The sequence below is a fragment of the Gorilla gorilla genome, chromosome 6 (assembly GCF_029281585.2).
Source record: "Gorilla gorilla gorilla isolate KB3781 chromosome 6, NHGRI_mGorGor1-v2.1_pri, whole genome shotgun sequence".
Taxonomy (NCBI): domain Eukaryota; kingdom Metazoa; phylum Chordata; class Mammalia; order Primates; family Hominidae; genus Gorilla; species Gorilla gorilla.
The window spans coordinates 144364305-144436393 of NC_073230.2; the positions used below are offsets into that span (position 1 = coordinate 144364305).

A 72089-nucleotide genomic window follows, 5' to 3' on the forward strand; every position below is an offset into this window, starting at 1 on the left:
AGCTCCCTGTGGAGGTTGGGCCTCTGTTATTACTGCCATTTGACAGATGAAGAAACAATGATTTAACTGAAGCCCCAAACCATTTAATAGAAGAATCTCAGATCACCTCACCTCTAACTCTTTTTATCCCCAATAAGTTAATGAATGGGGAACAATTTTGTTGTTTAAAGTCACAAAAAAGCCCTGCCTCTAAAGAATTAGGATGCAGGAATGTGAAGCCAGCCCTTGGAGTTCACTCTGTCAGCCACGTGCATCACCTCTAGGTGATGGCTGGGAGGGGGATCATGGGAGGTCGAGTGGAGGCGGGAAGAAGCAAGATTGGAGGTGAAGGAGGGAAGCTGCGAGGCCGTGGCTCTAGGCACTGCATTATCAGAACAGGGGATCCAGATTCTGATAGCGACCTTGGAATGTGCAGAAAAAGCTCCAACAGATAAATGCTTATTGAGTGCAGATGGTGTGGGCGGGTGGTGGCTGGGCTGAGCTGACATCTAGCTTGGGTAACTCAGTTCCACCTCATGCTAATTGAATCAAGCTAATTACCCCAAGCCCATCTCTTCAATTACTTCTTATCCACCAGCTACTTCTCCAACCTTGATTCTGAACAAAACAAGCCTTTGTGCTTTTATGGAAATGTCAGAAATCTGTCCCTTCTTGCATATGCTTCTCACAAAGCTGCCTTGTTCCTGAAGCTCTGAAACCACGTGTTCTGACAATAAAAAAAAAAGTACAGCTGAGGGAAGACCGGGAGGCTGTTCCAGGAGAGGGCCTGGCTCTCTTCTCCTGCTGTTCATCCTGCTTTGGCTGCCTGGGGACAGCACGATACGAAAATAAAGTACAGGAAAACCCACTTGGAAAACTGAGCCTGGCTGCCTGGCAGCTGTTTGGTGAGAACATAGGGAACGTTCTGAAGTCCTGGAGCTGTCAACCAAAGGAAAAGGAACAAAGGGCAGAATCAGACAGGATGTGAAGGGCTTCTGTGGGCAGAGAAGCAGTAGGGTAAGGAAAGAGGATGGGCCTGCTCTTGACTGGTATGAGAGGCATCCAGGACTCCTGGAGCAGCTAAGCGCAGGTCCTCAGCTCCAGCACATTTATTACAGCATGTTAGATGGGCGGGACCCTGTTACTTTAAGCCTACCATGGCACACACTTACAAAAGTCTTTTTTTAAGAAAAATCTTTTTTTAAGATAGCAGAAATAACAGCAGGTGTGTATGCTGACATGCATTACTGAAAGAAAGAGAAAACTTGATGCAAGATAGAAGAGTTGTCGCAGTGAAACCCTTGAGTAGAAATCAGGGAATGGGCTCTGTAGCACAAGGGGAGGAACCAGCTTCAGGGAGGAGCCAGGCAGCTCATTCACCCAACAGGAGGGAGAGTCAAGGGGCACCAAAGCTAGGAGTGGAGACATGCAGGTGTTTGCACAGTTTCTCATCTGATTACTCCTTTACAGATTTCTCTGAAATAAGAAGCTGAGGTTGGGTATGGTGGCTCATGTCTGTAATCCTAGCACTTTGGGAAGCCAAGGCTGGAGGATTGCTCGAGCCGAGCAGTTCAAGACTAGCCTGGGCAACATGACAAGACTCTGTCTCCACAAAGTATTTTTTAAAAAATTAGCCGAGTGTGGTGGCACATGCCTGTAGCCCCAGCTACACGGAAGGCTGAGGCAGGAGGATCCCTTGAGCCCAGAGGTCAAGACTGCAGTGACCTGTAATCACACTACTACACTCCAGCCTGAGTGACAGTGAGACTCAGTCTCAAAAAAAAAAAAAAAAAAAAAAAGAAGAAGAAGACAGAGGTGGAAAGAGTTTTAGAAGAGAGAGCAGTGTGCTTGGGAAAGGGTTCCTTCCTGCCAGGCAGCACTGAGGATCACGTGAAGTTCAGGGTCTGAATCTAAAACCACTCAGTTCAACTGTATGTTTTCTCCAGAGATGTTCAACTGCACGAGTGCAGGTGCAGAGTGAACAATTATTTCTCATCAGTGTTAAGGTTTTGCCAAGAGAGTGTAAAGAAGAGAGCAGACTAAGGGCATTGCAAATGCGAGAAGGTGGTTATTATGACTGACTGTGGCATTGAGGTTGCTCAAGGAGGGAAGAGGGGACCAGCAGAAGGTGGGAGGATGGTAGATTCAGATCCTGGCCAATTAAAGAGTTATTAGACTTGGGGGACTAGAAGTAGTGAGCTGGAAAAATAGGAGGTGGTGGTCAGACAACTGCTTGAAATTGAGGATTGCAGGCACAGCTACTGGGAATCCCCAAGGCTAGTCTGAGATGTGGCCACAGAATGAGTAACTGAGATGAGCAAAGTCACACAGGATTCTTTCGGTGCCACTTCACCAGCCAGAAACTTCTGTGACCAGTGGCGCCTCTGACCAAGTTTTGCTCACAACCGCTGGGCTGGCTCTGCCTACTCAGCCCAGCAGGCTGTCCTCAGCTTGCACTACTGGCCCAGATCCCATTCCCACCATGGGTGAGCCAGGCGCGGAGTAGTGGGAGGTGTGTGAGTGAGCACAGTGTCCAGCCACACCACAGAGCCAGGTGCACCAGCTGCTGCAGAAGGGCAGGCAGCTCCAGGTGTCAGAACCATGTGAGGCTGTGGCTGGACCAGGTATGCCTCAAGTGGCTTCCACCTTGGGCACTGGCATCCCAACAAGGGGAACGCCGTGGTGCCTGAAAACTCAAAGACACCAGCAACCGTGGAGCTGCAAGAGGGTGTTACAGCACGTCACAGCTCTGGCTTGGGGAGCCGCGAGGTATGGGCCCCCAGAAGGGTCACAGCTCTTCTCTTGTAGTCTGGCAAATAAGAGCGTGTCACTGCCCACAGCTTGGCAGGCTGACCAGGAATGTGTTTCAGCTTGTTCATGTTACCGCTCATTTGGTCCCAATGCCCCACTCTAGCCCATGGCTCCTGGGCTGCTGGTCTGGTCACACCAACACTTCCTGTCATGTGGGGCAGCCATCCAGTGCCAGTGGAGGTTGGGATGGATACAGTGCTACAGCTCCTTTCACACCGGTCCTTTGGTGGGCTCTGGGTTCTTGTTCTGCGTCCAAGAAAAATAAGGTTATGCGGACAACCAGAGAGTGAGCAAGGCAGAGAAGAGTTTTATTGAGTGACAGCACAGCTCTTGACAGGAGAGAGGACCAAAAGTGAGTAGACCCTACCCAAAGGCAGGTAGTCCCAGTGTGTGGCTGAGTCTGGGGTTTTTATGGGCTCAGAATGGGGGAATGTGTGCTGACTGGTGTATGGGCGGGCCTGGAAAAATCACCATTGGATTGGCTAAAAGGTAACGAGGGGCTAGGCATGGTGCCTCATGCCTGTAATCCCAGCACTTTGGGAGGCCGAGGCAGGCGGATCACCTGAGGTCAGGAGTTTGAGACCAGCCTGGTCAACATAGTGACATAGCTGTCTCTACCAAAAATACAAAAATTAGCCGGGTGTGGTGGCATACACCTATAGTCCCAGCTACTTGGGAGGCTGAGGGGAGAATTGCTTGAATCCAGGAGGCAGAGGTTGCAATGAGCCGAGATCACACCACTGCGCTCCAGACTGGACTACAGAGCAAGATTCTGTCTCAAAAAAAAAAAAAAAAGTAACAAGGAAGTTCTCACTCCAGGTTGTGGACTCTACCTGGAACTGGCAGCCCAGTTTTCAGGCTTAAACAAGGAAGTTCTCACTCTGGCTCATAGACTCTACCTGGAACTGGAGGCCTGGTTTTCAGGCTTTAAGCTGTCTTTGGTTTGAAGGTCGGGCTTCACCAGGGATCTGCCCCTGTCTGTCTAGGAATTTGTCTGCCTCCTGCTGCTATCAAAAGGGCCAGATCATGGAGCTCAAGGAACTAGAGGCCAAGGTGTGGGAAGGATGAGCTCTGTGGATATGAAGTCTCCAACTATGAAGACAGGAATTTTGGAGACAGGAACAGTGACCAACACACTAACATCCTCAGAGAAGGAGGGTTGGTCTGTAGATGCCAACAACAAAAAGGTGCATAGGTAGAAAATCCAATGGTGTGAGGTTCAAAGCAAAAGCACAGTAGAGATGTCCTGTAGGATCTGGAATTAAAGTTCTTCCCCATTCCTCACTATCCTGAAGTAAAGTACTAGTTTTGTTAGTCAGCTTCCAGTAGAGTTTTGCAAAGGTTACATTTCACATAAATATGTTATCTAACTATATAACAAAAAGAAAAATGTGTAGAGGAATGGCTTACCACAGATTACATAAAAATAATTGTCAATTTTTGCATGGGCTAAGACTGCAAAATGTCTCCTAAGAACAAATTGGATACATTATGTAATCAACATAAAATAGGAAAGAAAAACTTCTTCAAAAGAGCAGAATTTGTTTAGAAACTTCACTAGCAAGCAGTGAAAAAAAATACATGACTTTTCGTCAACTAAGGGTATACATAAGGAAGATATCTTCCATAAAAGCAAGAATACTGTGGACTCTGGGCAGTGTGTTTAAAAATGTGAAGTTAAAATTTAAAAAAAAAATTTTTTTTGAAGGCTGGGCATGGTGGCTCATGCCTGTAATCCCAACACTTTAGGAGGGGAAGGAGCGTAGCTTGATCCCAGGAGTTGGAGACCAGCCTAGGCAACATAGCAAGACCCCATCTCTCTATTTAAAAAAATAGTAAATGAATAAAAGTGTGAAAGTGACCATGTAACCAGGCTTTGATCTCTGTGCCCACCAATTTCCCAAAGTGTAGAAAATCTTCAGGCTTGTTTTCTTAAGGAAGAGCTGCCATACTATAAAGGAAATGCTATGATCTGAATATTTGTGTCCACCCAAAATTTGTATGTTAAAATCCTGACTGTGATGGTATTAGGAGGTGGGGGTCTTTGAGAGGTGATTAGGTCATGGGCAGAGCCCACGTGAATGGAATTAGTGCCCTTACAATCAAGGCCCCAGAGTGATCCTCCTCCCCCTCACCTTGTGAGGTTACAATGAGAAGGTGGCAATCTGTGAGGAAGTAGACTCTCACCAGATCTCTCAGTGCCTTCCTTGATCTTGGACTTCACAGCCTCCAGAACCATAAGAAATAAATTTCTGTTAAGCCACTCAGTTTTTAGTGTATTTTATTATAGCAGCCCAAACAGACTAAGACAGTAACCAATACAGTAGTTCCCCCTTATCCTTGGGGACCACATTCCAAGACCCCCAGCAGATGCCTGAAATCAAGGATAGTACCAAACCCCTATATAGACTATGTTTTTTCCTATACATACATACCTATGACAAAGTTTATGAATTAGGCATCCCTAATAACAAAATACCCAGCAATAAAATGCAACAATTATAACAATATCATAATATTTTCAAGGGTTACCTGAGGACAAGCACTGCAGTGCCTCGACGGTCAATCTGATCACCAAGACAGCTACTAAGGGGGCGGGCATCCTACACAGCATGGAGATGCTAGACCAAGAAATGATTTGAGTCTTGGGTGGGAAAGAACAGGATGGTGAGAGATTTCATCAGGCTAATCAATTTAAAACTTACGTATTATTTATTTCTGGCATTTTGTATTTAATATTTTTGTATCTCAGTTGACTGCAGGTAACTTAAACCAGGGAATGAGAAACTAAGAATAAGGGGAGGCTACTGTATAGGATTTTTTATTTTTATTTTTATTTTTATTTTTGAGGTAAGGTCTTGCTCTGTCACCCAGGCTGGAGTGCAGTGGTATGACCATGGCTCACTGCAACCTTGACCTCCTGGGCTCAAGCGATCCTCCCGCCTCAGTGTCCTGAGTAGCTGGGATTACAAGTACACACCACTATGCCCGGCTAATTTTTGTATTCTTTGTAGAGATGAGGTCTTGCTAGGTTGGCAGGACTTCTCTCCAACTCCTGAGCTCAAGCAATCTTCCTGCCATGGCTTCCCAAAGTGCTGGGATTACAGGCATGAGCCACAGTGCCTTGCCCTGTATAAGATTTTTAATTAAGGACTGTAGTAGGCTGAATAATGGCCCCCAGAGATATTTATGTCCTAAACACCAAAACCTGTGAATGTCACCTTCTATGGCAAAGTCCCTTCTATGGCAAAGGGACTTTTGCAGATATATTAATAACTACATTAAGGATCTTGAGATGGGGCGATTATCCTAAGTTAACTGTGTGGGTTCCAAATGTAATCAAAGTGTCCTTATAAAAGAGAGGCATACAGGTCAAAGGAAACAGAAGATGGGACAAGGGAAGCAGAGGTGGGAGTATTGTGCTTTTAAGATGGGGAAGGGGCCACAAGCCAAGGAATGTGGGCCCCTTCTAGACTCTAGACACTGGAAAAGTCTGGGAAATGGATTGTCCCCTACAACCTCCAGGAGGAAGCAGCCCTGCCCACACCTTGGTGCCCCTGTAAGACTCACTTTAGACCTCTGAGCTGCATTTCTTCCAGGAATGTATACATTTGTACTCTTTCAAGACACGCAGTTTGTGGTCATTTGTTACAGCAGCCATAGGAAATGATGACAGGGACAAGAAAGATAAAGTCTTCAAGCCCGGCACTTACAAAACTTCCTTGCATAGAATACTCTGACCTACCATTGTCCTCCCTGGGATGTTTCTGGTAGAGCCAATGGAAGGCTGTGTTTTTCTTTTGCCTTTGCAATGACAGTGGAAGGCTAGGAGGGCATCATCCTCAGCTGCAGCAGGAGAGGATGAGGTCAGCAAGCAAGGAGAAGCAGCAAAGGGAGGCAGAGAGAGACAGGCAGGAGAGAAGCCTAGGTTCTCATCCTTCAGGCCCTAGTTCTTCTACCTCTCCCAGTTTCCTTCCTTCCCAGCTGCAAGAACCAATAAATCCCACCCACTTCCCATTTTTTTAGTTAAACTTTTCTCATTTGCAGCCAAAAGGACTCTGACTAATTACGCAGAGATCTCTTGTGTGGCTCAGCAGAGAATTTAGAGGCTGTGACCATCTTCTGATGGCTGTGCTGGGGCAGAGCTGGGGGTGCCGCAGGTACAGCACTCTACAAGAGCCTGCCAGGTCACAGGGATGCCAGGCTTCAAGGACCTGCAAGATCCTCCCTTCCCTTTAGGATCCATCTGTGAGTCAAAGTTTTTAAAGGTATTTTCAGCCTGGATCATCTTTGGGAATATTATCTGTCATGCTCCTGTTTCCTTTTATTTACTTCTCACTCAACTCCCAAGCACGCAGGCATGACTACTCCTATAATATTCCAGGATCTACGACTCGCTGGGCAAATTCACTCACTGGGCATCATTCAGGATTGTTCTTAGAAGTATTATTATCACTCTGCTCCATCATATTCTAGAATTCAGCTGTATCACACTCCTTCCCCTGCTTCACTTCTCGCCCCCTTAAAGACTGAAATTCCTCATGCTCGGTGACACTCCTCCTTCCTCCTGGGTCCACTGTCTCCAGAGGGACAGCAACTAGAATTGTTCCAGGAGACAAAAAACGTCTGCCCTTCTCACTGAGGTGCCTGACAGTCAGTGGTGGGGACATCAGGGCATTGGTCCAATGCACCCCAGGACTGGTCTTCAGGGTTGGCCACTCTGAACCCATCACCCAACACAGAGGGTCGGAATAAACATCCCTGCATGTGTGTGCTTGAAACTGCACATGCCGAAGTCATCTCCCTCTTCCCTGTCAATTCCTCCCCTTTGGCTCCTGTTACCACCATCCTGCAGAACTGAAGGGAATCTGGCGTCACGTGGATCTCACTGTGCGTTCCCAACTCTGGCTCACGGTCTCAGGACGTCTCCCTTAAGAAATCCCGCTGATTTACTTTCCCACCTGGAGAAATGCTCCCATAGCATATCCCAAAGCCAGGTCGTAAGCCCCTCCTCCCCACCTGGTGACCCCTCCCATTTCCAAGGTCACTCGGCATGAAAGGCTATTTGAAGGTTTTATTGAAGGAGCTCTGGAGGGAAAGGAAGAAGTCTGAGACCACAGTGAGAGCATCTGTGCCCTTCATAGCCCTGCCTCCCCATACACACCCATCTCCATGGGGTCCGCACTCCTGATGTGTTCCCTCCCCGAGAGCCGGGATGCGCAGCTTTTAGATCCGCTTAGTTACAGACATTGCACTTGGTGGGCCCCCACTTCTAACACACAAGAATACACGCACTTGCCCCTCTCCGAGCACACACACCCTTCCCGCCCATTCTGATGGGAGACGGAAAATCACCAAGCCTTGGAAAGTAGGTTACAGGGACTGACTTCCCCACCCAATGCCAAGCAGCAATGGGTGGATGGCCAATATGGAGGGCAGAGGAGCCCCTGCTAGAAGGGGCTCCTGGAACAATCGCAGATGTTCCCCCTTCCCCCATCCCCACAGCAACATGTCTCCCCCTCTTTTTCCCCGAGGAGAGGGTTTGGCCAAGCCAGGAGAGAGCTCTTGGTGGGAGAGGAGGTGTTGAAGGAGGGCATGGATATTTTTTCCTGCTAGTAGGACCCAGAGTCCATCAAAAATTAGTCAGTGAGCCTGGGAGGCTGAGGCTGCAGTGAGCTGTGGTCATATCACTGCACCCCAACCTGGGTGACAGAGTGAGACCCTGTCTCAAAAAAAAAAAAAAAAAGAAATCCAGATTGAGTCCCCTACAGAAACAATGGAAGATTCTGGAGAAGCCCAAAGCAATGGTGAGCTCAACTTCCCAGCAGCCTGCAGTCTACTCTGGTAGACAAGTAGTCTAGAGTCTGAGCAGGCTACATCCAGTCCTGCCACACCTGGACTTAGCCTCCTTGGCCCACTACCCCCTTGTCTACCTGGAAGGGCTCTTCAGTCCCCACCCCATGACTCCTGAAGGGGAGGCTGAAGAGCAGTGGGAAGGCAGGGCCAAGGGACATGTGTGGACAGAGCAGGGGACAGCAGTGTGTGGTGACACCACAGAGGACTGCTGGCTATGTGTTCAGCTTTCCTCCTGCTTGGGTAGACAACACTGGGCCACAGTTCCCTGAGCTGGATGAGGCTGGAGCGGCAGGGATGTAGAGGAGGGGCAGAAGGAGTGGGGGTGCCCCTTACTGCTCCCGAACACCAGCCTGGTGGAGTGGGCCCAGAGGGGGAGGGGATGGAGAGGCCAGCAGGACCCTCTGCCTCTTTAGAGAAGAGAGCCGGTCCTGTCACCTTAGAGCCAGCGGCCCCATGTTTACCCCTGCCCTACCTCAGGCCTGCCCTACCCTGCCCTACCTCAGGAGCGAGGTGAGTCCTACCAGGGATGGTGTTGTCTAGAAGAAAACCCAGAAATCCACCGACGAACATGCCCATGGTCAGCAGCATCTGAACAACCTGGTCCAGCTGGAGAACCCCTGGAGTGGAGACAAAAGCGACATATCCATGGGGACCAGGGGCCGCGCTGGCTCTGCCCCTGGAGCAGAGACAGTCAAGAGGGCAGGGAACAGTCACCTGTCTGGAGCATCTCGGGGTTTTTGCTCACCCGGTTGGGAATGGTGAGCCCACAGTAGATGGAGAAGCCAAAGGCGAAGAGGCTCCTGGACGAGTTCATGTCCACATACTGCGGGAGACAGGACCTAGAGGCAGGCGGGGCCATCAGCACTTTCACTGCTGGTTTGCAGAGGTCTGGATGCTTCTGGCTGTTTCTTTGCTCCATTTAGGGGCCAGTGTGTTTTCTGGGACCCAGGACTTACTTCTCCTCCTCCCCTGCCCCAGCCCCATCCATCTCAGTCCCATCCATCTCAGTCCCACCAGCTCCTCTCAGGAGAGGCACTGCTGCTGCCTTCCCAAGAGCACCTCGCTCACCTCACCTGCAGATTGGAGATCCCCACAGCAGTGATGACCCCAAACAGGGTCATGCCTCCGATCACGGGGGTGGGGACATGCCTCTGATCACGGGGTGGGGATGGTGGCAAACGCAGCCCTGATCTTCCCAAATGCACCCATCAGGAGAAGCACACAGCCCACGGTGACAATCACTGCCCTGCTCCCCACCTGCAGCAGCCAGGGACAGAGAGTGAGGAGCACCAGCCAGGCCAGGCGCCCCCGAAGGCCTCTGCCCACTGCGGGAGCAGCACCACCTCATCCCATACCACTCCCTCTGCTCCCAAATGGGGCTTGGGAAAGGATGAAGGTGTACGCTGGGCACACGGCCTGTGCCCTCACCTCATCACTTCTGTCTGCTCTCATGTCTTCAAGTCCTGGCTCTGATTCTTCCCCCCTAGGAAGCCTGGACAGCAAGCCCAGGGAAAGCTCACCAAGGAAGAGTGGCCCAGCGCTTCAGAATGGAGGTTTGAAAGCCAATCCCAGCTCCGCCTCTAACTAGCTCTGTGATTTCGGGTGCGTTACCTAATCTCTCCAAATGTCAGCCTCCATGTGAGCCACAGGGGATTAATAAGACCTACTTCACAAGGCTAAGTCATGTCATGTAGGTGAAGTGCTTACAATAGTAAGCACTGAGCATAGTCGGTGCTCAATAAAGGGCAGAGGTTTTTTGCAAGGGATAGAGGTGTAAAGTTCTCTTGTATGATGCTACATCTCTGCAGGTGGCTCATGCTGCTATCCACTCAGATCATGTGTTTCTATTTCCCCACCAGATCTATTCCCCAAAGACAGGAATCTCGCTCATTTTGCCTCCTATAGCTGCACCTTGACCACAACACTCCTGTGGCCATATGCACCTGATACGCACACGTTTAATATATCATAGAGGGCCAGGGCAGGACGGAAACCTGGAGGGTGCCTTGTTCAAACCTCTCATTTTACAGAAGAGAAAATCAAAGCCCAAAGAGAGGGAGCAAGGGGCCCAAGGCCACAGGGTAGTCACGCTTGCATAACACCAGGTCTCCTGTGTCCAGCCTGGCAATTAGTACCCTGAGGTTTGTTTTTTTTTTCTTTTCTTTTCTTTTCCAGAGATAGAGTCTTGATCTGTCACCCAGGCTGGAGTGCAGTGGTACCATCTTGGCTCACTGCAACCTCCACCACCCAGGTTCAAGGGATACTCATGCCTTAGCCTCCCGAGTACCTGGGATTACAGTCACGTGCCACCATGCCCGGCTAATTTTTGTATTTTTAGTAGAGATGGGGTTTCACCATGTTGGCCAGGCTGGTCTCGAACTCCTGGTCGCACGTGATCAGCCCACCTCAGCCTCCCAAAGTGCTGCGATTACAGGCATGAGCCACTGCACCCAGCCCCCCGGGTTTTGTAAACAGCATCATGAGTTCACAGACAGGGTGCTTGATTTACACCATATCTATTCCATATCCATGTTGCCTGTGACTTTGTCAATGGAGCTACTATTATCTTCGGAAGAGGCAGATACCAAACAGCCAAGCTAATAAAGAAGGAAGACAATTTCTGATAGCAATTGGTCTTCCATAATGAAGTCACAGGGCAGGGGGTGGCTGGGAGGGGAGGCTCTTTGGAGGGCAATCAGAAAAGGCCTGCCCAGGAGGTGAGAGTTTGGCTGAGACCCAAAGGAAGAGAAGGAGTCACGGACATGAAGATTTGGTAGAAGAGAATTCTAGAGAGGAAACAGCAAATGCAGACTCTGTGGTGAGAGGAGCTTGGGTGGTTTGAGAGCAAAAGGAAAATCATTGTGCCTGGGGCCCAGTGAAACAGGGAGAGGGGGAGGAGATGGGATGTCCTGCAGGGCCTTGGGGGCCATGGAAAAGAGTCAGAATAAAATCCAAAGGGAAGGCATAAGCAAAACATGGCATACTCCTACCATGGAATATTATTCGGCCTAGAAAAAGGAGGGAAATTCTAGTACACATTACAGCATGGATGAACCTTGAAGACATTATGCTGAGTGAAATGAGCCAGGCACAAAAAGACAAATCCTGTATGGTTCTACTCATATGAGGTACCCATAGTAGTTAAATTCACCAAAAGGAGAATGGTGGTTGCTAGAAGCCAGAGGAGGGAGAAATGGGAACTCGTTGTTTAGTGGGGACAGAGTTCTAAATGATGGTTGCATAACAATATACATGTACTTAACACTTCCCAACTGTACACTCAGACATGGTTAAGATGGTAAGTTTTATGTTATGCGTATTAAAAATAAAAAATCCAAAGATGAGAGAAATCCTTGGTAGAGGAGTTTTAAGCAAGTTAGTGACATAATGAGATTTGCATTTCTAAAGCTCCCTCTGTAAAATGTTTCATTATTATTATTATTGTTTACTTATTTATTTTGAGATGGAGTCCCACTCTGTTGCCCAGGCTGGAGTGCAGTGGCTCTAAAATTTTAAGTCTTAAAAAAAGACTCCTGACTTGAAGACACTTGGTATCATTCTCCGAAGTTAGGGCTATTTGTACATGTTCTTGTTTGAATATCTTATCATGACTCTATTGTCAATGGATGATTTTTTTTTTTTTTGAGGCAAGATCTCACTCTGTCATCCAGGCTGGAGTGCAGAGACATGATCATGGCTCACTGCAGCCTCTACCTCCAGTGCTCAAGTGATCCTCCTGCCTAAGCCTCCTGAGTAGCTGGGACTATAGGCATGTGCCACCATGCCTGGCTAATTAAAAACAAAAATTGTAGAGATAAGGTCTCATGCTGGTCTTGAACTCCTGGGCTCACCCTCAAGCAATCCTCCTGCCTCAGCCTCCCAAAATGCTGGGATTACAGGTGTAAGCCACAGTGCCCGGCCACAGTAGATGATTTAGATAGTTCTTGAATCTGTTTCTCATTCATTTGTGTCTACTCCCAGCATTTAAAACAGTGGACCCCAACCTTTTTGGCAGGGACAGGTTTCATGGAAGACAATTTTTCCACAGACTGGTTGGGGTGGGGGATGGTTTCAGGATGAAACTGTTCCACCTCAGATCATCAGGCATTAGATTCTCATAAGGAGCAGGTAACCTAGATCCCTTGCACGTGCAGTTCACAAAAGGGTTCACGCTCCTATGAGAATCAAATGCTGCCACTGATCTGACAGGAGGTGGAGCTCAGGAGGTCATGCTGGCTTACCCACCGCTCACCTTCTGCTGTGCAGCCCAGTTTCTAACAGGCCACAGACCAGTACTGCTCTGCAGCCTAGGAGTTGGGGACCCCTGCAAAGACATTCTAATACAGTTTCAACTTTGTGAGATGAAAAAGTCCTGGAGATCTGTTGTACAACAATGTGAACATACTTGACAGTACTGAGCTGTACACTTTAACACGGTTATGACGGTAAATTTTATATTATATGTCTTTTATGGCAATTAAATTAAAAAAAAAAAAAACACTCTAAGCCGGGCAAGGTGACTCAATCCTATAATCCCAGCACTTTGGGAGGCCAAGGCAGGCAGATTGCCTGAGCTCAGGAGTTCGAGACCAGCCTGGCCAACATGGTGAAACCCCATCTCTACTAAAAATACAAAAATTAGCTAGGTGTGGTGGCGCACACCTGTATTCCCAGCTACTTGGAGGCTGAGGCAGGAGAATCGCTTCAACCCAAGAGGCAGAGATTGCAGTGAGCCAAGATAGCACCACTGTACTCCCACCTGGGCGGCAAAAGTGAGACTCCATCTCAGATTAAAAGAAAAAAAAAATTCTCACCACATCAAAAGAACATTTTGTTTTGTTTTGTTTACAATCCTAACAATTAACTATGGGAACAATTTGTGAGGATCAACCAACGCCCTTTGGATCTGCGGATGGTCTCATAAAGACTGCAGTCACCCGCCAATTCCACTTGTGCAGCCCTGGGCCTCTTCTGGCCTCAGAACTGACTTTTGGGCAGGGAGCTGTGGTACCCTAGAGAAGTGGCAGGAGATCTCTGGTCTTGGGCCTGACGTCCCCCTACTCACATGGAGAACCAAATGGCCAGAGCTCATCCTTGCGAAGATGCAACACGAAGCAATACCTTAAAAGGCCACGAGGGGGAGGTGTGATTCCATAAATGAAGTGGTCTTTGCCCTGGTGCCTCTTTCAGGGTTAATCTAAGACTTCTAATTGATTCGTAGCCTGCTGTGTCTATGTATCTTTCTTTCTTTCCTCTCCTTTAAGGGCCTTATTTTAGAGATAATGCATCAAATAAATGTTTGTTCTGTATATTGAATATAGTTTTATGTTCTGCATGAAATGCACTCCCTTTAGTAGGAAAAAAAATATTTTCTGCTTTATACTTATCTGTTCCTCTCCAGCTATGTTTCAGCGTGGTTCGGTGGTCCTTCTGTGGAAAACGTTCCCCTCGCCTGCGCTAAAGGCTTTGAAACCTTGGACAAGTATCAAAGAGTCCATGATGTCACAGAATGTAGAATCTGCTTTTGGGGTAGATGCTGGCTCAGCTATTTGCTCACAGATATCAACTATAGCTGTGTGCCAGAGGCATGCAGGAGGACAGAGGTGGGCAGATCTGATAATAGAAAGACACGATGCTACCAAGCTGCATGTCAGAACCACTGATGGAGCTATAAGAAAATGCAAGGGGGGCACGGTGGCTCACACCTGTAATCCCAGCTCTTTGGGAGGCTGAGGTGGGTGGATCACCTGAGGTCAGGAGTTTGAGACCAGCCTGGACAACATGGTGAAACCCCATCTCTACTAAAAATACAAAAATCATCCAGGCGTGGTGGTGGACACCTGTAATCCCAGCTACTCAGGAGGCTGAGGCAGGAGAATCACTTGAATCTGGGGGACGGAAGTTGCAGTGAGCCAGGATCGTGCCACTGCACTCTAGCCTGGGGAACAGAGGGAAATTCCATCTCAAAAAAAATAATAATAAAAAAAGAAAAAAGGAAATGCAAGGTGGAGTGTGGGCAGCAGGGAGGGTCTGTATTGTTCCAAAGCTCACAGGACTTGTGCTGGGAACTGCAGAGGTCCACTGAGATATGTGGAAAGCAATGTGATTAGACACCATCATTTCCATGTCACCTTAGAAAGCTCCATCCTGAAGAATTCCTGCTGACCTTATGGAGCTTTCCTGTGAAAAAATGGAGAGCCATGAAGAGATTTTAAGCAGAGACTAATCTCATCAGAATTAGGTTCTAGAAAGATCCTTGGGTAGCCAGGTAGTAGAATGACATGGGCAAGATTCTGGAAAGAAAGAATGTAAGAGGTCACTGCACGTCCAAGTGCAATGATGAAGCCATGGGCCTGGAAATGGAGAAAAGAGGACAGGAAGCAAGTGGGGGTGTTGAGAAAATAGAACCCACCAGTGAGGGTGTGGAACAGCAAGAAGCTACAGATAATGTGGGTGCCTGGGTGGGCCCAGTAAGACAAGGATCGCAGAAGTCAGGAAGGGGGCATGGGCTGAGCTTCACAGAGGCCACTGAGGGTGAGGTGCCCTTAGGACATCAGGCAGGGATGGTTGGGACACACGTGAATATTCAGGGTTGGAGCTCAGATGCAGGGCTGGGTTGGAGGTAATGAAACTCCCCACTACACTTCAGAAAGCCACCAAAGAGCTCTGCCAGGGCCAGTATTGAATTTCTGCCTGTGGAATCACCACAAGCAAAGAAGGCCAGATGTGGAAGACAAAATCATAGCCCCTTACAGAGGCCCGCGCCCTTCTCCCCAAACCTGTTGTTGGGGTGATCAGACCCAACACCAGGTCATGAGGGCGACAAAGTCTGGCGGAGTCAAAAGATTGAGAAAAGACAGTTTGAGAGAGACAAGTGGGACCAAGGGGCTATCGCAATTGTGGAAGCTGTGAAGGCCCCGAGCTCTGGGAGCCCATGCTATTTATTGTTAATGAAACAAAGAAACAGGTGGTGAGAATGTGGAGGTTGAAAGGGCACATTGCATTAAGCCCATGATTTACAGCTGTGATGGTTTAGCATTTGCTCTGCTACTTGAGATAATGGAGAGCAGGTTCTTTTAACTCAACATACAATTGATCCTGGGAGAGCAAGGAGCCAGCAAGTCTAGACACATTCTAGAGCCACAAGCCCTGGATTCTATCCAAGCCACGAGGGACTTTATGCCCTAGGATTAGATTATGGTGTGTCAGGGTAGCCTTCCACCATTTAGCACAGAGCTTGGTGTTCCAAAGGCCACAAGGGGTTTTAGACCCTGGACCCTGGACATGTTCCAAGACTCTTTTACATTATGTCAGACATGCAAGCCCTGCCTCAGCTTCTCCCAACACTCAGCTTTTTCCAACACCTGTGAATCTGTTTTCCTTTCTTTTCTATTTTCTTTTTTTTTTTTTTTTTGAGATGGAGTTTTGTTCTTGTTGCCCAGGCTGGAGCGCAGTGGCGCAATCTCTCCTCACTGAAACCTCCGCCTCATTGTGAATACAAATAGGATAATAATAATGAGCAGTCATGATGAATTATAGGTAACAACTTTGATGCTTTTTAAGGTTTGATAACATTCATGAAAGTCTTTGTAAACCACAAGAGTTTACCAATATCCAGGCCCTCCATTATTCTTTCTGGGTGACTCTCCACCAAAGAGAACGTACATGGCACTCCCTCCCCAGGGAGCACTTACATGGCAGAAATCCCCCACTGGATCCCGGCATTATTGCCTGCAGAATCGAAGAGGGGCAGGGCCACTGGGGAGTTAGTTGGAGCAACGGCCAAGGAGCAGATGAAACCCATGAGAAAGCCAGTCAGGCCTGAGAAGCCCACCAGCATCTGGACACAGGAAGTGACCGTGATGGCACCCTGCAACCGAAGGGGAGAAGTGCTCAGGACTGTGGGCCTCAGTGCGGCCCAGGCCACTGTAACAGTCCCGGAGGCTGCAGCCCCTAGGCGCAGCCCAGGCCACCGTGACAGTTCCGGATGCTGCAGCCCATGGTGAAATCTGGTGACCCCTAGGCGGTTCCCAGGCAGTGCAGGGGCAAAGCTGGACCCCAAAGGAACTGAGAGGAGAGCTCTGATTTCCCTCCTCCCTCCAGTCTGTATTTCCAACTGCGTGTTGGACTTTTTCGCTTAACAAAGCTTTTCAGGAAATAGGCTTCGAAATTAATTCTTGATTGTAGTCACAATGATGATGATGTTGGCGGCTCCCAACACTAGCACACTCGGTCGTGTATTGAACATCTTGCTGCAGCATTTTTCTGTTTTCCTAGTGTCTATTGCAGAGGTCGGCAAACTTTCTGGGTTTCTTTGTTTTGTTTTGTTTTGTTTGTTTGTTTGTTTTGACGGAATCTCACTCTGTCACCCAGGATGAAGCGCAGTGGCACGATCTCAGCTCACTGCAACCTCCGCCTCCCGGGTTCAAGCGATTCTCCTGCCTCAGCCCCCTGAATAACTGGGATGACCGATGCGCGCCACCATGCCCGGCTAATTTTTTTTTTTATTTTTAGTAGAGACGGGGTTTCACTATGTTGGTCAGGCTGATCTTGAACTCCTGACCTCGTGATCTGCCCGCCTGGGCCTCCCAAAGTGCTGGGATTGCAGGCGTGAGTCACCACGCCCGGCTATGCAAACTTTTTCTGTAAAGGACCAAAAAAGTGAATATTTTCAGCTTTATGCCCATACGGGCTCTGTCACAACTTTTCCAGACAAGATGTGAAGAAATGAGTGTAGCTGTGTTCCAATAAAACTTCACTTATAGACACTGACATTTGAATTTCAGATAATTCTGATGTGTCATGAAATGTTCTTCTTTTGATTTTTTTAACCACTTAAAATGTAAAACCATGCTTGGTCGTGGGCTGTCTGCTCTAAAGGAGGTGACGGGCCAGATCTGGCTCCTGGGCTGCAATTTGCCAACTTATCTGCCGGATTAAGTTTGCTTTATTTCCCCTTTTTATTTTACTGTTTGGATGTTCGACTTGTTATTTTATTCTTTTAGAAGTTGCTCACGACTTTTTAATGTGAATTGTTCACTTAACACTGCCCATGGGTAAATAAAATGTCTAGTCTCCCATCAAATAGTACAATGACCTTAGAAAACTTGAACTTCAACCACCATTCTGCTATTGTTGTCAAATATTTGTTTATTTTTCCACTGCCATTGCTCATTATTGTTTTGATTATATTTTCCTACAATTAGTGCTTATTTGGATTTACCTAGTACTGTGAAGTAAACGTTTGTGTTCCCTCAAAATTCATATGATGGTGTTTGAAGATGGAGCCTTTGGGAAGAAACTAGGTTTAGATGAGGTCATAAAGTGATATGGTTTGGCTGTGTCCCCACCCAAATCTCATCTTGAATTATAGCTTCTATAATTCTCACATGTTGTGGGAGGGACCTAGTGGGAGAACCGAATCATGGGGGTGGTTTCCCCCATACTGTTCTCATGGTAGTAAATAAGTCTCACAAGATCTGATGATTTTATAAGGGGTTTCCCCTTTCACTTAGCTCTCATTCTCTCTTGTCTGCTGCCATGTAAGACATGCCGTTCACCTTCCGCCATGATTATGAGGCTTCCCCAGCCACCTGGAACTGTGTGGCTCCATTAAACTTCTTTTTCTTTATAAATTACCCATTCTTGGGTATGTCTTTATCAGCAGCATGAAAACAGACTAATACATAAGGGAAAAGCCCCTTTGATGGGCTTAGTACCCTTATAAAGAGAAGAGATTTTTCTCTGTCTTCTCTCCTCTCTCTCTCTGCATGTACCAAGGAAAGTCTTTGTGAGGACACAGCTAGAAGGTGGCCATCTGCAAGCCAGGAAAGGAGCACCCCTCAGAAGCTGACCATGCTGGCATCCAGATCTCAGACTTCCAGCCTCCAGTACTGTGAAAAAATAAATTTCAGTTGTTCAAGCCACCCAGTCTATGGTTGGTTTTTGTTTTTGTTTTGTAAAGACAGGGTCTCACTATGTTGCCCAGGCTGGTCTCGAACTCCTGGACTCAAGCAATCTTCTGGCCTTAGCCTATGAAGTAGCTGGGACTACAGACATATACAGGCACCGCACCCAGCTATAGTATTTTGTTGTGGCAGCCCAAGCTGACTAACCCACCTATGTTTTCTACCCATATGTTCCTCTGCTCACTTATAGCTTCTTTTCCACCACTCTTTCATTCGAGATTCCATTTCCTTTTTCCTGAAGTTTAGCTTTTAATAATTATTTTAATAAGGGTCTGTGACTGATAAACTCTTAGTCTTTGTTTACCTGAAAATGTCTTTATTTTGCTATCAGTGTTGCCTGATGTGGGGTTCTACAGTGGGATAGAATTCTAGGATGATAATATTTTCTCTTAGCATTTTGAAAATATTCCATTGTCTTCCAGCCTCTACCGTTGCTAGTGAGAAGGCTGCTAACTGTCCAGTTGCTATTCTTTTGTAGGCATTTTTTTCTTTCTTATTAAGATTTTTCTCTTTGTATTTGTATTGCAGTTTCATTATGATATATCTAATTGTAGACTTAATTGTTTATTACACTTGGGACTACATGTGCTTTTAAAATCTGAATATTCATATTTATCTGTTTCAAAATATTATTAGCCATTATATCACTTCTAATACTATCACTTTTCCATTTTCTCATTATCACTTTCAGGAATTCCTATTAGAAACATGCTGGACTTCTCAGTCTAGCTTCACATTTCTTAACTTCTGTTTCATATTTCTCATCCTCTATTTCACATTTCCCATCTTTTTATCTCTCAGTGCTGCATTCTGGATTATTTCCTTAGATAATCTTTCAATTCATGAATATCTCTTTAGCTGTGTCTAAATGCTGTTTAACTCATTAAATGCATTTTTAAATTGCAGTGACCTTATTTGTTTTTATTACTAAACTTCTATTTGGTTCTATGTTCAAATTTCCTTGTTCTTGTTTCATTTTATCTTCTAGATTATGGTTTCTATTGCTTCTTTACTCTCTTTAATTATTTTAAACATATTGATTTACTATTATCTTTTAAATTGTTCTATTAGCTCTTGATTCTACTGATTCTCTCTCATAATACATTATTACCTGGTGTGAAATGACAAAATTTATGTCTGTAAACTCTTCTTCAGGGACATTCTTTTTTTTGCCTGTGTCTTACGTGCTTTAGAATGTGGAAATATCCCTAAAGAATAATTGTACATTTTCTTCTGTGAGAACCACAGGTATTTTATTGACAGGACCAGTTTTAGCTTTAATTTCTGAGCTTGCAAATCTTTCCACCACACCCATATGTGTTCACGTTTGTAGAGTTGGAGTCCTTATTTTTCATGCAACTCCATATTCTAACACTTCCCACAGACCTCTAGGAAGAATAAACGTTTCCTTGTTTATTCCCTGGAATGGTAGCATTATTATTTCCCACAGTCACTGAAGTGGGTGCTCTTCCAGATCCCAGCTGATCATTACAACCCAAGCTCCTAGCCTTCGGTCCTATAGCTGGGTCTGATTCTTTACCCAACCATCATACGCCCCATGATCCTGGCTATAATTCCCATCTTTGTGTCTAGAAAGTAAGGTTTTCCCCCTTGGTTTTGAACTTGATTCTGGATTTAATAATAGTTCATCCAGCATTTTCAGGTGTTGGTAATGTTTGTGGGTTCTATGTTAGCTTAAACTACCATGATACTGGAGGATGACGTTTAAATTGGTCTAAGGTGTTGAAAACTGAATTTGCCGTTTCTTCCCACGGTTTTCTACTTTTTCTGCAACCACCATTCCCGCAAAACAGAATCATCTTTCACTTTTCCCTCTCCACTACTTCTTGCATCCCAATGAGTAATGATAATCCTGTTGGTTCCATATTGCTGTCACTTTCATCTGTGGCTAGTATTGTGCTGTATAATTGGTCGGCTGACCGTCAGTGGTTTCAAGCCTTGAGATGTGTGTGGATCATTATAACTTAGTGAAACATGAGGAATCTATCTTCCCTTCCAATAGGCTGACTCGGTGAGTAAAACCAATCAATCATCAATTAATAAGATGAAGTTGAAATTAGCAAGAACTTTCTCGTGTTTTCAGCACTGGTGAAAAACATTGGCCCAGCAGAGGGAGCTAAAATACCACAGATAAGACCCTAGGTTTGTGACACACTGTGCTGGACACTTGGGGGCAGTGTGGGTGAAGATGGCTCCCTCAGACCTGGGCCCTCTGTTTCAGAGCAACGATTGGCAAACTTTTTCCGTAAAAGGCCAGATGGTAAATATTTTAGAATTTGTAGGCCACATGTAGTTTCTGATGCACGATCTTTTTGTAAAACAACCTTTAAAAGCATTCTTAGTTCATGGGCCATTAAAGGAAAACAGGTCACAGGCTGGATTTGGTCCAAGAGCCATATTTTGCAAACTGCTTTAGAGGACTCTACATATCACAAGCACAAAAGTAAACAGCAAATGTATTAAAGAAAATAAGAATGCCTCTGTCACTTGGAATCTAGTCCTCAGTGCTGGCAGAGCATGACCCAAATCCCTAAACATCCACTCTCACTACTGATACTGTTCAGGCCCCAGGAACAGTCCTTTCCATAACTGTTGTCCACTGTCCTCAAAACACAAGGCAACTGCTTCTAAATGCACTGAAGTTTTCTGTTTTTGCATTTTTAGACAGTCTTGCTCTGTTGCCCAGGCTGGACGACAATGGCACAATCTCATCTCACTGCAACCTTTGCCTCTCAGGTTCCAGAGATTCTCGTGTCTCAGCCTCCCGAGTAGCTGGGGCTACAGGCGTGCGCCACCACGCCTGGCTAATTTTTGTATTTTTAGTATAGATAGGGTTTCATCATGTTGGCCAGACTAATCTCGAACTCCTGACCTCAGGTGATCTGCCCGCCTCATCCTCCCAAAGTGCTGGGATTATAGGCATGAGCCAACACACCCAGCCATACTGAAGTTTTTTCAGTTGTTCCATTGCAGTGATAGAGGCAGACATTGCATTAAAATACAGGAAGGATTTGAGCAGCAGAAGGGCTTAACTAGGAGTAAAGACGAATTAACTTGTCAGATCTTATTTCTTGGGAAGTAGGAAGGCAACAGATTCTTACATAAGGAATCGTAGTTCTCAGCGGGGCTGAGTGTAGGGAAACCCTGCCCTGGAATCTAGCAGAGCAGATGCCCAGTTTTAATTTGGATTTACCAAAGCCAAGTATAGGCTCCCCAGGGGACAGCAAAAAGCAACAAAAACAGGAAACCCCACAAACCCACAAACTGCATGTGTGCTGTGATTCATTCTATTGATGATATGATATGAATAGACTTCGCTGAAGAACTTCTTGATTTGGAAAAGATAGTGCAGCACATACCACTCTGAGATTGGACAACCGACCTGGCAAAACTCCAGGCCCCACCAGCTTGACGGGTGAAGGCCTTAGGTATATCTTGGTCTAGAGCTACATGGAACAGTTCTTTAAAGCTTGAAATGCCTTGTTAACTCTGGGTTCACCCTGAGATAAAAAGGAAGGACAGGAATTTGATGAGGCGATTGAGTCTAGTTACATCTGGGTGTACTTTTGGACTATATGTCAGAGTACAGGCACATGCAAAAAGGCTGTCGTTGAAAGTAGAGAAGAGTAACAGAAGGTTCTAGCTGAAATTCACAAGTTAGGGCTCAGATTGGTCTATTGCATCCTCACAGGCACAGTGCTCCTGAGCTATGGGAAGTGTTGGTGATGGAGTCTACGCTGAATGAGGACTGACCCTGCAAAAGACAGGTGTCCAGCACTGCCATGGGGCTTTTGGTGCAGATGTGGCCCAAGGCAGCTACTCAACCACTCTGCCTTTGAAAGACCATTACCAAGCAGTCCACCACTGGGCATTGTTTGGGGTTAGACCACTAATGAATAAGCAAATAAGTCTAAATCAGAGATGTCAATCATGTCTTGAGTGATGTCAGAAAGACATTCTAATGAGGAACGGCCTGATAAACAAAACGTGTTGATTACAGGGAAATAGTCATATTCAGGAAAAGAAAAGACAATTACCCAGGAAAGACACATAAGATCCACAAGCAAGTGATTTAGTCCCCATCCCCTAGGGCAGCCATAACCTCACAGTATAATCTAAATCCAGCAACACAGACTTGGGCCCCATTGTACACATCTTTGAATTCAGAAGCACTAGTTGGCATCTTTCTGAAGGTGGAACTCAATTAACTGGGAAAGGCTGGAACTAGAAGAATGCAACATTCTGTCCAGCCAACAGAAGGCCCCTGATAGAAGTATGGCAAGTCTAAGTCGGGCCAACGGACCAAGGTATGTATGACGTGGTAACTGTGCACATGCAAATCCTACCAGCAATTATACCATATGTAATTCCATGGATTCCTGGGCCATAGTTAATAAACTAACTGATCTGGCAAGTGAATCACAGAAAATGCTATTTACATTTCTTCCCTTTCATGGGACAGGACTTCATGGTTAAATTTTAGAGACTGGTTGTTCATATTGATGCCCCTTAGTCTTAAAAAGAGGGAAGTATGTCTCTGAATGTAGTCACTAGAGTCCACAAGATGACACCTTGGGCCACAAGCCATGCACACACACGCTCACAAACAACATAATCCCCACCTCCATCTGTTGCCACTTGTGTCACCCAGGACGGTCCAGATTGCCAACAGCAATGGGCTCATGTGCCTTTGGTGGGGGAATATACTTTGAGGGTTTATGGCCCATCACAGAGCTGGCAGGCTGCCTATCCTGGACATATGGCAGAGCAAGGGAAATTTAAAGACTTTTTAAAAACTGGTATTGACAATGTTTCTGGTTTGAGCTTTGCCCATTCTGCAACTAAAGATCTGACCCAGAGTACTATAAAAAGACTGGCAGCCCAGATCACCCACCAACATGATATCAACTTACACATCAACAGCTCAAGGATCACTTTTCACAGCATGAACGGGGCAAGAGTAGACCAAGAAATACAATCTCAAATGACCTCTTCATATTTCACATCACTTCTACAAAGCAGCACAATTTTGAAAAAAATTGCAATGTGTGCTTGAAGGAACAAAATGTTGGTGAGAAAGACACAGAGGCCTGGCTTTCCAGGGTAGGAGAAGCACGAGAGCAAGTCAACAGCGGAGCATTATCTAAGGCATAGGTTGAGAAATGGAGAGATAAGGAAATCTTTCCAGGACTAGGGATTTGATTGTGTTCCCTAAAGTAGGAATAATACAAATTAATTTAATTTCACTTGTTGGAACCCTGAAGGCATTTATGAGTTGTATTGATAAATCTGGTATTTTCAAGATGCACCCTACCCAGTGGAGAGGACCCAGTTACAATATACTTATTAAGTCATTTGAAGGTACCTTGGGAAGGACACATGAAGTAGGTTTAACGGTGTTACTTTTGCTGCTCACTATTTGAAGGATAACAGAGAAGGAATCCAATACTCCTCCTTTAATAGGAGCAAGGGAATGGGCTCAGGCATCCCAGTGGGGGGAAAAAAGATGGTAGCAGAAAGAACTGGAGCCACCAGAAATACTGCTGTACCAAATGATGCTACTTTTGCCCTTTGCCTTTAAAATAAGTTGCTAGTAAAATTATTTCTTAGCAATATTTTTAGATATGTCTTCAGTCTTAGAAGAGAGATGATGGCATCAGAGTTGATTCTACCAAACTGGAACACATTTAATGTTATTGTCTTGATAAAACTGGGCCCAGAGTACACTTGGCTGAGCTGGATGGGCAAGGAGGAGGGACCGTTGTGAACGCAGCCAATTCCTAATGTGATGCTGGCACATTAGGACATGGTCTGTTGCTTGAACTTTTATGTTAGATTAAGATTTGCATGACATTCAGTGAAATGAAAATCATGGAAATGATGATATCTGACAAAGTCTATATCAGTATATTTAACTCCAGTCACCAGTTAATGTGGTAAGCATAGGGAAAAAATGGCCCAAGGAAGTCAAACAGAACTACAAGTTGAGGAGGGACAATTATAGTTAACTCTAAATCATCCCAACAGCATCATTAAAATGCTACAAATGTACCACCAGGATGGCTAAAATAAAAAAGATAGAAAACGTTTGTGAGAATGTAAAATAACTGGAGCTCACACACACTGCTGGTGGGAGTTTAAACTGGAAGATCCGCTTTGGAAATGTATTTATTAGTGCTTACTAAAGGTGGACACATACACATTCTATGACCCAACCAATGCTCCTCCTAAGTACACTTTCAGGGGATGTACATATATACGTTTACTTAAGCACAAGTACACAAATATTCATAGCAACACTATTTACAACAGCAAATAACTGGAAACCACCCTTAAACACATAATTTGGATAACACAGAATTGATAAACTGCTGTCTGTTTATATAATGGAACATTATATAATGAAACATTATTCAGCAATGAGTATGAATCATCTACCACTGCACATAACAATATGGAAGAATCTTGCAAACATAATATTGAACAAACGAAGTCAGATACAAATGAATATGTACTGTGTGGTTCCACAAAGTTCACAAACAGACGAAACTAATTTGTGGTGTTAGAAGTTGGGATAGTGGTTACTGTTATGGGAGGGGTGACTGGAAGGAGGTATGAAAGGGCTTAAGGGGTGTTGGTAATGCCTATTTCTTGAGCTAGGTTATATAGATCAGTTCAACTTTGAAAATGTATTGTGTTCTTTGCTTTATGCTTGTAAGACTTAAATTAAAAGTTTATTTTATGGCTGGGCATAGTGGCTCACACCTGTAATCCTAGCACTTTGGGAGGCCGAGGCGGGCGGATCACCTGAGATCAGGAGTTTGAGACCAACCTGGCCAACATGGCAAAACCTCGTCTCTACTAAAAACACAAAAAATTAGCTGGGCTTGGTGGCACATGCCTATAGTCCCAGCTACTCAGGAGGCTGAGGCAGGAAAATCGTTTGAACCCAGGAGGCAGAGGTTACAGTGAGCCGAGATGGCACCACTGCACTCCAGCCTGGGTGACAGAGCAAGACTCTGTCTCAAAAACAAAAAAACAAAAAAGTTGATTTTAAAAGGTATTAGTTCGAACTTTGGAAGCAAGGAGGGAAAAAACAAACTACAGCAATATTATCAAGCACAGAGTAGCACTGTTAGGCACTGAGATGTTTTGTGGATTCTGTTCCTTCTTACTGGTCAAACATGGGTAGGAATAGGAATCTTACTGTTGTTTCCCGTCTTCCATGTTTGTCCTTTGTATTTCCTATATGGGAGAATGGCAATTGTTGAAGCAATGAGGCTATGAGGACCCTCAACATGGATCAAGGTGGGCTGTAGGATGGGTGCTGCCTGGTCTAAGGCTTCTTAGCTTGGCTCCCAGCTGTATCTAGGGAACCCACTGTGCTCTAGGTCCATAGGCCTAAGTTCTGGAACATCCTTGGTCTAGTCCCAGTGATAATGGGGAGTTGGTACAGAAGATAATAAATGGGGGCTGTATTCATGCCTGAGCAAACTACACTGGACTGGGCCCCATCATCACGTTGTGCTGTGTAATGCTACCCTTGCTCCAGAGCAGGTGGTGCCGGGCACAGCCCCAGGCCAGCCCATGCACAGATGCCATGGCCCTAGGTGTTTCAGGTTGAGCTGGGAAGTAGACGGTTAAGCCTCCCTAAAGATCTCAAGTGACCTTCACTCTCTCACAGTGTACCACCTACAGCTGCACCCCACCCACAGGCCACCCCTCCACCTGCCCACTTTGGGTGAGGATGCTGGGGTCTGTCCCTAAGCCTGTGGTGATCTCTCTGCCAACAATCCTGAGTGTGCTGACTTTCTTCTCAGTCCTTCAGATAAGCCAACCTGGAACATGGCTGACTTTCAGAGCCTGCTCCAGGCCACTACTTCCTCTCCCCAGATGATACAATTGAGTTTAGCAAGGGTCATGCTTCATGGTGGGATAAACACAGGGGCACAACTCTCCAAAATGGGCAAGCTAAGCTGGCAGTGCCCACTAACAGAGTGGTGCTGAGCCCTAGTCTGGCATGTTGGTTCTCCCATTAATCTGAGCCCACTGCGGACATTTATCAATATGGCACTTGTGCATCTATGAAGAACTTGTAGTAGAGTGCCTGGAAAACTCTAAGTGCTCAGTAACCACGATCTGTTGCTACCATCACCACCACCACCACCATCGTCATCACCACTACCCCCGTGATGTGTCTCTCTCCTCTTTATAGTCCCAACACAATGCTTGGAACCTGCCAGATGTTCAACTAATGATGTTTAGTGAATTAATATAAAGCAGGAGTACTACTCACTGCCCTACTTCCTGGGACTGGCTGGAGGAATGCTTGAGCTCTTCCTCCTTAATATACGCAGGAGTGTTTCCAAGAACACCCATTTTCACTCTCCATCCTTTCCATTGAGCAGCTCAGTCCCTCTCTTGCTCATCATTCTGTTTTATTTTCTTCATTGCACTTATAACTTGCTGAAATTTGCCTTTTCCATTTGCTTATTAGCGTCTTTCTCTCTCCACCCTACCTTACCACACATGTCCACTAAAACGTTAGCTCTGTGAGGGCAGAATCTTTCTCTGTCTCATCTACCGCAGTATCTTAAAGTCCACGATCTTGCCTGGCAGGAAGTTGGATAATGAATGTTGAATGAATGAATGAACTCAGAGTCCCTGTTGCAGACACCTCTCCTGCTCCCAGCCATCCCCCTTGCTCTGTTACCTCTTGGATCCTCTTCTGCCATTTCTCAGTGAATTCTGGAAAGTTGGTGTTCACCTGGCTGGCACTGAGTGTCCACTCAGGGCAATTCCAGGAGGGAAGGGAGAGCATGGCCAGAGAAGTTACCACAAAAGCAAACGTACCTCCCCGGGGAATGGGCAGCCTGGAGGGAGGGAAAGGATGCAGTTACCCATGAGGTCCTCTAGCACTGGCCTGTCACTGGCCCCAAGGAGGGCCTTCAATCCCAAGTCCTAGTCCAATTTATTTATTTATTTATTATGTGTTTACTTTTTTGAGATGGAGTTTTTCTCTTGTTGCCCAGGCTGGAGTCCAATGGCACAGTCTCAGCTCACTGCCACCTCCGCCTCCTGGGTTCAAGCGATTCTCGTGCGTCAGCCTCCTGAGTAGCTGGGATTACAGGCGCTCACTACCAGGCTCAGCTATTTTTTGTATTTTTAGTAGAGATGGGGTTTCACCATGTTGGCCAGACTAGTCTCGAACTCCTGACCTCAGGTGATCCACCCGTCTTGGCCTCCCAAAGTGCTGGGATTACAGGTGTGAGCCACTGTGCCCGGCCTAGCCCAATTTAGAAGCAAACCATGACCCCTCTGTTCTCAGTTGCAGAGAGATCCTATCAAGGTTCAAGGCAGACCCATGAGCCCTGTCAAACTTTGGACAGGGAGGAGAGGGAGGCAGGCAGGCACCCAGACCCACACCTGGGCCTGGAGATCCAAACCCAGGAGGAAGGAGTCAGGCCCTGAGAAAGAATCTGGGGATGGCATGGAGCTCAGTGAACACACCTAGTGGGTGCCATTCTCTACCTCAGCCCCAGAGAACCCTTCCCAGGCCCCAGGCCCACAGCGGAGCTCCCACATGTGCAATGCCCAGCAGTCGATTCTCCCACTATCAAGAGCTACACAGCTTAAAATCTGGATTGTCAGATTCTTTTGTGTCTTCAGAAACCAAGAGCGATCCAAGACCTTCAGTCTCCTTCTTATCGCAGGACAATAAGACATGTCCTTCGTCAGGGCATGTTCCCAGCCCAGCCCTCCTCACTCCTTCTGGGTTTCTCACTTTGGCCTCTGTGAGAACATCTAGCAGTGCCTGCTCCACCTGCCTTCCCGCTGAGGTCAAGGCAACCTGGTAAGTCAATCTCCAGCCACCCCTCTTACTAGAGGGTCAGAGGCTCTCAAGGCTTCCCGAGCCTGCCAGCTTTGGACATTAGAATTTAGGGGTAGGAAGGTGGGACAGAGGGACCGTGGCATCTTGACTGCATTTGTCACTGTGGCCCACCTAGTCCAGGTACTTTTTCTGAATACTATAAGGGTATTTTTGAATCAGTGCTTCATGAAGAAAGCATAAAGGATGATTCTTGAGAAAGAGCACATTTTATGTGAAGAAAATATAGTTTATGAAAGAGTTTTGCTGCTGAAATGGACTTTGTGGCCTGGTGAACATTAGGATGAGTGATGCCTGGGCATTGACCAGGCAAGTCCGTGGGCTTGTCTGGTTATGGGCCCAGCATGGGGATTGCCTAAAGCTCCTCAGGTACATCTAATGTACAGCCATCCATGCGGACAGCTGGTCTAGAGTCACAAATCTAGACCCACAAGTCTCCACAAGAGAATGGAGAACATTACATTGTGCACATGGGGTTGGAACACAGTGGTGCCGCTATGTATATGTGTATAAATGTGTATATGTGTGTGTATATTTTTTATTTTAAAATTATGAATCTGTCTGCTGTCTGGGACGTGTGCCCTACATTTCAGGTATAGGAGCAAAGTCAGACACGATCCCCATGACAGAGGTTTCCTGTCTAGTGAGGAAGGACAATAACAATAACTAATAACAAACTCTGATTGAGTGCTGTAAAAGGAAGTTATACAGTGCTTTGCAATCATGTAACAGAAAAGACTGTCCCAGTTTAGGATGATGGAGATAAGGAACTGATGGGGACAGGAGGCAGAGAAATTCTAGGCAGAAAAGGGCAGGTCCCTGGTGAAAACCCCACCCTCAAGCCAAAAACCTGGAACTGCGGCCCAAAGTGAGAACTTCTATCCCGTTTTCCTGCTTGAATGTTGCCTTTTCCTAAACTACCCATGGCCCCACCCCACCCCATCCTGTGCCTATAAAAACCCCAGACTCAGTCGGAGAGGAGCGGAGACTGTGGCTGGATGTTGGAGAGAAAAGGCTTGACTTCAGAGGGACAAATTGATGGCATAACTTCAGAGAAGAATCCAGCCAGAGACAGCTGGACTTCAGGGGAAGATTACCTACCCCCACCCCCAGTCCCCTTTTCAGCTCCCCTTCCCACTGGCAGCCATTTTCATCAGCAATAAAATCCCCTGCATTTACTATCCTTCAATGCATTCGTGCGACCTCATTTTTCCTGGAAGCTGGACAAGAGCTCAGGAGCCACAAGTGTGGATACAAAAGGCTGTCACACCGACCCTTTGTCCTCACTGGTGGAGGGCAGCTGCCTCACACGAAAAGGCAGAGGGTCCACTGAGCTGTTAACACTTAAGCTGTCTGTGGATGGCACAGCTAAAAGAGCACTGTACCATGCCCTCTGGGACTTTGGGGGTCACAGGCACCTCCACCTAGATGTTGCTGCGGGGCCCACATGGAGTTTGTTCCTGCCGGTACTGAAGCAGCCAGCTGGTTCCAGCACTCATTACTCCAGTTCCCATCTCATTTGCTCGCATGCTTCCTCCCATAAGGAGTTGAAAGCAGTGGGCTGAGTAACAGAGGCACCCCTGCTGTGAGTCCCGCGAAGGGGTCAGGGAAATATCCTGCTTTAGAATATCCTGCTTCAGGCCTGAGACGTCAAAGGGACAATGTCTGACTTTGCCCCTCATAGTATCCATCACGCCAGAAACATAACAGGCATTCCACAAATGTGAGCATGACTGCCTCTGCTCTCAGTGACTCCTCCCAACCCTGACTTCCACCTCCAGCTGGTTATCATTTGTCAAGTGCCACAGCCTTGCTGGCTTCCTAAGAAAGTTAACTACCCCTTTCTCCTGCTACCACATCACTTAGAATGTAATAATATGACCATGCTGGTTTTAATTATTTATTCACATCTCTAATTCCCCTTTTAAGACTCTCATCTCCTTGGACGCAAGAACTATGGGGGAGTCCCAGTGTCCACGCGTGGCAGAAAATCATGTGGCGTGAGGGTAAAGGCTGCAAGTACCTCAGCTTCAGGACTCACTAATGCTACAGCATCAAGGGTGGAGGTCGTGCCTACAGGGAACTGACAGCATTCAAAGCCTTCCAGTTACAAAGATCCAGGGATTCCCTGACCTACAAGGAATCTTCTCCTAGAAGACAGATGCCCTGGGTTGCTCCCAGAATACGGTACTAACATTGCCTCCATTTTCAAATACACCAAAACTGCTCACCTCTGGGGGAAGTATAAGTCACTTAATGCTATGGACCAAATGTCTGTATCCCCCCAAAATTCTTATGTGGAAGCCTTAACCCCCAATAGGATGTTATTTGGAAGTGGGGCCTCTGGGAGCTATTTAGGTTTACGTGAGGTCAGGTTGGTGACGCCCTCGTGATGGGATCAGTGCCCTTATAAGAAGAAACTCTTTTCCCCTCCCCACCCCTGCCATGTAAGGACACAGCACAGAAGGGAGCTGTCTGCAAGCCAATAGAGGGCCCTCACCAGAGCCCGACCATGCTGGCACCCTGATCTCAGACTTCCACCCGCCAGAACTGTAATAACATTTCTGTTGTTTCAGCTACCCAGTCTATTGTCTTTTGAGCAGACTGAGACACTTAGCAAACAAGAGGGAATGGGAAACAGTGAGTCACTTAATCTGTCTACGCCTGAGTTTCTTCCTCTGTACAATAAGCTGAATAATCATACCTGCCTCAAATGGTGTAGTGAGCATTACATGTTTTGTAAGTCATATGGTGCTCATTCATGCATCACCCGTACTGTTATTATCTTACAGGAAGGGGAAACAGATGAGGTATTGGGCTGGGCCCCTGTGTTCAGGCTGGTGCCCCACCTCATTTAGAGTGAATCATGGAGTCGACCTGAGATTTTCCTCTTCACCACTTTATCAGCAACAGTTTCCCCTTGTTTCTCCCCACTCTACAGGAATGAGGTATGAGGATATCAACTGCAAATAAGCCCACTTAGATCTGGAGGGCCTCTGGGAGGACAGAGTGAAGCCTATTCAACTGCCCTGGTTGGATCTGCAGGTCTGAAGGAGGTCACCAAGGCCTGATAAAGGACAGCAGGGGGTTGCAGTAACTGAAGGAGATGGGGTGCTCTCAGGGTAACTTGGAGAGTGACTAATTATGTCAGATATGCTTCCTCCAGATTTCATTAGAACACGTGGGGAATGCATGAAAATTTACAGCTGCACTCTTAGGCAAAACCCAAGGTTCAGGCATAATTGCTACTAATTATCTCATTGATGAGATTGATTGAGGAAAATATTCTTGATTATCTGCCACATACTTTACCCTCTAAACCAGAACTTGCCAGGTGACCTTATCAATTATCCATCGAAGTCCATGGCTACATCTCTGTGAAAAACAGTAGGCCATCATCTGACTCCCCACCTTCCCACTCTATCTTTGCCTCTCTTGATTCCCTAATATTAATGTGCATAAGAATCATCTGGGGATTCTGTTAAAATGTCCAGAACCCTGAGAGGTTCTGACCTTTTAGTAGGTCTGGAAGAGCGCCCAGAAAAATGCATTTTTGGTTTGGTTTTTGTTTTTGTTTTGTTTTGGAGATAGGATTGCATTCTGTCACCCAAGCTGAAGTACAGCCTCGCTGTACTTCATATAGCTCACTACAGCCTCGACCTTCTGAGCTCAAGCAATCCTCCTGCCTCAGCCTCCCAACTAGCTGGGACTACAGGTGCAAAACACCATGCCCAGGTTTGTTTTTTTTTTTTTTACTTTTAGTTTTGTAGAAGTGGGATCTCACTATGTTGCTCAGGCTGGTCTCGAACTCCTGGGCTCAAGTGATCCTCCCACCTTGGCCTCCCAAAGTACTAGAATTATAGGCACGAGCCACCACAGCTAGCCAAAAGCTGTGTTTTTGGTTTTTGCATTTATTTTGTAGTCAAGTGAAGCAGTGGGAGCAGAGAAGGAACAAAGAAATATATAGCTGGTTGTGATTAGTTGAAAAGGTGTGTTTTTAACTAGCACTTCAGATGATGCTAAGGCAGGTGGTCCAGGGTCCACACCAGGCTACATTCTTTCAGAGATGACAGTCTTGGCTTGTAAGACAAGAAACGAGGAGAATTCCAGAATTCTGAATTTTTTAATCACTTAACAAGAAATATAAATGAGTGGAGAGGATAAAAGTGGTCAAAACTGTTCATGATGAAGGAAGTGAGTGGTCTTTACAAAATCACACTGCCCAAAGAGGAACTGCAAATGACTCTTTTTTTTTTTTAATGACTCTTTAGCATAGACTGAAATACCAGCAGTTGGAATAGGGCATCAGCCAGATGGCTGGGGGATGAAGGACATTCTAGTCACCTTGCATGTTAGGCACCGTTGACTAGATAGATCCCTCCTGGTTAAATGATAAATAAATGGAAAACCCTGCAGGATTCAGGGCTGTATAAAATCCTGCAACAAGAAGGGAAAGGTTTCCCTGCTCTGAAGACTTAGGGGAAGAATTTTCTGTAAGAAACAAATGAAAACTATTGGGTATGCTTATAAAATATTAATGAGGATACAGCTGCATTCTAGATTAACTTAGGATAATTTTTTTTACAAAATTCAAATAGAAGACAAAATGGTAACTTGAATAAATGAGACATATACCATGTTCTATGAAAGAAAAATTCAGTATTATGAAGGTGCCAATTATCACAAGTTAATTTATAATTGTAATACAATTTCAACAAAAATCCCAATGAGATTGTTTTATTTAATAAAATTCATTTCAAATTAATGTAGAAGAATAGAAAATGAAAATAATTTAGAAAAATTTTAAAGGAAAAGATAATGAGGAAAATCATACCCAACCAGATGAAGTCCACTACAAAGTTATTAATTTTAAAACAGTGCAGTATTAATTGAAGACATAACAAAGAGATTAATGGAAAAAATAGCAGCCCAGAAAAAGATAAATCCCAGGGTATAAAAGAACTTAATATGTGATGAATAAAATCATGATTCGCAATGAGGAATGAATTTAGTCAACAAATGATGTGGAGGAAATTGGCTGTTAGGGAGAAAAAAATAAATTTAAAACCTAACTTTACAACATATACCTAAATAAATTCCAGGTGAATTCAATGCTTAAATTTTAAAAATCTAAGTAACACAATACTTTTTAATAAGAAATGATTTTATCTTATTTATTAGCTACACAGTACTTTTTAATAAGGCAATATTTATTATTTATTAGATGTAGGAAGAATTTCTAAGCCTAAAATTAGATTAAGTTTGAAAGAGCAGAAGTGATAAATTTTACCATAGAAACATAAAATCTTTGGCATAGAAAAATATCTTAATTAAAATGAAAGAGACACTAAAAATGTTTATGACAATAAGGACAAAGTTTTAATGTTCTTTACATGCATTGAATTCCTTGTAAACTAAGAAAAACATTGACTTCCGGATAAAAATGTCAGATTGCACTCTCACTCCCTCTTAAAAATCCACTAAACTGACATTAAAATGTATTTTAGAAGCATAAATCACAAGGATTAAGAGAATGGAGCAGGAGACAATCACAGTAAAATTTTGGAAGTTGAAAAGCAGATATAGATTGGTAACTGATTAAACAGCCGTGGAGAAGCAGAATCTTATGCTAGCAATAGGTAGATGGCAATATTCTGAAAAACACACATTCCAAGGAATTGATTCTTAAAGTGGGATATATGTGAAGCTAAAACAAGTTCAAAGTCCTCTTTAAGCACCAGCCAGGCGACAGTCCTCCCTTCTTGGCAGAAGACTAGGTGTTTATCCTCTGGAAAAGGCAAAATACAGGGTCTCTGGTCCACAAGAAAACAGGTAGATTTGGTTCATGTTAAAAACTCTCAATAAACTAGTTATTGATGGAACATTTCTCAAAATAATAAGAGCTATTAAATCCATAGCCAATATCATACTGAATGGGCAAAAGCTGGAAGCATTCCCTTTGAAAACTGGCACAAGACAAGGATGCCTTCTCCCACCACTCCTATTCAACATAGTATTGGAAGTTCTGGCCAGGGCAATCAGGCAAGAGAAAGAAATAAAGGGTATTCATATAGGAAGAGAGGAAGTCAAATTGTCTCTATTTGCAGATGACATGATTCTATATTTAGAAAACCCCATTGTCTCAGCCCCAAAACTCCTTAAGCTGACAAGCAACTTCAGTAAAGTCTCAGCATACATAATCAATGTGCAAAAATCACAAGCATTCCTATACACCAATGATAGACAAGCAGAGAGCCAAATCATGAATGAACTTCCATTCACAATTGCTACAAAGAGAATAAAATACCTAAGAATACAACTTATGAAGGACCACTTCAAGGAGAACTACAAACCACTGCTCAAGGAAATAAGAGAGGACACAAACAAATGGAAAAGCATTCCATGTTCATGGATAGAAAGAATTAATATCATGAAAATGGCCACACTACCCAAAGTAATTTATAGTTTCAGTGCTATTCCCATTCAGCTACCATTGACTTTCTTTGCAGAATTTTAAAAAAAGTTTAAATTTCATATGGAATCAAAAAAGAACCCATATAGCCAAGACAATCCTAAGCAAAAAGAACAAAGGTGGAGGTATCACGCTACCTGACTTCAAGCTATACTACAGGGCTACGGTAAACAGCATGGTACTGGTACCAAAACAGACATATAGACCAATGGAACAGAATAGAGACCTCAGAAATAACACCACACATCTACAACCATCGGATCTTTGACAAATCTGACAAAAACAAGCAATGGGGAAAGGATTCCCTATTTAATAAATGGTGCTGGGAAAACAGGCTAGCCATATGCAGAAAACTGAAACTGGACCCCTTCCTTACACCTTTTACAAAAATTAACTCAAGATGGATTAAAGACTTAAATGTAAAACCAAAAACCGTAAAAACCCTAGAAGAAAGCCTAGGCAGTACCATTCAGGACATAGGCATGGGCAAAGACTTCATGACTAAAACACCAAAAGCAATGGCAACAAAAGCCAAAATTGACAAATGGGATCTAATTAAACTAAAGAGCTTCTGCACAGCAAAAGAAACCAGCATCAGAGTGAAAGGCAACCTACAGAATGGGAGAAACTTTTTGCAATCTACCCATCTAACAAAGGTCTAATATCCAGAATCTACAAGGAACTTAAACAAATTTACAAGAAAAAAACAACCCTATCAAAAAGCGGTCAAAGGATATGAACAGACACTTCTCAAAGGAAGACATTTATGCAGCCAAGAGACATATGAAAAAAAGTTTATTATCACTGATCATTAGAGAAATGCAAATCAAAACAACAATGAGAAATCATCTCACACCAGTCAGAATGACGATTATTAAAAAATCAGGAAACAATAGATGCTGGCAAGGCTATAGAGAAATACAAACGCTTTTACACTGTTGGTGGGAGTGCAAATTAGTTCAACCATTGTGGAAGACAGTGTGGCGATTCCTCAAGGATCTAGAACCAGAAATACCATTTGACCCAGCAATCCCATTAGTGGGTGTATACCCAAAGGAATATAAATAATTACTATCAAGACACATGAACATGCATGTTTATTGCGGCACTATTTACAATAGCAAAGACTTGGAACTAACCCAAATGCCCATCAATAATAGACAGGATAAAGAAAATCTGGCACATCTACACTATGGAATACTATATGCAGCCATAAAAAAGAATGAGATAATGTCCTTTGCAGGGACATGATGAAGCTGGAAGCCATCATCCTCAGGAAACTAACACAGGAACAGAAAACCAAACACCACATGTTCTCACTCATAAGTACGAGTTGAACAGTGAGAACACATGGACACAGGGAGGGGAACAACACACACTGGGGCCTGTTGGGGGGTGGGGGGCAAAGGGAAAGAGAGCATTAGGACAAATACCTAATTCATACGGGGCTTAAAACCTAGATGACGGGTTGATAGGTGCAGCAAACCACCATGGCACGTGTATACCTATGTAACAAACCTGCACATTCTCCACATGTATCCTGGAACTTAAAGTAAAATAAATAAATAAATAAATAAATTTTAAAAACAGGTAGATTTGGAAGCAGGGATACCATACTGAATACTGGGGTATAATTTAATGTGTGCATTCTGAACACTAAAATCTCCAGCTCACTTTCCCACTCAGCTTCCAAAATACTTCCAACCAGGCCTTCGCCCTCTAGGCAAGAGACTGGAAGATCCTTTTCTGGAGAATGTGACAAGATGTCAGGAAGAGCATAAAGATGGCTAAATTTGGGCCTCTCCAGCTAGATCATGGTGCCATTTAAAGATTACACTGTGGGGCCGGGCGCGGTGGCTCACGCCTGTAATCCCAGCACTTTGGGAGGCCGAGGAGGGCGGATCACAAGGTCAAGAGATCGAGACCATCCTGGCTAACACAGTGAAACCCCGTCTCTACTAAAAAATACAAAAAATTAGCCGGGCGTGGTGGCGGGCGCCTGTAGTCCCAGCTACGCGCGGGAGGCTGAGGCAGGAGAATGGCGTGAACCCGGGAGGCGGAGCTTGCAGTGAGCCGAGATCGCGCCACTGCACTCCAGCCTGGGCGACAGAGCGAGACTCCGTCTCAGAAAAAAAAAAAAAAAAAGATTACACTGTGAAATGTGTTCTCTGCAATTTGGTTTTGGGGCATTCCTGCATATCATGTTACAGTGAGCCCAAAGAGAACAAGACCCACTCTCAGGCTCAGAACTTCCAGTCAACCTTTTAGGACTCCACTCTTAAATATATGCAGATATACGAGGATCCCCAACAACAAAGGGAATATGAATAACAGAGACCCAAACAGAGACAGGTGAAAGTAACTTTTTCTGCAAAGAGATGATAACTTTAAAAAATCAGTCTCGTTTATGTCTTTGAGAGAGAAGAGAAGATTGTGCATTTCTAAAACATGAACAGGATGCATAGAGGAATATTCAGAGAACAAAAAGAGCTCTTAATTCAGAAGAAGAGTTAGAAGATAAAATTGATGTGATTTCTTCCCACCATAAAAAAGCAAAAACACAAAGAGATGGAAGTAGGAAAGAAACAATAAGAAAATTAGAGAACTAGTCCAGGATGTTCAACATGTGAATAATAGGAGTTTCAGGCCAGGCACAGTGGCTCGTGCTATAATCCTAGCACTGTGGGAGGCCAAGACGGGAAGATCACTTGATCCCAGGAGTTCAAGATTTAACCCTATCTCTACAAAAAATGCAAAAATTAGCCAGGCGTATTGGCACATGCCTGTAGTCCCAGCTACTTGGGAGGCTAAGGTGGGAGGATGGCTTGGGCCCAGGAGGTTGAGGCTGCAGTGAGCCATGATTTTCAAACTTCTGAAAGAAAATTATTTTCAACCTAAAATTCTATACCCAGCCAAGCTATCAATCAAATATGAGAGGAGAATCAAGACATTTTCACACATGCTAAGTCTCACAAAATTAACCTCTCATACATTCTCTCTCAGGGAGCTAATGGATTATGTGTTTCACCAAAAAAATTGTTTTTTAAGAGGAAGACATGGGAACAAAAGATTTAGCAGAGAAATGACATAAACGGAACTCCCAGGATAAGGGTGAAGGGGCATCTCTGGTTGACAGCTGAGCACCAAGAATAGACAGCAACTGTTTTAGATTGCAGTAAGTCAGAGAGCTCCAGGAGAGAGTTCATCAAGAAGATGAAGTTCATTCTTCTAATATGAATAAAAATTTTAAGAAGATATTTAGACAATAGGCAGAGCATTTAGAATTGAATTAGAAATAAGTGGACAGAAAATTAAGTATCTCAAAAACAAGAAACACATTAACTCCAGGAAAAACAAAAAGTTGGGCAGGAAAAGAACTTTATGATTCAGCTCTGAAGAGCATCATCGTCATTCTAATGTAAACACTGAATGTTGATCTGTGCTGGGAGGGTGGGAAGATAGGAGGATGGGAAGTATGCTTGCATGTGGTGGGAGTGAGGGGTAGTGAAAGAAAATGAAATTGTCATCATTCGTATTGGCACATCAATCAGTAATAGAAGTGTATTATTTAGAGATACAGAGGAAAATATCTATATCACCAACTAAGAAAGGTACAAGTGCTTGCCTCTGCCTAGAAGAAAAGGAGAGGAAGCTTCTGGTGGGGAGGGGAAACCTTTCTTATCTGCTACCCTGAGTGTGCCCTGACACCCCAAACTGGCAACAGATTGGGGCCTTTGCTCCAGCTGTCTGTTCTGTTATGCTCCCAAACCAAGCATGCCTGCCTCTTTTGTTGTTATGGCTTTAATGCTGATCATCACAAAGAAACAGACGGCCGAGGCAAAGATTAAAAGCCGGTGAAATCACAAAGGTCACAGAATCTCAGCAGCTGTCTCGAGGCTGGGGCCTTGATCCACAGCTCTGGGCCCCCCTCCCAAGACAGTCATGAACAGCCTCCTGGACTTTCGCTCTTAGGCACAGATTCAAAGGGTGCAACTCGCAAAATATGCCCTGATACTATTCTAAAAAAACATTTTGAATAGTTTTTATTTTTCCCAGTTATAAAACACATGCACTTTGAAGAAAAGCAAATAGGAAATCAAGGAAAACATAAAGAATAAATTTAAATTACCATAATTCTACAACTCAGAAATAACCATTAACAGTTTGTTCCAATCCTCTTTTGATCTGTAACTAGATAAACTTTATCAGCACACATAAACTATAATACCTTTCATATAGGATATGTATCACCCAGAAAAAAAATTAACATTTCTTCCAGTCTTTTTTCGATTTTTCACTAGACAAGTGTATGTCAGCACATCCATAATGTATGTCTCTCATAATCAGGTGTTACATTGGTCACAGTAATAACAGTGAAAAACTTGAAGTAACTTAAGTGTCCTTTAATAAGAAATGCTTAAATAAACCAAAACATATTTATTCTAGGAAATACTAAATGGCCAGTGTTTTACAAAGTGCTATTGCAGGAATGTGTTAATTGAAATGGAAAGATATTTACAATGCATTATATATGCTTTTAAAAAGATGGAGCTGGTTTTTTCTACACAATTAAGAAATTTAAAAATTATTTTAAAGAGGGAGAAGATATAAAATTGTATATATAGTATGATCTTTTTTTTTAATGTGAAAAATAAATTTTCTGTGCCAGGCACTGAGCAAAGTACTTTATGTGCATTATCTAATTTAATTTTCAAGGTTTGGAAAAATACCAAGTAGTTTCTCCTAATGGGAACAGGAGGTCTCTGAGAGAAGATAAATGGAGATGTTGCCAGAGGTAGGGAGGACAAGGAGCAAGATGAAGTCCCCACTAGGTGGGCACTATGCCCTCTGCACCTAGGGACTTGGAGAGACTGAAGCCCCCAACAGGTTTAGGTTTGGGACGTTGACAGAGCAAGAGCACCTTCATCTTAGACAAACACAGCCACTTTAAGTTCCAGCTCCCTTTCTAGCCTCATGCATTTCAAGGAAATCACTTCTCTTCTAACTATAAGCAGACAGTAAAACACAGATAAGGCAGCTCAGACACAGAAGGAGTCTCTCGGGTAATTGTCAAACTTCACCCTCATACAATGGGTCCCAGTAAAACAGTGGGCCTTAATAATCACATTCCTTTCACTTCAGGTGCACTAAGAAAGGGAAGCTAAAAGCAGACTTGGGGAATATGCCTGCAGCTGCAGAAAGATGTATGGGAACAGACACACAACTCTCCCTCCCAAATAAGCACAACAAAAAGACACAGAAGCAGTCCAAGCCTCTGATAAACTCTCCCACAATGAATCCTTAAAAACTCTTAGTCTGTAAAAGAGTGGGGGTCTAACCTAACTCAGCCAGCAGCCCCTCTCAGGTTTGTTTAATGACCCTGTTAACTGTAAACCCACCCTTCGTGTTTCTCTCCTCTTTCTTTAATTTCTTACAGATGTGTGAAGTTTGACCAACTTGTGAGTAAATGGCAGAGATGTCACCAGCTGGGGATGGATGCCTCTGGAGCTCCAGTTGCTGGAATCCAACCTCTCCTGTGTCATCACCTCTGTATTCCCTTCTTGGAGCCCATCCAGTGAGTGGGTAAAAAATGATGTCACGAGGACTTTTCTTTGAAATAGGTCAGGAAGGGGAGGAGAGCCTCTGGAATGTGGAATGGGACTGATTAATTCTTGAATTTAAAAGGGTCACTGTGTTTTGAGAAATTCTGGGTGCCTCACATGACCCAACTTTGTTCCTTTTTCCCCTGAGCTCCCTACATCAAGCAGGGAAGGACCTGCTAAATTGCGGAAGGGCTCCTCCCATGCCTTCCTTGTGGATGACTACCCAACAGAAACCCAGCTTACTCCTCCAAACACGTCAGTCCCTCCAGCTTCTCTGATATGGCTGACCACCAGCTTACTCTCCGACCCCTCTGGGCAGAGCCCCAGGGTGGCATCTGGTAACCTAGCTTTCAACAGGGGCAGGGGCAACATGGCTACAGACCCCTGGTGGTGAGCATGACCTTTCTGCAGAACCAGAGGCAGGTACAGAGCTAGGGCAAGGTAGGGCTCAGCCAGCAGGGAAGATGGTAGATGAAAAGGACCCAGGCCAGGGCTGGATCCAGCCAAACTGTATGCAAGTAAGCATGAGACATTGGAGTCGCTTTGTGGCAAGAGTTCTTGCTCCACATTTGAGATATTCCAAGGATAATAGAAAGGGAGACGTATCGCCTGGGATCACTCCAGAAAAAGAAATTACCAGAATTATGCAAAAATCATGAATAATTCCAGAGATTAGTTAAAATCTGGAGTTTCACATAGTCAATATTTTCTTCCTCTAGCGATTGCCTTTTAAACTTGATGTCTTCTTTTGAAATGAATGGTGATGCATTCCTTTATGTGAATTTCAGAAATGAGCACATAAGTAAGGAAGATCTTTAGGGAATACACCTCTAAAGCCATACCAAGGAGGCAGCCATCCACAGTTGAGAATTACAGCTGCTGCCCACCCTGGATGAAGCAACTGTTAGCTCTTATGCCCAAAGCAGTGGCTATTACCTCTCACTTTTCCCTTCTAAGTATTTAACATGGTAGGAAGTGCTAAGATCTTCTGAAGTCTTACTGCAAGACTGGCATTCTTGTTTCTAATCTAGAAAAGTCCATCATTAAATACTGCTTAACCAACAATCAAATTTATTTGGCCTTTAGTTCATAAGCTATCTGTTAGGTTTTACAACCTATCTGTCTCAGGTAGTCACTCATTAGGATCTGAGAGGGAAGCCCATTTGCAGGGGTGAAACCAAACTCAAGTTTATTTCTGCCCCCACCTTAGTCTAAAGACATGAGCATGATTTTATTTCTGAATTGTGTTTCTCTCTTTTCTTTGCATGTTTAATTAGGGTATAAATTCCTTGAACCCTAACTTCTGATTAGTTTGTGCTTTTCACAGAACTTACAAGAAGGCTAGCCCCATAGGCCTTTTCAGTCCTGATTATTCAGTTGAAATAGGACACTTGGCGTGGCTCATGCCTGTAATCCCAGCACTTTAGGAGGCCAAGGTGGGCGGATCCCCTAAGGTCAGGAGTTTGAGACCAGCCTGGCCAAAATGGCAAAACCCTGTCTCTACTAAAAATACGAAAATTAGCTGGGCGTGGTGGCACGCACCTATAATCCCAGCTACTATGGAGGCTGAGGCAGGAGAATTGCTTGAATCCAGGGGGCAGAGGTTGCAGTGAGCCCAGATGGCGCCACTGCACTACAGCCTGGGCAACAGAGCAAGACTCTGTCTCAAAAAAAAAAAAAAAAAAAGAAAAAAGAGAGAGACGAAGGAAGGAAGGAAGGAAGGAGGACACTTGGTCGACTTCTCTGTCAACATCAGAGGTGTCCACAATATTAGAGATGGAAGGGACTTTTCGATACTATCTAGTTCATCTTGTTTAATTTGCAGATGAGAAACTCGAGCCTTAGAGAGGGTTTATGACTCATCCAAGTTCCCACAGCACAGAGCTAGAATTCAGCCCTCTAGTTTCCAAACTTGAAGCTTTTCCATAATTAAAATTAACATCACCTCAGGTTTGGGTGAAGGCCTCCCCCATTCATAATAGCTCTGTGTTTATAATTCTTCATGGGGCAGGGGCTGGGGTGGGGGCTCCTGAGTATCTCCACAGGGGGTTAACAAGGCCTCTCTCTCTACTGCTACTGCAACATCTTACATTGTGAGGCTAATCATGGAAGGGAGGGGTCTGTATTTTAGGGGCCTGAGAGACAGACCAGAGTGAACCCTTGGAAGACATCTTGGCTCACAGAGATAGTGACAAAGAAGGAAGAGGGGGAAGGAAAGTCACTTGTCCAAGAGGGAGGAACTGGCCTCCCATCCTCTACAGAACACAGGGAGAGCTTAAGCACTGTCATGTCTCCTGGAAATGACTGGCAAAGGAAGTAGTTTGGGAAGTACTTTGATTTGATTTAGACAAAAAGACCATTCTAGGAATGAATATTTTGCTCCAGATGCTGCCTAGATTCCATCTACTTTGGAAATAACTAGCCAACCTTAGTCTACACTTTTGTAGCTTTGATTCAGATAATTAAGACTAATTGCATATTCATTGTTCCTGCCGAGTCATTTTCTCTTAAGATAGGCAGAAGCACATTGTGGGGAATGTTTTCCATTTTCGTTTGCAACCCCAGAGTGGAGCACAGGCTTGGCGCAGATCAGGTAGAAAGTAGAAAGTAGAATTACAGTGATGGGCCCCTCCCTTGCACAGTTCCTTCCAAAGCCCAGATAGGAGTCTAGCAATGTGTTCACTAACCATACACGTTTGTAAAATCTGTAAAAGCAAAAGGTTTCAGCCGCCATTGGCTTCAACAGCTGTCTCTGTCCACTTTGAGCTCCCTAACTCTAAACCATGGCTCAGATGGCATTTGAAAGGCCACGGGATTTGGCTAACAGGGAGTCAAGTCAGCATAAATTTAGTTAGAGTGTAGTGGGATATATTAATGCGGTTGCAGACCACTGACCCACCTATGTATAATGAATTTATTGCTAGCCTTCTTGGTATAATCACGGTTTCCAGCAATTCTCCTGACACCCACTGGGCCAGTTCACCCGATGTCATGATATAATGGTGCAGGACCAGAGGCCACATTAGGATACGAATATGTCCTCTAGCACCTGACACTTGACGTATGCGGATAGTGGATGACAAACAAGGTTTGAAATGTATGGAGCTAGAAGCTATCTGTGGAAAACTTGACAATCATCAGATATGCAAAATTGCCAGAGATTTGGTTGTTATTGATGTCTAGGCAAAAATGGACATTTTTCCTATCAGGAATATACATAGGAATGCAGCATATAAACTTATGAATGCACTATGCATTTAAACATTTTTTTGACAGGAATCAGGTCCACAGAACTCCTGTGTTTGTAAGGCACAAATCTATAGCAGTACCACAGTCTGCATGGAAAGTCGTAACAAGGCATCCCAGCTAGCAGTAATAACAAATAAACTTGGACTAACCCATCCTAGAGGAATGACTGAGTTATCTTTCCTTTTTTCTGCAAAATGAGGTCATTGAAGAGATGAAACCATAAAATGTAGAGGGAGAAAGTATTATAGGTGACTGTCAGATGGTTAAATAATAAAAATGTCATGCTATTTTCTGAAATGTGTGACATTTGTAGTATTTATCTGTTTTTTAACACCTGTAATTTGTTGTGATTACTTTCTTAAATCTAGACAAATATTCTCTTTTGTGCACAATTTTATATGTGTAATTTTCTGTTCTTTTTCTTAAAGCGGACACCAAAAACCATCTAAGCTTCAGGTTGTGCAAAACTCACTCTCTCCTTGGACTGGAAGCTAAATAAACATAAAGGAAGGAACACTGGACTAATAGGTTTGCAGGGAGGGAGGAGAATAAGAAAGATCAAGAGGACCTACAAATCAAGAGGACCTACAAAGAGAAATTTCCCAAGAAGGTGGTAACCCAAAGAAGCCACTGTGTGAGGTTCTAGGGAATCATGATGGGGTAGGGAATGGTAGTGGAGAGTGTGAAAAAAGAGGATGTGTGGAAATGAGGGAGGAATGGTCTCCAAAGACATATTTCCTGGCTTCACAATTTTGTCCAGGCCAGAGTAATAGAGCTCCATTTTACTCGGGCTAACTTTAGCAGCCTACATATGAACACAAGGGACTTGATTTTTTTATTTTAAAAAAGGGATTCCACTGATTATACCAATTGAGCATCTCAATGATACTGTAAGGGAGCAAAGGCACATATACTCATTAGCTGCATTTCACAGGTCCCAAACCACAGTGAATGTCTGCTGTCTTGTCTACCCAGAGCAGAATTCCTCTACTCTGCTTCATTGGGAAATCTTCCCGAATGGGAGTTGCCGTATTTGTTGCCCAGGCAGCTCCAGGGCTGGGCAATAGAGCTCTCCTGGAATTTTACAATGTGGGACTAGCCAGAGAAGCCCTCACTTGCTTTTGGGTGGTAAGTGGGAGGATGTCTAGGAGTGCTGCCTGCAGTCATGTTGTGATGGTTGAATTTATGGTTCAACTTGACCAGGCTAAGGGCTGCCCAGATGGCTGGTAACATATTGCAGGGTGTGTCTGTGAGGGTGTCTCTGGAAGAGATTATCATCTGAATTGGTGGAGTGAGTAAAGAAGATCACCAATGCAGTGGGCGTCATCCTATCCATTGGGGACCCAAACAGAACAAAAGGCAGAGAAAGACTGGATTCTCTTGCTCTCTTCTTGAGCTGGGACAGCCGTCTTCTCCTGCCCTCAGACACTGGTACTCCTGGTTCTCAGGCCTTCAGACTCAGACTGAAACTTATAATGCTGGCCTCCTACCCCAACCTCACATCCAGGCCTTTGGACTCAGCCTGAACCACCAGCTTTCCTGGTTCTCCAGCTTGCAGGTAGCAGATCATGGGACTTTGGCCTCCATAATTGTGTGAGCCAATTCCTGAAATAAATCTCCTCTTCATATATCTCTATATATCCTATTGGCTCTGCTTCTCTGAGAACCCTGACTAATGCACATGTGCAGGAAGCCTGTCTGCAAGTAGGAAGCACAGGCACTGGCAGAGTAATGAAGAGATGGTCCTGCCCTCCAACCAGAAGAGAGCCCCCTGCACTTGGCCCGATGCCTTAGAGGGTTTGCTCTAGCTTCTCAGGGAGGAGTCTGCAGGGCCAAGGGGATGTGCTCACCTGAGGTCTGTGTCCCTCTCCCCTTTGAGTCCCCGAAATTCTGTGCCCAAATGGCCCTGGGCCTCTTCCAGAGGCTGCTTGTGTGTCTTCTCTAGGTCCATCCTGCTGAGGGCAGGCAATGGTGCAGGTGTGCACACCCCAAGGATGGCCATGGGCCAGCTGTTTGGGGGCAGCTATTTGGGGAGTCCATTGTCATGGGGGCGAGAAAAGAAGTTGGATGTGCAGGTTGGGGTGTCCACATCCATACACGTGAGACCATTTGTGATTTGGAGTAAAGCTTGGAGAGAGAAGTGGGGGGCTGCAGGCTGGGGACTGGCCCTTGCCATATTGCCAGGCTCCAAAGCAGAGGTCTAACGAGGCAGAGGATTCTCAGTTCAAACCTGGCCTTCCAGGCAGAATGATGAGAACATGTTTTATTTCAGAGTTTGTCAGCTTGGTTTATAACTTTCCAATATTTAGACACAGAGTATGTGGGTCTCCATTTGTACTCGTACTGAGGGTCTTGCAAATATTAGGGGCAGGCTTGAGCAGAGTCAAGAGACAGAGAAGATTCCGGCAGCATTTGAGTCCCTGGTTCGTATTCCTGCGGCTTGGATGCACCCCTGTGTTTCTCTTGTTTTAACCTTATCAGTTAATAAAGCATACATTTCTGCCTAAGCTGATCTGGATTTGTGTTACTTCCCATCAAGGATCCTAGTCAATGTGGAGAGTAAGTGATGGAGCTGAAACTTGAACCCAGGCTCTGTCTCCTAACCCTGTGCGCCCTCCCTTACACCACACCAGCTTCCCAGCCATCTCTCCAGCCATAAGCCAAGAAAGCCTTGCTGGCACCCTGGCAGGTAAAAGTCAGAACCCACGGGGAACAATTTTACCTACCTGACCCCTAAAAACACTTGCAGGAGCGTGCAGATGCTGGAGCAAAGAAAATGGTGCTGATGAGGTAGCTCTGTGTCAGGGGGTCCTGCTGCAGGCACAGGTCCTTGGCCAGGATGAATGGCACCACCATGAGGCCCCCCAGGGCTGTGAGGAAGTGCTGTGGGCAGAGAGTGAGAGGAGCAGGCATGTGATGCTGTGGCCTCCAGATCCACTCTCATTCCCCAAACCAGAGAGTGCCCAACATTAACAGGGGTGCCTTTCCCACTGCTCTGAGAGTCGCCTGGCCATGAGTAACAAGCAAAGACCAGGCAGGCAGGGGGAATGAGGAAGACCTGATGGTGAGAAGCAGGGACCCAGCCACAGGGACTGGCCTCAGGAGCAGGCACCCAGCTCCAGGAACTCATATCCTGGGGAGGAAACCAATGTAGGGAGGCAAGCATAGGAGGGGGTAACAGGAACCAAGACAGGGCCTTAAGAACAAGAGCAAAGCAAGAGGCTCATTATTAAACAAGGCCCACTGTGAGAGCAGACCATCTACAAGGAGGGCCTGAGCATGAGCTTGCAGCCATTGGCCAAAGGCTATTGGAGTTTCACCAGACAGGACAGAGTTAGACCCAGAGCTCAGGGTAGGGCTGAGCCCACAGCAGGCAGCCTCAGCTATAAAGAGGGTAAATTAAATATAGATGCCAGATTGACCAATTGATTGATAGATATGGGGCAACCAGTCAACACAGAAATGGGCCACTGATATGGTTTGGCTAAGTGCCCACCCAAATCTCATCTTGAACTGTAATCCCCATAATCCTCTTGTGTCAAGGGAGGGACCCAGTGGGAGGTGATTGGATCATGCGGGCAGTTTCTCTCATACTGTTCTCGTGATAGTGAGTGAGTTCTCACAAGATCGGATGGTTTTATAAACGGAAGTCTCCCATCCCAGCGCAGTGGCTCAAGCCTGTAATCCCAGAACTTTGGAAGGCCAAGGCAGACAGATCACCTGAGGTCAGGAGTTTGAGACCAGCCTGGCCAACATGGTGAAACCCTATCTATACTAAAAATGCAAAAATTAGCCAGGTGTGGTGGCAGGTGCCTGTAATCCCAGCTACTCAGGAGGCTGAGGCAGGAAAATTGCTTGAACTTGGAAGGCAGAGGTTGCAGTAAGCTAAGATGGAGCCACTGCACTCCAGCCTGGGCCACAGAATGAGACTCAATCAATCACTCAATCAGTGGGAGTCTCCCCCGGGCTTTTCACTTTCTCTGTTTTGCCTGCCACAATGTAAGACATGCCTGCTTTCCCTTCTGCCATGATTGTAAGTTTCCTGAGGCCTCCCTAGCCATGAAGAACTATAAGTCAATTAAATTTCTTTGTTTTATAAATTAACCAGCCTCAGGTAGTATCTTTATAGCAGTGTGAAAATAGACTAATGCAGACTCTATCTCACACACTCTAGCCCCAGAGCTGAAAGGTTGGCTGGGTCTAGGGGTACATTTGTGGGCTGTTGTCAGTTTTGTTCTGAGCCACACTAACTGGCCAATATATGGCTCCAGTCCCCACACAAATCTGGCCACTGAGCCAAACATTCTGAGAACAGACATGTGAAGCCACCTGCTTCTCTCCTTCACTTCGATGCAACCGGCTCTCTGATGTCTGAGGCTCTCTGATACATGATACAGGGTCTCATGTTCCTAGTGCTAGTAGAATCACTCTGGTTTGGCATCTGCAGGAGCAGCCAATGTCCCACTGCAGGTTTACCCAAGAGTATAGGCTCTCTAACTCATCCCCTAAGAATACAGCATAAATCAAGCAGCAGATGTAGGCTTGGTTTATAAAAGTTAGTTGTCGGGTCAGTCAAGATAAAAAATGAAAGAAGAGAAGGAAGGAAGGAAAGAAGGAAGAAAGGAAGGAAGGAAGAAAAGGAGGGAGGGAGAAAAAGAGAGGAGAGGAGAAGAAACAGGGAGAGGGAAAAAAGGGAAAGAAAACAAGAGAAGGAAAGAGAGAGAAAGGGAGAATAGGGAAAGAGGGAGGGAAGGAGATGGAAGGAAGAAGAAGGAAGAGGAAGGAAGGAAGAAAGAAAGGAAGGAAGGAAGGAGAAGAAAGGATGGAAGGAAGGAAAGAGATGGACAGACAAATTGTGGTCATCTAAAAATTGGCTGACCCCTTGGGAAAGACGATAAGGGGGCAGGGGAGCTTCAGAGAAGAGGTGCCTACGTGTTGCAGGGGCACTTTGACAATCCTTGCCATTGTTCCTACAGTCCTTCATGGTCTCTCATAGATGTTCTTGGACCTGCTACCCACTAATTCAGTGCAGACCATAATATTCTCCAGGCCAAGAATCCACCAGTGTTAGATTGCCCATCTCATATCCTGCCCAGAAGCACTGGCTATAACCACCCTTATAGACAGGGCCAACTTCCCCTCATTAGCAAATAAATCTCTTGATTGTACAGGCATTTTCTTTTCTTTCTTCCTTTTTTTTTTTTTTTTTTTTTTTGAGACAGTATCATTCTGTCACCCAGGCTGTAGTGCAATGGCGAGATCTCGGCTCACTGCAACCTCCACCACCTGGGTTCAAGCTATTCCTCTGCCTCAGCCTCCTGACTAGCTGAGATTACAGGCATCTGCCACCACGCCTAGCTAATTTTTGCATTTTTAGCAGAGACGGGGTTTCACCATGTTGGCCAGGCTGGTCTCAAACTCCTGACCTCAAGTCATCCGCCCGCCTCGGCCCCACAAAGTGCTGCGATTACAGGCATGAGCCACCGCGCCTGGCCTTTTTGTTGTTGTTGTTGTTGTTGTTGTTGTTTTGAGACAGTCTTACTCTGTTGCCCAGGCTGCAGTGCAGTGGCACAATTTTGGCTCACTGCAACCTCTGCCTCCCAGCTTCAAGCAATTCTCCTACTTCAGCCTCCTGAGTAGCTGGGATTACAGGTGCAAGCCACCATGCCCAGCTAATTTTTGTATTTTCACCATGTTGGCCAGGCTGGTCTCAAACTCCTGACCTCAAGCGATCTGTCTGCCTTGGCCTCCCAAAGTGTTAGGATTACAGGTATGAGCCATCTTGCCCAGCCGCCAGGCATTTTCATGGAAGCTGAACTTGGAAGAGAAGTTATCATCCGCAGGGCTTGCTCTAAGGGAGGAGAACCGGCCTGGCACCTCTCACCTCCTCCAAGAGAACTGGACCTTTAACCAGCCCAGTGAACCCACCTAGGAGAAAAATGGGCCAGCCAGTCTCGGATATGGCCAGTCAATGCAGTACGAGGGAAAATCCTCCTCTAATCCTCCACACCCCTCCCCACACCCCTGGAGAGAAAGAGACTGCAGGAGCTTTGAGTTCCCGCAAGAGGTCAACATGGGAGACAAAACAACTTCATTTGACCTGACTATGTGTTGATGTGGTTTTTGAGGCAGAGCCTCTTTGGGAGGAATTACCTGAATCCCCAAGAAGATACAGAGATAACATGGCAGGATGTCCAAGATGTCATAGGCCAGGCAGCTGCTGCGGGACTCCCGGGCTGCCTATCTGTCCTCCTGCCTTGGCCACAGGTTGGGAGCTGAGCACGACATCACCCCTCTGCTGGGAACAAGAAAAGGACACGTCTGGGCATTTCAAGAGGGATCAAGTGGACTTCCTGATTTCATCCAGGCAGACAGCCTTCAAAATGCAAGAGGCAGTGGGATGGGGACAACTGTTGGCCAGCTAGGGATTTTAGGCACAGACTCAAAAGAGCAGTGGCTTCCTATGTTATGATCTGCAGCAGGACCTCTGTGTGAAGTCTGGGGCCACACGAAGGGAGTGGGCACCTTACCCGATGCCTCGGCAGAGGAGCAGCTTTGTGGGAGAGATGGGGCCAACTCCAAGATCAGAAAATGGGTAGTTTTCCCACACGGACCAGTGTTTCCAACTGCCAAAGTCCTCCTCACAACATGTTTATCATAATGGGCGGCTTCCTTACCCATCCCTTCTGCTGGAATGTCAGTTTCCAGCATGCGTGGATTGTTTCTCACTCTTCTCACTCGTCCCAGCTTCTAGTGAAGCCCCTGTGCTCAGTGTAGACTGAACGAATGAATGTAACACTGTAAATGAGACTGTGCATACAGAATGATAGCCAACTTGCATTCCTCTCAGTGTAACCAAAATTAACTTTGAGTTATAGACCTTCCCTTCAACTTATTGGTGGGATAGCTTACTAACTGGGCCCCTTCGTTATATTTCTGTCTCAGTTTTCTGATCTCTATAAAAGAAATGTCAATAGCACGTACCTCATAGATGGATGAGAAAATCAAATTGGAGCATGAGCGCATAGCCTAGTGCCTGGCACAGTGTAATTGCCCCATCAATATTAGCTGATCTAATTACTCTGAGCTTCCATATTTCCATATGTTCAAAGGGCTTTGCACATGTGCTTAAGGCCAACATTTGAGCATCTGGTCATGAGTGAGAAGAACATGACAGCATTGTCTCTGGTGTGGCCAGAAGCTAGTAAGGCCGCCAATATGAAGATCAGGCCACTCTATGTGATGTGCTTCCACAGGGTTCTAGGCGCCAGCCAGATCACAGAAGGCAGGTCTCTACAATGTCACAGCCTGAGGATAGTGCGGGCTTCCCATGGAGACAGTTCTAGAGAGAATGTTGAGGTCATCCACTCCAATGCCCAGCTCCCTGCCTACATATCCTTTACATCAGCCCAGCCTCAGAGAACAACTTCCGGAGCAGGGCCACGTTATGATGCTCACAGGCACTAAGCACTTGGACTCTGTGGGCCCCTTCCTCCATAGAAAATACATTTAAAATTGTATTTGGAAGCTGGGCATGATGGCTCACACCTGTCATCACAGCACTTTGGGAGGCTGAGAAGGGCAGATCACTTGAGCTCAGGAGTTTGAGACCAGGGCAAGACACCATCTCTACAAAATATACAAAAATTAGCCAGGTGTGGTGGTGCACACCAGTAGTCCCAGCTACTCAGGAGGCTGAGGTAGGAGGATCACTTGAGCTCAGGAGTTGAGGCTGCAATGTGCCATGATTGTGCCACTGTACTCCACTCCAGCCTGGGCAACAGAGCAAGGCCCTGTCTCAAAAATAAAATAAAATATTATATTATATTTGAGGACTACATTGGTGTAAAGATGAATATATATATATGTATATATGTGTGTGTATATATATACATATATATATATGTAGTATTTTTAGTAGAGACGGGGTTTCACCATATTGGCCAGGCTGGTCTCGAACTCCTGACCTCAGGTGATCTGCCCGCCTCGGCCTCCCAAAGTGCTGGAATTACAGGTGTGAGCCATTGCACCCGGCCTATATTAATATATTAAATCCTTTTCTTTGACCTTAAAGTGCATATTTTCCTTCCAATTTTAAAAGAAACAAGGACATATTCATGGGTCCTGGGCACCGTGCTTCCTGCACCTAAATGGATTAGCAGCTCCACTCTGCAGAAGCAGGAGCAGGAGATGAGATGGGGGTGGGGGTTACCACTAGCTTTGATGTGGAAAGAGGCAAGCAAGCCACCAGAAGAACTGGGCAGTCATCCCCTACCGTCTCCAGGAGAGCACTGTGCTAAGGAAACATTATATTCTAAGCAGAGTTTCTCAGACTCTCGGCACTATTGATGTTTTGGACTGGATGATTCTTTGTTGTGTTGTGTGGTTGGTGGCATGGGGGCTGTCTTGTGCACGATATTATGCTAAGCAGCATCCTGGCCTTACCCATGAGATGCCAGTAGCACTCCCTCCCCCAACATGTGACAACCAAAAATGCCTCCAGACATTGTCAAATATCCCCTGGGGGTCAAACTGCCCCCCGTTAAGAACCACTATTGTAAGAGCATTGGTCCCCTCAAGGAAGCCCTAACTTTGGGACGGTGCTGGGTGGAAAGGATGGGGAGGTGAGTGGAGTGGGCAGCACCCTGTCCTGTGTGGAGATAAAGGAAGCCAGTCCCTCTCCATGGGGGCCGAGCACTGGCAAATGCTCATCCTAATTCCTTCCCAGTATACTCCTGCAAAGCCCTGTTGCAGGGATGGAGGAAGCCTGGCATTGCACACCAAGAAGAACCCAGGGCTAAGGTCCAGGATCCTGATATGGGGTCTACTGACCTGGCCCTGGTTCAGCTCTGCAGGATCATTTGGTTCTCATTACAAATCAGTATTTGCTCATTCATCTCATTAACACTAGGTCCTAAAACATCTATGTAAGAGTTTTGCTTCAGCTCATCTATTTAGTGACTGCTCATCTACTCCAGGAAGCCCTCCCTGACTCCATCGCAGCCAGCCTCAGACTAGAGAAGGTCTGTCCTTCCTCAGGGGCTCCTACAGAATCATGAGCATGTTTACCACAGCCCCAGACACTCATATCATAATCCTATGATTCCTTACCCAAAAGACTGTATAGTCCCTTAACTTCTCTATCTCCATCCCTAGTACATAGTGCTCTTGGCACTGATGAAACGAATGAACAAATATACAAACAATGACTATGGAGAATCTTTCTAACTGATTTTTTAAAATAAATCTCTAACTTTAGCTGGTTGGAACTCATCTGAAACATCATGCCTACTCTCTTTAGACTTCTAGGGAAAAAAGGATGTATTGAGGCTGCTTGGAACACGGGATGCACGTGGAAGAAATCTGCTTTTCCTAAAGTGGTCAAAGCCGAGCCAAAGGTAGACTGGAGGGAGCTCTGGATCCTGAGTGCTTATGCTGAGATTTCAGTGAATGTGTGTAGGAATCCACAAGGAACAGCGAGAAAATTCACGATTGAGAAAAGAGGAGGGGGAGAGGGAGATGGAGTGATTGACCGATGGATTCTGAACAGGCAAGTCACAGAGGAGCAGCAGCAGTTGGGCCAATGTGATTCTGTCACCCCCAAGCTCAGCAACCACAAGCACCTGACGTCGCCTCTCCCAGCCTGTCTCCCCCAAGCTCAGCAACCACAAGCACCTGACGTCGCCTCTCCCAGCCTGTCTCCCCCTCTAGAATCTGGAGGGGTCATAAGGATGCCCGCAGGCTAGCATGCATGCAACATGTGTGCCATCCACTTGCGCATACTTGTGAATGAGCTCACAGGGCCGTGGCCGCTCCAGCTGTGTGTGTCCTGCCAGCAAGCTCACATCGCACCCTCTCCCAGGACCTCTAGGAATTCTCAGGAAGGTGAAGGCGAGGGAGACAGCATGACGGGGAAAAAAATGTGGGCCCTAACCTACTTGCCTTTTTTTCCCCAGTAGAGCAGGAGCCAGTGTCAAAGACTGTTCACAGTCTGATGATCTCTGAATCATCTAAGGTCTGTCCATATCAGTGTGGACCATCGGAAGGTCGTGGAAACCACTTCTGCATCTGCTTTAAAACAGTTTTCTGGGAAATGGATCCTACCTGAGGGTCCACATGAAAAAAAAAATTAGAACATAGAACCGGGAGACACCTTGCCTTCCCGGAGAACAGCTGGTCCTTCCCGTGTGAAAAGAGTGTGACCAAGAAGCCCACCAGCCAGAACTGGTAGAAAGTTCAGAGCCTGGGAGAATACTTTGAGCTCAGTGATACCAGCCCTTCTCTGAACATACTCATTTTCCTCTCCTTTCTGTGTGCTTGATTGTTTATCTCTATATTGTTCACCTAATTGTTTATAAATACACCTTTTGTTGTAAACTTTCTCAAGTCATCTAGGCAAAGAGGGGGGCATAGAAATGAACAGCAGGGACACAGGATGCTAAGAGTCCTGTGTGTCGGTGAGGAAGGACTTAAAGACATTCACAGAAACAAGGAACAGCCCAGAGATAGCTTAGAGCCGGGTTTCTCAGTTGCGAGCAGGAGATGCCTCATCTCAGAGCATATCAGAATACGGGTAGGCCAGGCACGGTGGCTCACGTCTGTAATTTCAGTGCTTTGAAAGGCCGAGGTGGGAGGATCTTTTGAGCCCAGGAGTTCGAGACCAGCCTAGGCAACATAGGGAAACCCTGTCTCTACCAAAAAAAAAAAAAAAAATCAAATACACACACACACACACACACACACACACATATATATATACACACACACACACACACGTGTGTGTGTGCGTATGAAGTACTTTTTAATTCCAGAGAATCCCTTGCTGGGAGGAGTCTGTGTGTGTGACTCAAAGCAGCAGAAGAAAGCTTGCAAGCCCCTTTTTGGAGGAAGAACGAATTCTTCATGAAGCACTTCCTGACACTGAGAATGGTATGAGAATATGAGCCATAACCTCCTCTTCTGGTTGGAGGAGTCCGTCAACTCAGTGCATGGATTGTAATTTTACCATAAGACTTGATCAAAAGAGGCATCCTGATTGAGGTTTGGCATTTTATAGCACTTTACAGTTTACAAAGAGTTTCCAATACATCTCGTTTAGGCCAGGCGCAGTAGCTCACGCCTGTAATCGCAGCACTTTGGGAGGCCAAGGCAGGTGGATCATTTGTGGTCAGGAGCTCGAGACCAGCCTGGCCAACATGGTGAAACCCCATCTCTACTAAAAATACAAAAATTAGCCTGGAGTGGTGGTGCGGGCCTGTAATCTCAGCTACTTGGGAGGCTGATGCAGGAGAATTGCTTGAACCCAGGAGGCAGAGGTTGCAGTGAGCCAAGACTGCACCACTGCACTCCAACCTGGGAGACAGAGTGAGATTCTGTCTCAGGGGGAAAAAAAGAAAACATCTCATCTAAGTCTCACCATCATCTTATTGCTTCCCTCTGACAGATGAGGAGATTGAGGCTCCCTGAGGTTACAAGGCTTGTCTGAGGTCCACCAGAGGAGGAAGATTCCACACAGGGACAAGTGGAGTTGAGGTCTGTCATCTGGTGTGGCCCTGGGCATACAGGGACAGTCCTCCAGCTCCCGGGAACAGACTAGCAGAGCAGGAGGTGGCACTGATGTGCAGAGAGCAGTAATGACAAGGCTGGGGATTTCTTGGGGGAAGGTGAATGCCTTTCCCCCTCTGACACCATCTATACCCAGTACAGCCTTTCCTTCTTCCCAGCCTCCAAGGCTCACCTGACCTGGGCTCCTTTCCTAACACTCCCGTTCACCTGGCTCTCGCCAGTGGGTTTGTCCAGGTTTCTCCCAATGTGGCCTCCATGGTCCTGCCTCAGTGCCTTTGCTCACCCTGGGCCCCCCTCCATCTCCACCACCTGCTTCTTGTACTCGCGGCCTCCTTGGAAGAGCTCAAATTCCTCCCCCGTCACCTTTCCTGATTCCCCACCTGCCTGTGGCCTTTATCTCTGGTGCATCATGTGCCATTTTCTGCCTTGTATCAGAGATATTTTTCAGATGCCGCCTCTTCCTGCTTTTGCCTAGCTGGGCCATAAGCTTTCAGGGTCGGGAAGGTGCCTTCCCCCAGTTTATAACCCAGTTCCAGCAGAGCAACGTGCTCCCCAAAACCAGCAGCATCTCAGAATGGTGACTTCGTCATCTGGGTGCTGCTCTGAGGCTGTGAGAAAAACAGCAGGAAGAAAGGCCACTGAGAAGGAGAGGGATAGGTGCCCAGAACCCCCACTCTCAAGTTTGCCTCAGGGAAGCCAGAAACGTAGGAACACACAACAGTCTCCAGAAAATGGAATCTTCAACTCATTTCCCAAGTTTTTGTGTCGTTGCTGTTTAGGGGTTGTTTTTGGCTCCCGAGAGCTAGTGGCACCTCCGCTGAGTGACGTGAGTTCTTTGGTGCCTCCCACACTTTCTCAGAAGAGAATGCATGTGGCTCTTTGCTGGAAGGCTGACCAGCAGCAGGCAGGGGCCGGCAGCCAGGCTCCAGGGAAGTCTGAGAACCCAGCCCGGATCGTGGGTGGTCCCTGTCCCCAGACATCTGGCCTGGGCCTGATTAGGGCTACAGAACTGGCCCATGCAGTGGGTATTGGCAAGAACAGAGGGTCTCCCCGCCCGGGTCCACCCTGTTATGTTCAAGTGGCCAAAACAAGTTGGAGGGGGTGGTGGGGCCAGGGCTCAGGGCCCAGCTAGACAGACCATCAGATGAGTCACTGTGACTTGACTTCTCTGGGCCTCAGGTCTCTCATCTGTAAGATGGGAACAGAAGTGCCTGTTTCCATTGGCTTGTTTGGAAGAAAATAAAGTTCAGAAAGTGCTTAGGGCATACTGGCTGCTCGATAAAAGTGATTTCTTTCTCTCTCACACTTTGCTTCCATTCAGAGAAAGCTTCTGAAAAGAGAAACTGAAATGCGACCTGGAAAACAGGCCTTCAGATTCAACAGATCCACCCTGTGCATTAGGGTGTCGCAAACAGGATCAGTTGCCGGGATTACCAGGAAATCCAATCTTCTAAATCTTCCCCCCTCCTTTGTAATTTACCGTTTATTCGGGGCGGATTCTGTGTCTGTTGTGATGGTGACCACAGGTGACACTAAGGGGCACTAACGCTGGAGGTGGGGAGGGAGTGCTGCCCGGGTCTCATCATCTGAACCCTGATCTAAAGCATGAGGCTAGGCCTTAGCACTAAGAAGTAGTCAGGGCAGTAGGACCTCCCCGCAGCCCTTCTTCCTGCTCCCCATCTTTCTCTCCCTGTGTCTCCCACCGGGCCTTACCGAGTAAGTGGAGTGCTCACGGCTAGTGACGGCAGAGTTCATGGCAACTGGGGTCTTCTTCTGGCTTCCTCTGGGGAAGCAGGACAGGGAACACCAAAAAAAAAAAAAAAAAAAGTGAAGCTGCCTCAGGAGCCAGAGATTAATTTCTCTAGGCAGGACTCTGCACCAAGGGCGGGTCCTGGGACTGCCCAGGCAGCCCTCAGGAGGGAGGGGCCTCCAGCTCCTACCTGCCTGCTCGTCTAAAACAGACTCCCGCTCCAGCCTGTCCTGCAGGGAACCAAGGTGCATTCGGTTGCAGGAAATGTTTCATAAGTTTCGGTAGCTGCAGAGGAGTTACTGATCCCCCACAGCACTCAGGAAACCAAGGGGAGGACAGCCCATCAGGGTGTAGCAGAAGAGCACTTTCTGGAAACCAGGTTCGAGGGGGCAGAAAAGGAGGGGGGTGAGGATGAGGCTCTGGCTGGAACATAGAGGCTTTTCCATTTTCTAAGCTGATTCCTTGTGACTGGTTGAGCTGAATGGAAATCGTTGCAAAATAGCTGGAACAGCCTGACCCCTGAGATGCCTGATGAGATGATTAATAGGGGAGAAGATTACGCCTTGTCCTGGCCACAGCTGCTAAGGCTTATGGGTAGGGCAAAGGCCTCACAAGGCTCAGGTGAGAGCCTGAGAGACAAATGCTTCTAACCCTTCGTGCTTGTTTCCCAAAGACCCAGAAACACCTGATAATCTGCCTTCTAAAGAGAGAAGTCCAGGAAGGTGTAGTTTCGCTGTTATTCTGCACAGAACACTTGAAAGCCCCTCCTCAAAAGCTCTTGATCAAACCCCACTTCATGAAGTCCAAAGCAAGCAAATACCAGCTCCTCATGGTGGCAGAATGTTCTGGAAAGGGCGGCACTGGCTCCCAAGGTTCACGAAGTGCATGACAGGACCCACATAAAAGTCAACGGGAGTTGGTCCAAAAGGAAGCCCTGAAAAACATGACGATGAGATTGTGGAAGGAAAATAAATCTTGGGACCCCAAATCACTAAGCCAAGGGCAAAGTCAAGCTGGCCTCAGGCAAACCTGCCTCCCATTCTTTCCTAAATAAGATAGCTGCAAAGATAAAAACGCTGCATACCTCACTCGCAATTTGCCCACAAGGAAACTCCTTGTGGACCTCAGGATCTTTACCCTGAAACAGCTCTGTGGAATTTCACCCTAGGAGTGTAAACTGACAGCTGATCTTCATAGGTACAGGACAGAAAGTCATCCCTCTGCTCACCAGAGACAAATACATGTCTGATTGCTTCCTCTGCCCTATTGTTTATGTAAAAGTGCAGATTCTGGCTGGGCTCACGCCCATAACCCCAACACTTTAGGAGGTCCAGGTTGGTGGATCACTTGAGGTCAGAAGTTCGAGATCAACCTGGTCAACATAGCGAAACCCCATCTATACTAAAAATAAAAAATTAGCTGGGTGTGGTAGTGCACACCTATAGTCCCAGCTATTTGGGAGGCTGAGGCAGAAGAATCGCTGGAACCCTAGAGGCGGAGGTTGCAGTGAGCCAAGATTGTTCCACTGCACTCCAGCCTGGGCAACAGGGCAAGACTCTGTCTCAAAAAAGAAAAAAAATGCAGATTCACTGAGCCAAACTAAATTATGTATTCAGTGAAAGGCTGATCAAGGATGCAAAACAAAGCAACCTTATCTACGCCCTATGACCTGGAACCCCCCCGCACCCCCCACCATGTCTCCCTAAAATGTATAAAACCACCTTGGGCACATGTCCTCAGGACCTCCTCAGGCTGTGTCACAGGCACATTCTTAAACTTGGCAAAATAAACTTTCTGAGTTGATTGAGGAGACCTGTCTTAGATATTTTGGATTCAGAAGATGTTTGAAGAAGGAGAAGACAGATTAGGCTTGGGCTGTGACAGAAAAACCAAGATGAAGAGACAGTCAAAAGCTGCTAAGTCACTGACTGTTACTGAACACTTGGCTTTGTACACCATGCTCTGCCTTTATATGGACTCTCTTATTTCATCTTCATGACACACCTGGCATTCACATCTTTATTTATAGATTAAGAAATTCAGAGAGTTGGGCCCGGTGGCTCACGCCTGTAATCCCAGTACTTTGGGAGGCCAAGGCAGATTGATCTTGAGGCCAGGCATTCAAGACCAGCCTGGCCAACACGGTAAAACCCCATCTCTACTGAAAATACAAGTTAGGCGTGGTGGTGCGCACCTGTAGTCCCAGCTACTCAGGAGGCTGAGGCAGGAGAATCGCTTGAATCCGGGAGGCGGAGGTTGCAGTGAGCCGAGAACATGCCACTGCACTCCAGCCTGGGTGACAGAGTGAGACTCTGTCTCAAAGAAAAGAAGAAAGAGAGAGAGAAAGAAAGAAAAGAAAGAAAGAAATTCAGGTGTTGTTGAGTTACATTTTTGTTCAAGGTTCATAATAAATGTAGGAGCTGAGATTCAAACCTAGGCTGTTCCACAGCCCATGGCATACAGAGGACAGTGAGTGAAGACCCTCTGGGCCTGGGCAGGGGCTCCGGAGGAGATGGCCCATGGCCCAGAGAGGTTCTGATTGAGGTTCAGCAAGTGTGGCCATGGAAAAAGTGTGGATCCTCCACCGTCATTCTTAGGGCCCCATGTTCACCCCAGAAGTAAGATGGGAACTGCTGGGTGTCAGGAAGGCAGGAGCTCCTGCCGCTATGGAGTTCCCCTGAAAACAATATGACTGCAATCCCCTGGGCTGGGCGAGTTGCCAGGCCAGGACTGGGAGCAGGGCCAACATCCACTGGTTGCCGTGGGAAGGCCTGGCCAGAGTGGATCAGAGTAATGAGCCACCTCTCTGCCCCCCACAGTCCCCCACCCTCACAGACCAGCCAGCAACGTCTGTCCCAACTGCTGCACATGTTGTTTCTCTGGCCTTACTGACCACATCCAAAGGTGGAGTTTCTGGCAAAGGGGTCTGAAAAGGCCTCTTCTATATCATTTTAAAGGGACTTAACCCAAGCCTTCTTCGGGGTGCCACCCTGACCAGGAGTAAGGCGATAGGTAAAACACTATCCCAGCTCAGGTTAGTTTTATGCCAGAGTTTGGCCACTGTCTTTATTAAGGAGTGGTTTATCTTGTCTGTCATTCTCATTGACTGTGGTCTCTACGATGAATGCAGTTTTCATTTGCTCTGCAATCCTTGACTTACCTTTTGGGTAACTTCTGAAATGAAAGAAGGACTGCTGTCACTTTGTGTAGTGCATGGGAGTCCGAACTTGGGAATGATTTTCCTCACCAATGTCTTAGCTGCTTCTGTGGCTCTTTTGGACTTGGTGGGGTATGCTTTTACGCATCCTGAAAAGGTGTCTATAAATACCAGCAGGGCCGGGCACAGTGGCTCACACGTGTAATCCCAACACTTTGGGAGGCTGAGGCAGGCAGATCGCTTGAGGTCAGCAGTTTGAGACCAGCCTAGCCAACATGGCGAAAACCCATCTCTACCAAAAGTACAAAAGTTAGCTGGGCATGATGGCACACACCTGTAATACCAGCTACTTGGGAAGCTGAGGCACGAGAATCACTTGAACCTGTGGGGCAGAGGTTGTAGTGAGCCAAGATCGAGCCACTGCACTCCAGCCTGGGCAACAGAGCGAGATTCCATCTCAAAAAAAAAAAAATACCAGGAGGAATTTATGTCACTGGCTGTAGGCATCTGAGTGAATTCTACCTGCCACTCTTTAAAAGGGCACAGTCCTTTGTGTTGCATTCCTCTGCTGGCAGGATTATGTTCAGTCTTGGGGTTATTTTTGGTGCACAAAACATACCCCTGTGTAATTTTCTGAATAGCTTTCCAAAGGTGGGGGCCACACAAGGTCTGCAAGGGTGCCTCTCTCATAGTGTGTTCTTTCCTGCACATGTTTTAAAGCTGGATAGACCAGGGCCTCGGGGAGTAAGACTGTTCCCTAAGCATCAGTTTTCCAGAATGGATCTGAGTCTGTTTTATCAAATCCCTAGTCCCCAGGCACACTTCTTGTCTTGCTCAGTATAACAGGGTTTGAAATCTGACAAGTCCAAATGGGGAATTAAAGCTCCCAGCAGCTGCCTAATTTCCTTTAGTTGTCAATGAGTCATCTTTTTGGTGCCTGGTGCAATGCATAATGGAGGCCTGGGTGAGCAGAGCAGCCGCCTCTCGTAGAGCTAAAATTTTCATTGGGTGTTTAATGTCTTTATTTCCTAATGTCAGGAGGCATCTCTCTTTCCAGATGGCCCCATGAGCGTGCACTACCATGAAGGCATACTTAGAATCAGTGTAACCACTTTCCCTGGGATAGCTCCACGGGCCTGATGAGGGCAATTAGCTCAGCCTTGTGTGCAGAGGTACCAGCAAGAAGGGCGAGGGCTTCTTTTGCCCGGTTGATAGTTACCATGGCATACCTGGCTTGGTGCTGTCCATCCTCCATGAAACTGCTCCCACTGGTGTAGAGTTCCTGATCTCTGGCTGGTCTGCCAGGTCTGGTCTGCTGGAATAGACTGCATAAAGGTTTTTTTTGTTTGTTTTAGAGACTGAGTCTTGCTCTGTCCCCCAGGCTGGTGTGCAGTAGTGTGATCTCGGCTCACTGCAACCTGGGTTCAAGCAATCCTCATGCCTCAACCTCTTGAGTAGCTGGGATTACAGGCATGCACCACCACACCTGGCTAATTTTTGTATTTTTAGTAGAGACAGCGTTTCACCATGTTGCCCAGGCTGGTCTCAAACTCCTGGGCTCAAGCAATCCAACCTCCTCAGCCTCCCAAAGTGCTGGGATTACAGGGATGAGCCACCTCGCCTGGTCTGCATTAAGGATTTTTAAACAGCCATGCTGTAAATCAGAATTGGGTCCTGTAGCTGGGAGCATTGTTGTGGGGTTTAGAGGTGTAGTAGTTTGCAGGGTAACATTTGGGTGGGTCATCTAAGAGGATGGCCTAGTATTTGCCCATTTGCCCTGCAGTGAGCCGTAATCTCCCTTTTGTTTTAGTAAAGTCAATACCTGGTGGGGCACAAACACTGTAACTGACTGTCCCAGGGAAAATTTTTCTACCTCTTGCAAAACTATACAGGTAGCTACCACTGCCTGAAGGCAGGTTGGCCATGCCTTGGTTGTCTGATTCAATTGCCTAGAGAAAAAGGCTATGGATTGCAGTGTGCCTCCTGCATTTGAATTAACACACCCAAACTGACTCCTTGTTTTTTTATGGATATAAAGTTTGAATGGCTTCTGGGGACCTGGTATCCCCAGTGCTGGGGTTGTTATTAATTTATCCTTAAAGGGGCTCTGAGTCTAGTCCCTTTAAGGCTTTCTAAAGTGGTTTGGCCATCAGCCCAAAATTGGAATCCAGATCCTACAGAAACGGGTCATTACCAGGAATCCATGCAATTGCCTCCTCTTCTCCAGGGCTTTGATGGCTGCTATTACCTGTTTTCAGTCAGTCATTTGGCTCCTCCTGTCTAGCCTTAACTTTAAGCCATGACAAATGACCTTTTGTTTGCAAATGTGAGCTGTCTGCTAGGATATCTTATATCCACAGGGGATACATTTTACCTACATTGAGCCAGGTGATTTAGGACTAGAATAGCGATAGGTACTTCTCATAATCAGGGTCATCCACATATTGTAGCAAAACTTCTTCATCTAGTTGCAAGTCTCTAATCTCTTGCCAGTATTTCCCCCAAAACAGTGGGAGAGTTTTTGAACCGCTGAGGCAGTACTATTCAACAATATTGGAAAGTCACTTTGGTCTCCAGGTCTTAACATTTAAAAGTGAATAACTGGTGAGCTGCTTCCTCAATTGGAATACAGAAAAGATCATCTTTAAGGTCCAACACTGAAAACCATCTGTAGTTTCCAAGTATAGCAGTTAGTAAAGTAGAAAGGTTACACACAGTTGGGTGAATATCCTGGTCTATCTCATTAGTTGCTCTTAAGTTCTGGACAAATCAGTTTGCATCACAGTGTGGCCTTTTTACAGGCAGAATGGGGGTATTATATGGGAACCTGCAAGGATGAATTAGCCCATTCCTTAAAAATTTTTGCAAAATTGGTTGTGTTTCTTTTAAGGCCTTCTTGTTTAGTGGGTTTTGTTTTTCTGGGGCACCTTAGCCCCTTTATTTAATTCTAGATGCACTGGCTGTACATTTTTAGCTTTTCCCAGAGTTCTATCTGCCACAACTACTCATTTTTTTGTAGATTTGTGGAGGGAAAAGATTTTCTTCCTTTTTTTAGAGGGTAAGCAACATCTATAACCAAAGTGCTTGCTCTGGGGGAACCTGCAAGCATCACTGCTGTTCCTCAGGAAAGACGGCTACTTGAGCATTTAATTTACATAGTAGGCCTCATCCAAGCAGAGGGATGGGGCATTCTGACATACGTATAAATCATGTCTTAGTTCCAGATCCCCCAACTTATATTTCAAAGGTTGAAAAGAGGCTTTTTGCTGGATACTCCCTGCTATTCCTGTCACGGGTGCTGTTATTCTTGTGCTCTGTGCTTCTGGGGTGTTAAGAATTGAGTATGAAACCCCTGTATCAACCAGGAAATTAATAAGTTTGCTTTCCACTGTCAATAATATCCAGAGCCCTTCTGGGGAAGTGTTAATTGGTTTTGTAAGACCTAAGGGAGCCCATGGTCATCCCCATTAATTATCACAGCTCTGTCCCTGCATCTGTTTATGACCTGTCTCCTGGATGGATCCTGATTTTCTTTGGCCCCCTGTCTCTTTTAGTTTTGAACAGTTGGCCTTCCAATGGCCTTCCTCCATGCAGTAAGCACATTTTTTGCGGCTTAGGGGCTCGCCCTGGTTCCTAGGGCATTGAGGAACCCTGCCTGTGCCATATATGCAGTGCCAGGTTGTTGTTCCTTTTCTCCCTTGTGGTCTCTTTGGTTATACACCTGCAAAGCAATATACACCAATTGATCTGGGATAATTTCCAGCACCTTATCATATTTTTCTAATTTCTTCCTTATGTTGGAGGCACTTCTCTGAATAAAAGTCACATTTAGTAGCCTCGAGTTCTCAGACTTCTCAGGGTTTATGCCTGTATTTCTACAAAAAGCCTGGTAGATTTGTTCTATGAATTCAGAAGGATCCTCATTTGCCTTCTGGATGACTGTTTGGACTTTGTTGAGGCAATTTTGCTTGGGTATTCCCTTTCTGAGTCCAACTAGGACACACTTACATTAGTGTTCTAGGCAAGCTATATCATTTGCTTGGTTGGGGTCCCAATGAGGGTTTGTACCTGGAATGTCCATGGCAGGATTGAGAGTATTTTATGGGTTGGTTTTATGGAGGTGCTGCACCTCCTCATTTGCCTCTTTAATTGCTAATATCTTTTTATTTGCCAATAAAAACATATTCAGGAAGGTCTGTACATCTGCCCAGGTGGATTGAGGGGTGGCAAAAATGGATTTTAAAAGGTCTGCCATCCTCTTGGGGTCCTCCCAGTAGGGTGGACTGGAACTTTTCTAATTCAATAAGTCATATGTTAAAAATGAGCTATATGTCTAACAATGTCCTGCAGGTTGTCTATTTTTATCTAAACATCCTACTGGTAATCTCCTAAGTGGGAATTGCCCTGCCCCATTCCTACTTTTGCCCTGTCCAAACTGGGTGCCCTGCCAGATCTTTGAGGGGGAGACTAGTCCAGCTCCCTCATCATACTCAGAAGGGGCTGTGGCCCCCTCTTTCAAATCTACTTCTTCATAATATGGGGTGGAAGCAGTTGGCATGGCAGCAAAGAAAGCAGCTGCTGGCCCCGTGGGAATGGGTTGTGTTATGGGTGCAGCTACCACAGCATCCCTGGAAGAAGTCTCTGGGTCTGCCTTGGCCAGGGGGAAGGGTGGCTGCTGGCTGAGCCACAGCTGCCTCAATGAGACCTATAGTGGTTGCCAGGTTCAAGGCCTATAAAAGGGCTAAATCTTTCTTGTCCTTTTTTCCTGAGTTTGACTATCTGGGAGTACCTTCTTTGCATCTCCCTGCATGGCTAGTATCCTATGGCCCCCTTCCTGTCCTGAGTCCTGATTCTGCAATAGCATAAAAGAGTGCGTGTGGGGTATTTTGTCCCATTTCCTTACTCTCTGACAAAGGTCCTCTAATTTTATCAAAGTCTAATACTGGGTACTTCCATTCTGGGACCAAAATCTATTATCACCCAGCAGGTACTGAGTCTAGACAGTGTTATTACAGTAATAAATCATCTTTTTTCTAGTCATATGTTAATAACTATATTCCTTCCAATTAGCCAGAATATTCCCTAGGGGAATTTCAGAGTAAATAGAGACTTTGTTGCCCATCCTAACTCAGTATCTGCACATAGATCACTCAGCTTCACAAAAGCAGTGATGGTGGTCGTCTTTTAATTTCTTGATTTTATTCCACAAGCTGTCTCCTGCTATCAAGCCTCTAGTAGACAGATGAATTAAACCAATTTAACACAGCCAGTGTACATAAAGCCACACATGAACATTGTCTTACCTTTATTGCCCAAAGTCTATAATTAATATAGTGTTGGGTTTTTTCAAAAAAAGAACAAAAGAAAGAAGAAAAGAAGAAAGAAGAAAGAGAAAGAAAGAAGAAAGAAAAGAAAGACTCAATTTTAAGTCTTCAACATATAATTCTTAATCTTTATTATTAACTAATATACAACATAGATATGGTTTAAATAAGCAGAAACAACTAGTATAACTAAATACTTTTTAAAAACTATTTTCTTCTCTTCAACTGATAACAGCTTTGCTTTTCTCTTCTGAGATTAAACATACTACAAGCTTTTATTTGAGTTCAGTCTTGCAGAACACAGACATTACTCTATGGCTGCTTAATAGGAACAGTCATAATGGGCAATTTGCCATTTACAATCTTCCACCTCTGCTCTTGTATAACTAATCGTTTCTGCTAACCCTTCAGCTTGTCTCTGTCTCTCCATTTCCAAGGTCTTTTACTGGACAAGCAGGGCCCAGGGAAGAATATCCAGGTAGGGTCCCTGGAGCCAGGAACAAACACCTGGAGGGTATGGAGCTGGCACATGTGGAACTAAGGTGCAAAATCAGCTTATGGTGTCAGGTCACCCACATTTCCTTAGTATCATTTAGAAAAGGCAGGAACCAGGTGCAAAGGCTCTGGCCAGGGGCAGAAGGCACTAATTGAGAGCAAACAGGCTCAGAAGAGAGATTCAGAGATGGGAGGCAGCAACTTTCCTTGAGGGGCCAGGACACAGAGCCCAGGGCCCAGCCCAAACTTTTCCCATAAATGCAGCCAGATCAGGGCTTATACAGGTTCACTTGGTCGGAAGCAATTCCCAGTCCTGGGTGCATATTGCTTCAGCTCTCAGAGATTCCCACTTAATTGACTCCCCACCACCCCATACACACAGCAACAGCTTTTGATTTTGTTTTAAACCCAGATGATTTGACTGAGTATCTACGGTTGAAAATCACTACTCTGTTATCATCATGCTGATTCCAAACTGGAAAACAGTTTGCCAAAATGTAACTACTGCCCTAAGCTGCTCCTGCTCTGTAGCAGCAGGTCTTGCAGCCAGCTTTGGCATCTTCCTGATTCCAGCTCTTCCTGTATACTCTGCTTGGGTTTCCCCATGCTGGTTCACCAAGGCTCAGAGTGGAAGGTCGGGCTCCCGTAAGTCGGACAGAGTAAAGTCCTGTGAAAGTCAGAATGGATTCTCAGAAAGAGATGTGTCTGGAGGGAGAGGTCCTGGACCAATAGACTACTTCACCCTGAAGGTGTCCAGTAGTGTGCCTCCTTGACTGTTCACCCTGGCCGGAGGACCAGTCTGCAGCCTTCATGTGGCTGCTTGCTACCCACATGCCCAGAGGACAGTATTCTAAAGCCCTTCCTGGCAACCCATGCTTCATCCTGCTACTGCCTGGCCATCAGAGAAATTAGAAACCAGAGGGCACCTGAGAGGTGGAAACCAGAGGCTAGAGTTAGGGTTCTTAGTTGCCAGTCATAGAAATTGACTCAACCAACTTAAGCAAGAAACAAATATGCGTTTAAAGAACACTGGGTGCTCATCGAATGAGTTCAACAACCAGGCACTGGGAAGGATAGAAATGGTGGCTCCAGAGATCATAGCGGCAGAAATCTGTGGACTTTCTCTTATAGGGTATTACTTTCAGGTGACATAGCTCCATCCACCCTCTCTTCCTTGTGCCATTACTCAACAGTCAAATTCCAAGGAGACAGGATCTGATTGGCCCAGGCTGGTAATGCACCCACCCATTCAGGCAGCCAATGGGGGTGGAAGTGGGTTCCTATGAGTGGCAGCTCTCCAGGAAGCACATAGAAAGAGCAAGGGGCAGTTCTTCCAAAGGAAAGGAAAGAATGGCAGGAGGAAGACGCAAGAAAGAGGCAGTCACTCCCTAGTTACCATGATGGGGATAACCTGGGTTGGAGGAGTCAGCACATTTCCCTTACTGTGCTATCACACAGTATGAACTATGAATGCACATTTTCTGTGTGGGTATTACCGTCTTTCCTCCCTGCCTGTCCTAGAGGACACCACTCCAAGGGAAGCTGGCAGGAATCCTCACTTCAGCAAGTTTTAGAGCAATAAAGAGTCATTTCTTGCACCCCTGATTTCACAGACTCAGAGTCCTACCCTTCAGTGTGGAGACTCAATCTGGTTGGCCAAGACCCCTCAGGCAGAGCATGTCTGTATCGGGGACTGGTCACAAACCAAGACAGAGCCATGCCTTCGAGGCAGTGGGGAGCCCAGGCAGAATCGTGTACCTCTAGGAGGCCCGGGTTCAGAGTGCACTCCTTAAGCTGCATGGGAGAGGGTCCGACAGACCACTGTAAATGCCTTCAGCAGATTCAGGGCCATCACCAGGATGAAGAAAGGGGGTGATGAAGATGACTAGAGGCAGTGGACCAGATTAATTCCTGATTCCCAGGAAAATATCTAGAAAGAGAAGGGCATGGAGGATGATTTTTTTTTTTTTTTGAGACGGAGTCTTGCTCTGTCGCCCAGGCTGGAGTGAAGTGGTGTGATCTCAGCTCACTGCAAGCTTCGCCTCCCAGGTTCACGCCATTCTCCTGCCTCAGCCTCCCGAGTAGCTGGGACTACAGGGGCCCGCCACCATGCCTGGCTAATTTTTTGTAATTTTTAGTAGAGACGGGGTTTCACCATGTTAGCCAGGATGGTCTCGATCTCCTGACCTCGTGATCCGCCTGCCTCAGCCTCCCAAAGTGCCGGGATTACAGGTGTGAGCCACCGTGCCCGGCCAGAGGATGACTTTTAAGCCCTTTATGACAGACTGAGAATTTCTAAAAGAGCTGACCTTCCTCCTGGAGAGAAAGAATTTTCCCTCCAGGGAAGTTCAGAAGCACCTGTCAGGGTCTGCCCTCTGGGGCAAGAGGCTTTCTACCAGAGCCAGCAGCCCTGGCTGGCACTTGGCAGGTGTCACCAGCCATCAGGTGGGGGCACCTCTAACTGAGCAGCCAAGACAAAGGGCCCCAGTACCCAGCAAGAGGTTGGGGGGCCCAGTGCAGAGACTGAGCTAGGGGAGAAACATGAACCCACAGCAAGGCTAGAGGAAGCAAGGGAGAGAATGGGGACAGGCCTCCAGCCAGGAGGAGGGAGGAGAGAATTCTGCCCAGTGTGCAGGCTCCATAGCTGTCCTGAGAGATCCCGGGAAAGTCTCACCCACAGAGCAGGCAGTCTGAGTGGAGCAGCCACTGACCAGGGATATTCAATTTGGGGCAGAGCCTAGTTCCCCTCTTCTTTGTGGGGACACAGACTTGTTGGGAAGAAAACTGTGGAAGAACAATGTTTGAAGAATAATAATTTATTTTTTTTCCCTCAAGTATTTTCCTCTTTCATTGCTTCCCTTCATTGTGAGAGGACAGAAAGCAAAATACCTGTATACCTGTCACTTGCTTTTTTTTTTTTTTTTTTTGCTTCTTTGCATCCGAAGGTTTTACCCATGCAGGAGTTAATGCTGGATACCTCAGAGAAAAGAGCACTATTTATAGAGAAAGGCTTTCTCCCTGCAAGTAGTTGGTTGGAGGGTTGGGAGGTGAATCATGAGACAAGGAACATAAAGACAGCTGGATGTTGGTATGTTCCCAAGAGGTAACTGTGCCCCATTCCTGGGTGAGACTCCAGAGGGGACAGCAAGAACCCAGAGAGGGGACATCTGTGTGATGGGTCCAGAGAGTCATTGCCACAAACAGCACCCCCACAGGGCACAGAAGCAGTCAAATGATTGATTCCTGGGTCCTCAGGCCTGACTCAGAGTTGGTCACGATGGCTGATGTGGCCTTCTCAGTGGGGACATATGTGAACTGAAGAATGTGGACCACACAGATGATAGACACCTCAGGGACACCTGAGGACTGGGACTCAGGGCCAGATGGGACCTTCTTTAACCCCTTGGCACTACAACTGGAGCTCAGCTGCAAACCCCAGAGACAGGGAGGACCCCAAGTGCTGGGATTACAAAGTGCTACCATGCCCAGCCAAGAGTTTTAAAAGGGAACTTGCAAAGCCCCAGCAGAATGGAGGTTCACAATAAAAGTTAATGTTTTTTACCTGTGGCCCATCTGCAGTTTTGACTCAATGTATACTTGTTATGGGCACCTTAAGGAGAAAGGAGGGCTGAGCCACCAGATCCCAGAACATTTCTGCAGGCTGTGACTGTGGTCATACAGGCCACAGATGGGACAGAATCAGAGTGTTTGTCCTTTCTGCATGCCACCTGCATAAAAATGCTCACACTGAGGATCAGCCCTCAAGGAGGAGGCCCAAGGTCATACCCTTCATTGTACCATCCCTGGTGCTGTCCTTACAGTGGTGGTGTGCTGGCACCCAGCTCCATCGCTAGACAGAGTTGACTGCAGCTAAGGGATGTGGGAGCCCAGGGCTGAAGAGCACCTGGCTCCTGCATGACTGATATGGTTTGGGTGTGTCCCCACCCAAATCTTATCTTGAATTTTAACTGCCACAATTCTCATCTGTGGTGGGAGGAACCCGTTGGAAGGTGATTGAATTATGTGGGTGGGTCTTTCCTGTGCTGTTCTTGTGATAGTGAATGAGTCTCACGAGATCTGATGGTTTTAAAAAGGGGAGTTTCCCTGCACAAGCTCTCTTCTCTTTGCCTGCTGCCATCCACGTAAGATGTGACTTGCTCCTCCTTGACTTCTGCCTTGATTGTGAGGCCTCACCAGCCACATGGAACTGTAAGTCCATTAAACCTCTTTTTCTTTCCCAGTCTTGGGTGTGTCTTTATTAGCAGCGTGAAAATGAACTAATACAATATCCTTCCACTGTAGCGTGCAGCACTGGCTCCTCTACGTGAATCAACTGCAGCTGGGAGGTGTGGGGCCCAGGGCCAGAGACCTCTAAGATCTGACGTGTGGAATTCCTACAATTGGCTTTATAAGAAGAGAATGGTGCTTTTGGCTTCAGGCCTTTTTTTTCCCCCTCAATTCTTCTTGATAGGAGTTTGACCTAAATATATCTTGCTCACAGTTACATCTTCATCTTCTCTTTCATCACTTCTGAGGGAACTGAGTAGCACTGGCTTGGGCTATGAATTGAAGAGCAGGCCGCTGCTTCTCCTGGGAAGCACACAAGGTGGTTCTCATAGTGGTTTCTGTCCCACTCTGACCAAGACCTGCCTGTCCTCAGTCCCCTGCTGAAGGCCAGCCTGGCAAGATGTTCAGAGACTAACAGGTCCTATTCATATCAACATCCCTTCCCACATTTTGCCTCCACCGTCTTGCAGAGAAATTTTCTGAGAAGTAGAAATCTAGACTATGAAAGGAGGAAGGAACTATAGAAGAAAGTAAAGCCCAGAGAAGGAGGGAAACTACTTGGTCAGTCTCCTTGTCTCAGTTAATCCAACATCCAACAAACCACCCAAGCCACAGCCTGAGCATCAGCCTTGTAAACTGGTCCACCATATGCAACTGTTCCCAAGTTCTACCAAATTCACTTTGTAGATACTTCTCATGTGTGTTCCATTCTCTCTGATGGTAGCAAATATATTAACCTCATCTAAGCCCCTTCATTACTTCTTATTCAATTCTATACTGGCTTCCTTATGTGTCACATCACAGCCTATTTTCTTCCACTAATTGATTTTATGCACAGAAGTCTGGGTAAACTCTTAAAACATAAATCTGGTCATGTCCTTCCCTTTTAAAACTCTTGGCTGGGCATGTAGCACTTTGTAATCCCAGCACTTTGGAAGGCCAAGACGAGAGGATTGCTTGAGGCCAAGGGTTTGAGACCAGCCTGGGCAACATAGCGAGACCCCATCTCTACAAAAATAATTACAAAAACTAGCTGGGCATGGTGGCACACACTTGTATTAGCTACTCAGGAGGCTGAGGTGGGAGGACCGCTTGAGCCCATGAGTTGAAGGCTGCAGTGAGACATGATTGCACTACTGCACTCCAGCCTGGGTGACAAAACCAGTCCCTGTCTCTAAAAATATAATTGTAGTAGGCCAAGCACAGTGGCTCATGCCTGTAATCCTGCACTTTGGGAGGCCAAGGCAGGCAGATCACCTGAGGTCAAGAGTTTGAGACCAGCCTGGCCAACGTGGTAAAAGCCTGTCTCTACTAAAAATACAAAAAATTAGCCAGGCATGGTGGCACGTGCCTGTAATCCCAGCTACCCAGGAGGCCGAGGCAGGAGAATCACTGGAACCCAGGAAGCGGAGGCTGCAGTGAGCCGAGATCATGCCACTGCGCTCCAGCCTGGGCAACAGAGTGAGACCCCATGTCAAAAAAAAAAAAAAAAAAAAAAGATTGTAGTAGTCTGTTTTCATGCTGCTGATAAAGACATACCCAAGACTGAGTAATTTATAAGGAATAAGAGGTTTAATGGACTCAGTTCCACGTGGCTGGGGAGGCCTCACAATCATGGCGAAAGGTGAAAGGCACGTCTTACATGGCAGCAGGCAAGAGAGAA

At 46.0% G+C, this 72089-nt stretch overlaps 1 pseudogene; it reads right to left on the reverse strand.

Moving 5' to 3' along the window:
- Nucleotides 1-2720: 2720 nt before the first annotated feature.
- Nucleotides 2721-50559, reverse strand: LOC109027631 (solute carrier family 23 member 1-like; annotated as a pseudogene).
- Between the last annotated feature and the right edge of the window lie 21530 nt (nucleotides 50560-72089).